Here is a 60948-nt window from a genome sequence, read left to right on the forward strand (position 1 = left end):
TCTTTCTTTCTTTCTTTCTTTCTTTCTTTCTTTCTTACTTTCTTCCTTTCTTTCTTTCTTTCTTTCTTTCCATCTTTCTCTCTCTCTTTCTTTCCTTCTCTCTTCTTCTTTCTTTCTTTCTGTCTTTCTTTCTTCCTTTCTTTCTTTCTTCTTTCTTTCTTCCTATCTTTCTCTCTCTCTTTCTTTCCTTCTCTCTTCTTCTTTCTTTCTTTCTGTCTTCCTTTCTTTCTTCTTCCTTTCTTTCTTTCTTTCTATCTTTCTCTCTCTCTTTCTTTCCTTCTCTCTTCTTCTTCTTTCTTTCCTTCTTTCTTTCTTTCTTTCCATCTTTCTCTCTCTCTTTCTTTCCTTCTCTCTTCTTCTTTCTTTCTTTCTGTCTTTCTTTCTTCCTTTCTTTCTTTCTTCTTTCTTTCTTCCTATCTTTCTCTCTCTCTTTCTTTCCTTCTCTCTTCTTCTTTCTTTCTTTCTGTCTTCCTTTCTTTCTTCTTCCTTTCTTTCTTTCTTTCTATCTTTCTCTCTCTCTTTCTTTCCTTCTCTCTTCTTCTTCTTTCTTTCCTTCTTTCTTTCTTTCTTTCTATCTTTCTCTCTCTCTTTCTTTCCTTCTCTCTTCTTCTTTCTTTCTTTCTGTCTTTCTTTCTTTCTTCTTCCTTTCTTTCTTTCATCCTTTCTTTCTTTCTTTCGTTCGTTCGTTCTTTCTTTATTTCTTCGCTGATTTCTCACGGGTTACCGAGTGCTAAACTCGCGCACGTGGGTCATTAAAACGTGTGCACAATCTCAGTTTTACCCACCCGTACAATAAGAAAAAGTCCTTAGCGCTGTCTTCATCTGTTGCACGCAGGCGTTGTTTAAAATATACTGTGCAATGAAAGGCACTTTCTACTACTCTAGTCAGCATAACTATCGCTTCTGAGCTCAAGCGTCCGGCTTCAAGCGCGCAGTTTAGACTAATGTTTTTCGCGTCCCTTTTCGTGGTGTAACCAAGTTCACAGGAACTTCGTATAAGCCAAAAGTTTTTTTAATAGTCATCAACTCATCGGAATGAAAAGTAACTTATTTTTGAGCTAGCTGATGTGTTCTAGGATGTGTTGGAGAGCGCGAAAGAAACATATCTATTTTTTTTTTAATTTTCTCTGCATGTCTGCCTTCTGCGCCTTTCACCGTGTGTTTATATGAGTGGAATAATTGCACACTCAGAAACAGCGCGCACATGAGGGAACACTGTTCTCATATGTGCGTGCTGATGCTGTGCGGCCTATTATTCTTCTTCTAGTGGCACTTGAACGCATATTCGTGTTCCCATCGTTGCTAAACTACCAGCCGCATGACGTCTAACCCAGCATACCATTCTGTACACATCTTTACTCGATTGTTCTTTGGTATTCAGGGGCAATCGGAACACCTGACGTCACTCCATTCAAGAAGCTTGCGCTTGTTAGTTTTTTGCCTTAAACATTTAAAACTCAGTCAAAAGCGCTTAAAAAGAGCGGTTATGTATCCCCGCGGTCAAGGTTGATGCATTGTTGGATAAACGTAATTTTGAACAAACAATGAAGGAATTCTTACAAAAGGAATTTTTTTTTCCCCTCGCTGCCTCCTGTGGCGTTTTTACAAGACGCAGAGGTTTTGTTGGGGACAGCAACGGAGCTGTATTAGGGATCGCTAAAGATGAACAGTCAAGGGCTGCATGTATCGTTTGCACGATGAAATAACTAGCTCTAAGCATATGTGTTATAGTATTGTAAGGGGTGAAGATTGGAAGCGAATGCCGGAACGGGTCACCGACGTGCCCTGAGGAGGACGCGGGAAGGGGCGCCCGTAAACCGACAGTACACGTTGCTGGCGGGAGTCAAACTGGCTCCTCTCCTTGAAAAGCGGGGGAGCGTTTATTTCCCTTTCCCTTCTTCCCCGTGCAGCTGGGTGCCGCTGAGACGGCGCCTGCGGTGTACTTCGCGTCCGCTGACTTGGGGAATCGTCACAATACGTCTATTTTTTTGTAGATAACGTTGACATTTTGCTTTTTTTTTTGCTTGGAACTTTTTATAATTCACATTTCCTGACAGGATGTCAAGAATGCATGATTTTGTTGCCAAGATGCGCAAGTACCAATCCTGCTCATGCCTTTCCGGCGATGCTTTAAACACAGTGTAAGATAAAACACCTGAGCATTTAGTGTGGAAAACTTCAAACGCTCAGGGAAAGCGCCAAAATCATCTGCGGTTCAGGCTTTAAGGTCCCAGCTACAACATGGCTAATCGGCGACTTCATCTTGCGTTTCATCCACCTCAACAACGTGAACTCCGGCTACATTCCCTGAGCCGAGCGGAGTGTTACCTTCTCTTAAGCATGTTTGGAAGACCACAGCAAATTCATCACATACGGTCATGGGCGGGCAGAGGAATCGGCGACTTGAACTTCCGAGTCGGAAACGACTTGTCCTCACCTGCGTTCCACGAGGACGTGGCGCAACCCAAGCAAGGAACCGTGACGCAGCCTAGGAGGAATCCTCCGCAGCACGCCGGTGGTTCGGCCTGTGGCTCGGCAGAACCCAGGGTCGAGGTCCAGCCAGGGGTTGCACCGCGAAGAGCCACCAAAGCCGCGATCCCCGCCGCAGTCGCAGCCGCTGTGGCCGAGTCCGTGGAGGCTGCACCGGCGGTGGACGTCGCGCCGTCGAACAGGGCGTTGTGGGTCGTTGCTGCTGAGGTGGAGCTGCCTCCCAGGATGTCGCGAATAAGGAAGGATGTCTTGCTCGGCGCCATCGGGTTCATCCGAGGAGAGGTGGCCACGTACATGAGTTCTTCTTTCGAGAACATCGTCTCGGCGTTTCCCGTGTCATCAGAGAGTCCCCAGGACCAGGCGGACATGGATCATCCGGATTGGTGAGAAACGACGCGTCCACGTTGGCTTGGGTATCTTATCGACCGCTTTTGAAACGAGTGACCCGGCCGTCACCTCCATGTACACTAGCCGTCGAGTTTCGCGAGCTTTGCTAGACAAACGGGAGGGGATCCACTTGGGTTAGACCTCCAGGTACGGATGCGCTTACGTTCCTGAATGGTACAAATCCTTAAGCGGCATGCTCTTCAGGCTGAGTTCATCAACGCGCATTTAAAGTAGGAGCTGTGGACATTGGGCACAGTTTTCGAATCCTGAACCTCATGAAGTGCCATCCAGTATTGTCAGACAAGTTAGATCTGACCTCCCGGTTGGCGCGATTTGTGGAACATTGAGAAAATTCGAACCCTGCTTCTTCCGTTACCATTGACACGGGTTTTAAAATTCACGACTGCTGAATACTTTATTAACATTTTCTTCACTCATCCTCCAAGGAATTCTTCCAGGTCCCTTTACCGCACAGAGAAACGGGAGAGCCGACCAATCGGCTTCGCGAACGCTTTTCGTCACTCCCTCCGCTAGATGGGGGCGTTCTCTGGTGTGTCGCTTTCCCATTCAGCGGTGGCGAAATGAGTACCGGTGGTGGTTCATATCTCCTTTCGCGGGGACCGCTTTATTCAATAGTCCGTGATGCCTAGCCGAAGAAATCGGCTTCCTTTTTTACACGAGGTTCTCCGGTTTGCATCAACGTTCAGGGGAGAATAAAAAAAGGGACTATAGTGGAAGGAGGGTCCTCGAAGTCGTCAAAGGCGGTGCTCGGCACTCGTCGCGTGTTTGCTTTTGTCGAGCCCGAGCTCTTCATTTCAGGGCGGCAACAAACAAACAGAGTGACTTTTTTTCTGTAAAGAGCAGACGAGCTCTTGCGCTCAAAGAGGAACAAAAGAGAAGCCGTCTTCTGCGATAAATGTATGCGGTGCATAGACCGCTCTCCGCCCACATTTATCGCGTTTTCAAAGCGGCGTTCATCGTTTCAAATACCCCTCGAAAGTCTAAAGAGAAAGAGGCAGGTTCTTTTTTTTTTTTGAACGTAGAAAAATTTGAGGTCTTGCGGAAACAGCGAGATCAATAGTCGTAAGTGTCGCGATGTGATGACACTGGGTGAACGCATACGCATTTAAGGTTCGTGGGCACGCATGCGCACACGAACTGCAGATAGTGCACCTTCGCGCATCATGTAAGAGCACGTTGAGGGACCTGGACGACAACATTACCGAACGTGTTTCGAAACCTTCCAGGGAAAAGAAAGCATGCAGGGCAACGTGCAACCGAGTTGGTGAACGCCCGAGAGAGGGCTTCACGATCGCGCGATTGAATGCGCTTGCGACAGGCGTGTAGAAATGCCCGAGCATTCGTATCGCCATTTCAACTTCATGGTCGTTCTGGCATACCGATTCCAGCAGATCGGAGGGCCTAAAGACGAGTATTAACGTCCAGGAAAACGTCAGAGAGGCTTGAATCGCACGCAGTGCTTTCGTGTGCTTTTTTTTTTCTCTCTCTCTGTCCGTGAATGTCCAGAGGGGAAGCGAGTTGGGGACACGCAGGGAGCGGGGTGGGCTGTTTTTATCAAATGTCGCCCCCTTCCCCATTTTTACGCGTCATGATGTGCCACGCGCGGCGGATGCATTATTGATTAAGTATCAATTCGTCATCAATGAGCACCCGTTGAAAGGAGGCGGTGCCTCTGCGTGGAGCCGATAATATTCGCGTCTCACAAAGGGAGAGCGAACGCCGGTGCGGAGCTCATCTACGCCGCCACCGCCGCCAGAGGCGCTGGCGTGTTTGCACTGGGTCGCGGCCACCCAACGCCGACCACAGCGGCCGTTTCTGGTTGGCTGCTCTGATTCCCCTAATGCCGCCTCCAAACGCGCGCCGGTGCGCTCTTGTTGTGAGCGCATTATACAAAATTTTTGGCGCGGGATGCTTTAAAACGGTTTCCCACTTTTTATTTAAAGACGCGGGGTAGATGGCGCGCAAATTCGCGCGCACCGCTATCGGCCGTTCCAGGAACATTGTCGTCTCTCTGTTCCCGACATTTCCTATTTTCTGAGCTTTTATTTTCTGCAAATATCTGATGACTTCCCCAACCGCTTTGTGAAAAAAGGAGGACGGTTGACTCGGAGGGTACAGGTTTGATTTCACCTACTTGTTTGTTTGTCGCCGGTTGGCCCCGAAAACACGCGCTTTCAAAAAGGTTTGGGCGATGGCGTCGACCGGCGTCGGGACCCTCTTCGTGCTGATAGCGGGCTTCGCTGCGAAAACTCGATGCGGAACGCGCTCAAAGTATAGTAACGGCATAGAGTGAACAGTAATGCTGGGTGGCGTTTGTGTTTTGTTTACTGGTCCGCCTATGTACGGCAAAGACTTGTTATCACGAATTCAAAATGACTGCCATCAAAGCAAATTAAAATAAAAGCCCTTGAGTAGCACTCCTTAATCCTCGGTGGTCTAGCGTTTAGGGCTGCGCGCTGGGGCGTTTTGGGTGGGAAAGGAGGCCATGGCGATGGGTCATCGTTTCGAGTTGCGGCGTGTATTCGGGGAACGCGACGCATGTTTTGGGGTCATTCGGATGACTCCGTTGCGCACCGAACCCATTCGATGGCGTCTCGCGAACGTTGACGATGAGTTTGTTTCCGCTTTTATTTATGGCACCGTCTAAACGAATCGTTCCCGTGCTCTCCCCCCTCCTCGCCCCTCCTTCCCTTTTGAAACATCGAATTGTCCCCCCTGCTAATGTCCCCGCATTGTCGTTTGGTAGTGTGTGATAAACACGACGTCATAATGACGTAAATGTCGCGTGAAGTTCACTCATCAATACGTGTTTCGTTGTTTTGTATTTCGAAATTTGTTTTCAGGCCGTGTCAAAAATTTAAGTTTTGTTGTCTACCAAATGCATGCCGAATGAGAAGTACATGCAGTAATCTGAGGAGCTAATGCAACTTGCTCCCGGCCTGTTTAGAACTCGCCTGCTATAATATACTCTGCATCACATGTGTTACATATGAACCCCGGCGTCGAACTGTTGTCGGCGAACTGTTATTCAAATAGGCTGGGGTATTTAGCTGAAAAAGAAAAAAATAACGCAAATAGTCCATTTATTTGGGGCCAAATGCAGTTTTAGGTGGAAGCGTGTCCCTTACGTGATGACGAAGCGTGGCTTTTTGGACCAATTGGTGTTTATTTCAGAGAGAAATAATAGCGGAAAAGGAACGCGTTCACAAGAGAATGAGTACGCTCTAAGGCGCCTACTTGGGAGCCAAAATGGAGTAATCTGACCTCACTCCCTTTTATGAAAGAGAGTTCGCTGTTTCATGAACCGTTTATGAACAGTTTTTTGTTGTTTCTTGACTCCGCTGTCACGAATAACGCATTTACTGCCGAAAAAAAAGAAATGCAATATCAGTTCAATGTACTAGGTGTCACACGAAATACAGAATTACTTGTGAACGGAATATTACTCACTTGAAATGCAAGATGAAAACATATATTGTCTGGTTGTTTCAGCCCATTTTACAAGACATGCATGCGAAGTCTCATTAGAGATATTTGCATCGCGTTCCGTTGCGTCTTCCTTGATTAACTTTAAGCCTGCCTTCAAACAATGTGTGCAGCGATTGCGTAGAGTTGGACCATCCGCCTCACGTGCAAGAGGACCGGGGTTCGAATTCCGGTGCCACGCAAATCTCCACCGGGTTTTAAAAAAATCCGCGTGTCGATGGAATTTCATTACCAGGCCTGGAGTGCGGCCTGATCTCGGTAACCAGAACCGACAACGCGCTTCCTCACCAGAACAGGATTTGACCACCTCGGTGTACTTGGCCACAACCTTCTAAGAACAAACCAATTAACCCTCGGCCGACAGGGTTTAGAGAGACATGGGAGAGGCCTTTGCCCTGCAGTGGACGTAATCAGGCTGATGATGATGACAAACAATGTTATCACCTGCAGCATTGAGTTCCTCAGAAACTGCCTAAAGGGAAAAGTGCCGCCAACGTCTACGCGAGTTTTTTTAAACAGCATTTAGTTCATCGCCGGCATGCAGGGAAGATGAGACTTCCTGTTTGGTCCGATAAAGTGGATTCTACCGCGAAATCCTTAGCTTCGCCACGATGCTCTCCTCCCTGCGCAGATTCAATTATTTTAATACATCGTGTTTTCACTTCTTCATCAGATTTAAAGCAAGCGAAAAATTTGGTGTTAAGCTAACGTATTTCATCGAGGTTTGCCACGTTTCTCGTGTCAAACCTCGAGAAACGTGGAGGCTAACAAAAAGGGTTCAGCTTAAGTTAAGGACAACCCAGCGAGCTATGGAAAGAAAAATTATAGCTGTAACGTTAAGAGATCGGAAGCGGGCGGAGTGGGTGAGAGAACAAACGCGGGATAATGACATCGTAGTCGAAATCAAGAGGAAGAAATGGGCTTGGGCAGGGCATGTAATGCGAAGGCAAGATGGTCTGGTCTTTAAGGGTAACGAAGTGGATTCCAAACGAAGGCAAGCGTAGCAGGGGTGGCAGAAAGTTAGGTGGGCGGATGAGATTAAGAAATTTGCGGGAATGCGGTGGCCGCAATTGGCGAATGACAGAGTTAATAGACGACATGCGAAATTGCTTGGCGGTCTGGCAACACCGCGCCCACAACTTCCGGCTTCCATCTTGGTTCGGTCGAGCTCGTCGAGTTGGTGCATCGTTTGCTATGCGTACTTTCTTCTTGCGAGTGGAATTTCAACAGGCAAGCTTCAGCTGCTGCGTTGTTTTCACAGCTGACCTTTGACCAAATGTAGGTGCTTTCAATAAGCGCCAGCTTACTCCTACCGCGTCCTCAGCTTCGCTTGAAGTCTGGCGCTGATGATCGCAATAATCGGCACTCGAAAGTGGGTCGGAAAGTCGAACCGTGACCGTGTGCTGTTGTCGTTTTAATGCTCGCATTAAAGCACCAGTTCAAGCATCACGCATTATCATGGCTATTTTATTCCCAGGTGGACGCGTATTCATCTGGTAGGGTAGCAAGCGGTTATTTTGCGCTGAGTGCGCACGTGTGTTGACAAACTTCTGTGACAGTGCGAACTTTCGTTCGCGCCGACGCCAGGAGCTTCGTGCATTGCAGTGGGCATTACACAAGACCCTCGACCAGCTGCGTAATTCGATTCCTTTACTGTAATGTGCAGTGCGCATCCGCGGTTTTCAACGTCACCATTTCAGAGCCCGGCGTCAGTTGATTTTCGCCACAATTCGTTGAAACCGCGTCCTGCTTAAGACGCAGACCCTTCGGGTACCCTTCGGTACCCTTCGGGTTTCCCAGGCCATACATGCTGCTTGTAAATCTTACCCGGTGCCTATACGCATTCAGTGGGTTCAAGCTCGCACAGATGTCCACAGCATCGCACCTGACATATCTCGCGAGACTGACACTCCGCAAACTCCACCTGCCTCTTTGCCACCAGATCCACTTCTGACACATCTAACATCTTCAGCCTCCCTCAGGCAGCGTACACGTGCTCTTATTCCCCCGTGTACCTACCCGCTTCCCCCCAACCTATCACGGGTGGAGGAGGTCTCTCTGAGGCGGCTGCGTGTCGGAGTGGCCCTTACGCCTGCTGTTCGCAACCAGTGGAAAAGTGACAAGATTCCTGCGCCGCAAAAATGCCCTCACTGCGAGGCACCCGCTTCCGACACCAATGTCCACCACCTACTGTGGACACGTCCCGGAACTTCACTGGTGCGCGCTCGAGTTCTTCAAGAGGCAGGACTGTCTGCAAACAATGACTCTAGTTTGAACGTGTGGGTAACTAAAAACATTTACGCCCGAAGCTTATGTGACTTTTTACACGCAACCGGGCTTCATGCATTTCTGTAATTTATTCTACCCTTCGTGACTAACACCCCGTTTTATGCCGCGCGGCACACTCAGCGTCACAAATAAATAAATAAATAAATTAAGACGCAGTCAGTCTGTCGACATTAACAAGAGGAAAGTAGGCATGCACATATAATTCAAAATATTTATTTATTTATTTATTTATTTATTTATTTATTTATTTATTTATTTATTTATTTATTTATTACAATAACTTCAGGGCCCCAGTGGGGCGTCACAGAAGGGAGTGGATAAATAAGTAAAGACAATGCAGCAAAATGAAAACAAAAAGTAAATGCAAAATGTAATGTAATACAGCAAAGAAAGAAAAAACGTAAGCTTGAACACAATACAAATCAGATTAGGTAACAAAACAGCCTAGTCAAACACATAGTTTTCCGCAGCATTTTTAAATAAACAGGTGTCAGAAATATCGGCAGCCAAGGTGGGCAGGTGGTTCCAATCGCTCACCGTCTTGGGTATAAACGAGTTAAAGTATGCATTGCTTCGGCAGTATGGAATGTGTACCTTGTGGCGATGATCCGTGCGAGGTGATATGATTGATGGTTCAGATAGAAGATCCCGTTTTAGCTGATGATTGTGGTTGTAAATCTTGTGAAAAGTTAGCATTCGCGCGAGTTTTCTACGAAGGGACAGGCTAGGAAGGTTCAAAGTATTTTTCATGGCAGTTACACTAGCAGTGCAGGAAAAGTTAGACAATTGCTAGCAAAGACGCAGCTTTTTTTTTTTTTTTTCAGATAAGCACTGAGCCACCGCGGCGGCTTGATTAGAGAAAGATGCTACAGCTGTAGGTGCATGCACGGTCTCGATACGCTGGTCAAGCTGTGTGTGCAGGGGCGAAATTAGCATGTTCGGTTGCTTCCGAAACTTAATTAGCTTACTCCCAAACTTGGACTTTGTTGCGAAGCAAACTGTTGGAGCTTGCCACAACGATAATAAAATCTGATGACCTGAAGCGTTTTCAGAACAATGTTGCACGTACTTTCTAGCTTAGAAATGCGTCCCTCCTTCATAATAAAGTAGCTATATTATTCGCTTCTTTTTTTTTTAGATTTTCGACGCCGCAGATATCGAAGGTATAGGAATCCTCAAGAAATAAAGCATTCGCACCTCAGTTTTTATACGTAGGGTGTATTGCTTCACAAAGACTCCTTAACGCGCATAACATATGCGTATGGTCCAGAGAGTTTGCTCGCCCTTCTAAAAGTAATTGAACATGGGAAAAAACTAAGCAGTAATCGGCATACGGTTCTTCGAGTGAACTTATTTCGCCACGGCATGAGCGATTGGCCCGCTCAAAAAAATTACCTTCTCTATTACGTTGTTCAAGTATGCGTCTATATATACAGGGTGTTTCACCTAAGGCTTTCTGGAATTTTTAAAAATAAGCTATTTGAATTAGATGCGCGCTTTTTCTGGCATAGCATTGTCAGTGGTGTAGTACATCATAATTCAACTAAGACGTGCTAACTAGCAGGCTTGTTAACCAATATTTAATAGTTAACTTTTAAACTATTACCGTTGGGCTCCTTAATTATTGAGTGGCATGCAGCCCACCGTAAGTAATGTCCATATCCGTTTTTAGAATTTTGAGAACGCGATTATCCTCGGCGCTGTGGCCCAACAAATTTCGCCTACATCGCGCCAAAATACATGCGGTTTGAGAAGCTTGCAGGCAAAGCAACCTCTCCAGTGAACCGAACTCGTCGAAATAGCCAAAATTTGTTGGGCCACAGCGCCGAGGATAATCTCGTTCTCTAAATTCTAAAAACGGATATGGACATTACTTACGTGGGCTGCATGCCTCTCAATAATTAAGGAGCCCAACAGTAATAGTTTAAAAGTTAACTATTAAATATTGGTTAACAAGCCTGCTAGTTAGCACGGCTTAGCTGCATTATGATGTACTACGCCACTTACTATGCTATGCCAGAAAAAGCGCGCATCTAATTCAAATAGCTTATTTTTAAAAATTGCAGAAAGTCTTAGGTGAAACACCCTGTATATTCACGCCCGACCGGAGAGTTGATAAATGCACAAAATCGGCTTCTAATTTTGATCAGAGACAACACAGGCTGGGGTCCCTATCTTAATTTAAACGCAAATCACCTCGAAAGCTTTGTCAAAAATCAGCGCAGAAAGCGAAAGCTGCGCACTGATCCGCGGGCTGACACATGATACCTCGCATGGCGTTTTGTGTTACTAAAACGTTGGGACGGAGTAAAAAAATAGAAAAGCGAAAAGCTGGAACGCACCTAGTTCTGGCACGCATCGTAGTGTCTTTTCACAGTGGAGAGGGTAGCGCAACACTGCATCGGCATTTTACTTTTCAAACGAAGCGCAGCCGTTTTAACCCAACCCTGGGCAGCGGTTTCGTTTTCTGTACCGAACCAACATGGATGACTTAGTTCTCGGAGCGCTGAGAGATGGCGCTGTGCATTTCGCATATCGTCTATTGGAGATACATGGGAGAGGCCTTTGCCCTGCAGTGATGATGATGATGATGCCACGAGAAGAGTCTTACTGATACGCTACATGCGCGTTTCGTGCCCGACAATAGCCAAGCCAAATACGAACTCTCACCTTCCCGGCATTCTTGCGCATCTGCATGGTGGCTGAGCTATCGCAGCGCCACTGTTCCCCCTAGGTGATATAGAGGAACTGTAAGAATACGCGAAATGATGCTGAGCATCATTTCACGTGTTCGAATCAACCTCACAACGGCCAAATTCTGATGGCGGCGAAATTAAAAGAAGACCCGTGTTCAGAGATTTCAGTGCACATCAAAGAATGCGAGGGGTCTGAAATTCATCCTCAACACTCCATTACGGTGGGCCTCACTTCCATTTGCCAAATGAAGTGCTCTATGTCTTCCGTTGTAAAAGCGTATTAACCAATAACGAACTTATATCAGATGTTTCAGGGACGACTATAAGTGATTCTCAAAAATGTTTTTTTTTTTTTTGTGGTAAAAATATGCCTTATTCAGATTAGTATTCCCAGTGTTGGCGGACGCCAGAAACCCGGTGAATCGTTTTAAGTAGCAAGCTGGTTCACTAATTTTTAAAAATTAATTTTTTAACAATGAGAGTTAGGCGCCTAGTTGTAATTACAGATTTGTAGCCGGTCGTTAGTAATAGCCATTTCAGTTTTTAGAATTTAGAAAACCTGATTGCCCTTGGTTCTTCGGCTCGACAAAATTTTGCTTTTTCGACTAGTTACGTGCTCTGGAAAGGTTGCCTTGCGTGCATGCTTTTCGACAGCGCATGCATTTTGCACGCTGTAGGCAAATTTTGTCGAGCCACAACGCCGAGGATAATCGCGTTTTCGGAATGCTAAAAACTGATGTGACTATTAGTAACGACCAGTTACAAAGCTCTAATTGCAACCAGTTGCCTAGCTGTTACAGTTAAAAGGTTAATTATCAGAAATTAGTTAACCAGCTTATCACTTAAGGCAATTCACCGGCTTCCCACTGCCCGCCAGCACTGGTAATACTATGCCGCAAAAGCCATATTTTTACCCCAAAAAGCCTCTTTTTGAAAATTACTTAGTCTTCTCTGAAACACCTGGTATATGAGCCAATGAGCTCGCACCATTTCTTTTTTTTCGCTAATCGGTGCAACTCCCAAGCAAATATTAGGGAGGGAGCAAGTATACTTTGCAAAAATTCGTTTGTGCTTTGTTAGCTGCGTTTCATCCAACGTGCCTATAGCACCTGCAGGCAAGCTGGTTTCGTTTGCTCAGTCATCACGCCAGAGCGCTAAACTGGGTCGAAGGTGGCTGCCAAATTGATTCACGTACGTGGAGGTTCCGCTGACGGCTCTTCGACATCGCTCAGTTGCTCCGAGGCGGTGACATCCCGTAGTGTCGGCGTACTCGTCCGTATGGAGAGCAAATTCCGCAACGGCAGTGGAAAATACCGGCAAGTGGCCCCATTTGTCCTTCCTGGCTGCATGAGTGTCGTCGCGATAACCAGCCAAAGAGACGATATGTTCCGCATACCTGTTGCACAATTCGGAAAATCCAGCTTTAGAATCAGTTGGTTCCCCGCCTTGACATACCGGGTGTGTCGGCGAACACTTTCAAAAATTTTCAAATATTGGCTTTTTGCGGTAAAAATATGGCCTTTGTGGCATAGTACGTATTACCCATGTTTGCGGACACTAGAAAACCGATGAATCGTCTTAACTAGTAAGCTGGTAAACTAATTTTTAATAATTAACTATTTAACTAGTAGAGTTAGGCGTCTAGTTGCAATCAGACATTTGTAGCTAGTGGTTAGTAATAGCCATATCGGTTTTTTAGAATTTTGAAAGCGCGATTACCCGTGGCCCTCTGGCTGGATAAAATTTTTCTTTTTCGACTAGTTACTTGCACTGGAGGGGTTGCTTTGCCTGGGCCGCCGCAGTGGCTCAGCGGTTATGGTGCTCGGCTGCTGACCCGAAAGACGCGGGTTCGATCCCGGCCGCGGCGACTAGAATTTCTTTGGAGGAGAAATTCTAGAGGCCCGTGTTCTGTGCAATGTCAGTGCACGTTAAAAAACCCCAGGTGGTCGAAATTTCCGGAGCCCTCCACTACGGCGTCTCTCATAGCCTGAGTCGCTTTGGGACGTTAAACCCCATAAACAAACAAACAAAGCTTTGCCTGCATGCTTTCGAAAGCACATGTATTTTCGCCCGACACAGCCAGATTTTGTCGAGCTACAGAGACGAGCGTAATAGCGTTTTCGAAGATCTGAAAACTGGTATGGATGTTACAAACGACCGGCTACAAATCTCTAATTGCAACTAGTCGCCTAATTCTATTGTTTAAAAAGTTAATCATTAAAAATTAATTAACCAGCTTACTACTTACGACGATTCCTTGCTTTTTTGGTTTCCGCCGACATGGGTAATATTATGCCGCAAAAGCCATGTTTGTACAACAAAAAGCCTATTCTTGAAGATTTTTGAATTTGTTCGCTGAAACACCCGGCATAATTAGCGTTGTTTTTAGACGTTTGCCATGGTTTTACGTTGCACGCTTTTAACTTTTAAGGAACACTGAGGACGAATTGAAGTAGACCTGCATCGGCGGATTACCGCGTTCTGATGGAAAAAACGCTACTTTCACTGAAAACGGAGCTTTCATAAGCTAAATAAGTTCATTAAATGAAATGCAGGTGCCGCCACTGCCGACCACTTTTTGCAAGCAAACTGCGGTGGGGCCAGAAAGATATTTTGCGTGTGAATCCCTGAGGCTAGGAAACACACCCATTCTCTTCAGAACGATGATCCTGGGGTAATTTTCGGTATGAACGTCCCTAGCTTGAATTAACTTTCGGCAAAAATTTTTACTTCAATTTTCGCGGCAATAAATCCGCATTTTGCTATCAGGCAAGCTTCCACATAGCCAGAGAGAGCAACAAAATCAATTTTTACCCAGAACAAAATATATATTACGAATTGCGCTATATTGGTCTTCTTGTGTACTTTGTGTTGCACGGATCAAAATTTAGGACAATACATGTCCTACACCTTTGAAAGCTTTTAATTGCGGACCAGTTCGTCACACGTTTTTGACCATAGTATGTGAGCTGCTGAATGGTAGTTTTTTTTTTTTTAGCACATTTTCATCATGCTTGTTTGGGCGCTATTTACAATGCTGCTATTTACAATGCTATTTACAATGCTTTATTTCTGTTTACAGTGCTTGCGAGTAGATGCGGCAGACACGGTTTTTTCAGCTTTGTCGTGTGTTTCCAAATAAGCATCACCATAGACAGCGTAACCCCTTCTTTCTACATACTTGCCGTCACGTCTCGTTAATAGCGTTTGATTGGCTTCGTCGCTATAACTGCAACACTTCACGACAGGAGCTGAAATGCACAAAAAATGAGCCTCATTAATTCAGATAAAGCGCGACTGCCAGAGATTCTCATACTACCGACCACCGGCACTGTCAGCATCATGTGTTGATCTTGCGAAAAACAAAAACAAAACAGAAACGTCAGAATAGCAATCAGCGATGAAGCAAACAGGTTGCAATCACTACTATACTAGGGCACTTTCCGAAGTGCGCTCATAAGCCTTAAGACTCGACTAATGAGCTTCGAATTCAGGGGCGACGGGGTGCGTGAGGGTGAACGCCGCCTCCCCTCCCCCTTTCCTCTAAGCGAGGAATTTTACATAGAAAAATCATGCTGAACCCCATCTTTTTTTACAAAAAAAGTCCAATAATTAAATGGTTCAAATGGGGCCGTCCCACCTAGATGTCATCTCCAAGAATAACGCATGAATTCGCCCCTGTTGGAATTGTTGTCGCTCGCCCCTGTACGTACTGAAGTGCGTACGCAGCATGCTTCCTGCAGTCTGAGCCAGTGCATTTAGGCATACTCTTTCATCTCTATAAAGAAAACCTCCAAGCTCTTGTATTGATACCGAAACAGGATTACGCCGTGAGCTTGATTAGAATAGTTATCTGCGTGGCGTATTGATGCCTTTCTGCTTTGCTGTGTTATACGTTTAACTATGACGCACCATATATTCATAACGTGAAGTAAATGGGAATTAGGCTTTTTTGTTCGAATAAATCACGCAACCGACAATGGTGACCCGCTCATCTACAAAGAAATTTGGAATTGCAGAACAGGTGTATGTCTTGCATTTCTTTTAACGCGACTGCTTCTCGCTTGATACGAAAAATATTTGATACAGAAATACGGATTGTTGGTGGAAAGCTCAAGAACGTGTCAGCAAAACTGACTTCGACCTAATTGTTAAATGATTAATAAAAAATGCCCCAGAATTGATTAATTACGTTTTCAATTTATGTAACGTGCTTTCCGTGACCACACTGATTTTCCCCATGCAAGCACAGTTTCTTTTCGCGCTACAACGCGCACAGCTTTTATTAACTTTTTTTGCAGCTACTGTATCAACGCATGCCTTTGAGATATTAAGGAAAATGCAGACAATCGATCGATATTTCTCCTTAATTATTGGTTTCCAATTCCACTACAGCTCTTTTTTGTTGGTTCCAGGAGTTTAGCTAAGGCAAGGACTCGTCTGCCTATGCCAGCAATTTCGTGAATGTCACGAGCACACAATTGCCCCCCGTTGCTCTCCCTAGCGCAGATGTAGGTTGCGCCCCGAAATCTTCCATTCTTTTGTTTCTTTCGCTGACGTTCCTCGGTTTTTCCACAGAACCTCGTGCGCACGCTGTGGGGAGGGGGAGGGGGGGGGGGGGGGGGGGGGGGTGTTGTAGGTGGGGTGTCCGATGTGTGCACAGCTGTGACTAATGCCTGGGAAGTCATGCAGGCTTTCCAGCCGATGCCGCGCACACGCCGCGCCCTGCGTGCTTCCCCGGTCGACGGAATGACCCACATCGGGCATTGTGTCGCCTGCGCTTCTTTTTCCTGTCACCCCAGAAGGACTACTGGGTCACCCCGAACAGCGGTGACCCCTCAGTGAGCGGCGAGACCGCGCATGACATCAGAACTCCACATTCGGCTTTCTGAATTGTGACATCTCTGTTGCCCCTGATTTGCTGATGCCAGCTATACTAAATCCAAGACACATGCACGTGTGCGCTCACGCACGCAAGAACAGACATACACGAACATGAGACCGTAATACAGGAGCCGATTTATCGAATTCGAACTTAGAATGTCTCAGAACTGGTTTGAGTGCCCTCGTGCCGAAATTATCAGTATGCTTCATGAGCCAGCCTGTACTCCATCACTGACAATGGATTTCAGACGCAAGCTTGGCCTGTTATCGGCCGAAGCCCTGGCTATTGTTTCGGTGTATATCTTGAATGGCTAATGTGCGAGTGTCATCTAGTAATGAGTCTATACTCAGGGACGAGTAAATATCTGGCCGGACTTCTAGTCACTAAGGTCCTCGTTCGGAGTCCTTGCATTCGTAAACCTGATAATCAAAACGCGCGCGCGCGACCGCTGTCACGCATTTACTCACACATTCACTCAGGCCCCACGTACGCAGGCGCAGACACACAATTTTTACGGATTTGGTTTGGTTTATGGGAGTTTAACGTCCCAAAGTGACTCAGGCTATGAGGGACGCCGCAGTGAAGGGCTCCGGAAATTTCGACCACCTGGGGTTCTTTAACGTGCACTGACATCGCACAGTACACGGGCCTCTAGAATTTCGCCTCCACAAAAATTCGACCGCCGCGGCCGTAATCGAACTCGCGTCTTTTGGTTCAGCAGCCGAGCGCCATAACCACTGAGCCACCGCGGCGGCCGATTTTACAAATTTTCATCCTTCACATTAAGCTTACAAAGATTGCAGAGAAATATAGTGACCGCCCTGCTGGTCACTTTGTTTCAACCTTTGCACCGAGGTCCGACTCTTACAATGTCACAGCGAGATGTGTACTGTCGTCAGCTTTATCGAAGGGAACGCGAGAGCGCTTGGCATATAGCCTGGGACCTTATTTGATGCAATACGCATTTGCTGCTTTCGGGAACAAAGAGGGAAGTGTGGTGCCATCCTCCATTGCCAGAAGCTGGCAGGGCAGCAGAACCCTTTCCGCCACGTTGTGAGAAGCGGCCGCCGTGTATCGCCACAAGTAGGTCACGAGACTACCTGCTGCACGCTCGCCCGTTCCCTTTCACAAAGCTGACGACTGTACAGCCAAGGGCAACCTAACCAAGAAATGACAGAGCGAGGGTCAAGAACTGCCGCGGACGCCGTGCAAACCAACAACAAGATAACGATACGAGACGAGAGGCTTGTTTGCACTTTCGTGCTGTTTGGGATTTTTCTCTTTATTGGTTCATGTTCTTCTCACAGCTGCATGGAGTCAGCGATAGCTTATAGCCGTCATTCGGTCATTTCTTGCTTCATGACTGTAGAAAACCATGTTAACGGAGGGTGGTGTACTCGGCAGAAATGTGCAGCTATTCCGCAGGAAAAGTCAAAAAGAGCTGTTCGCGAAAGGCTGACAAGAGATTGTTGGTTTTCAGTTCAACTCCTATATGCCAACACCTTATACTGCGTCGCGCATCAAACTGCGGCCACATGTGAGTCAAATCTATACGCATAAAACGTTGTAAGAAAACAAACGCATCCTCTTCAGGCACCAATCAAAGTAGTCGAGAGGGAGAATCCTTTATTGCATAAGCCATGATCAGGAGACCTATTGGAAACCAAGTGTACAAAATTGACAAAAGTTTCCTCATTTCCGCCCATTTTAGTAGCGTTCACATATGTGGATATCACGCCTCGAGGCAACTGCACGTACAAAACCACGGCCACGCGTTCTTCTCTTTGTTAACTCATTGTTAGACACTGATAAATGTCTATCCCAGAATGTGCTTCGCAGGCTTATTCTTTAGTGTACTGCTTGTGAGTGTGGTAAAATATGTTTTTATTTAAAGGATATTCAGGAAAGTTCCTGAACATGCGGCGCTGACAGACGAGGGACGAAGGAAGGACGAGGCACACAGGACGTGCGTGTCTCGTCCCTCGTCTGTCCTTCCTGCGTCCCTCGTCTGTCAGCACTGCATGTTCAGGATGTGAAACCAACTTGCCCAGCGACACACCCCGCTCAGGAAAGATTCTGCATTTCCTGTACCGGAAACGGCTCCCTGACGTGCAGCCTTCACGTCTGGACCGTTTGGCAGACACGCATACCGGTTACATTTCACCCAGCACAACGCATTGGGTTGTATTGTGAGACATTTTTGGTACCTCAGTATTTTGAGGCATCCTTGGGGCCATCTGTAGTCTTTCATTACTCGGTCGGCTGCGCTTCTTCAGGAGCTGCTTTCTGGCAGGCGAATACGTTTGTTTCAAATGCGAACAAATCTGATGCACTTTTTGTTCTGCAACTTCTCATGGCACATAAGAGGTTTTACAACAATGTTGTGCAGTGCAAATGAAATGAAATTGCGAGATGACCCGATGTACCCATTTCCCGGAACTTGTTTTCGACCTTTGAACTGTAGTAGCTTCACCTATGGCCACGTCGTCTGAAGCCATATCGGAAATTACATTACTTGCCAACAGAAAAGAATAAGGTCTCCATTTTCAGAAATCTTCTCAATAGAGCTGCTTCCTCCTCCTATATTCAGCTTTTTTTTTTTTCATAATTACTGAGCAACCACGCAAGCGATTCGCTCTGATAGTGCCGATCGCTAGTATTCCCACACGTTTAATAATCGAGAAAGTCACCGTCAGAGATATCTCCATTTGTGAAAAAAAAATAGAAACAACGATTTCTTATTTGCACTATATTTGTACAACAATTTTTGTGCGCTTTGTTGTTCCCCGCCGCGGTGGCTCAGTGGTTACGGCGCTCGGCTGCTGACCCGAAAGACGCGGGTTCGATCCCGGCCGCGCCAGCCGAATTTCGATGGAGGCGAAATTCTAGAGGCCCGCGTACTGTTCGATGTCAGTGCACGTTAAAGAACCCCAGGTGGTCGAAATTTCCGGAGCCCTTCACTACGGCGTCCATAGCCTGAGTCACTTAGGGACGTTAAACCCCAATAAACCAAACCAAACCATCTTTGTTGTTCAAAAATCAATGGCGAACGATGAGATGTTTTACCATAACTCATGCTTTGAATGCTAACGGTTACGTGAACAATAGTCATATGTAATTCATATCTATTTATGATTTATATACGAATATTGCTCACGTAACCAATAACTTATATAATTCATATATATTTACGTGGCTGTCGCATTTCGATCGAGGAAAAATTCTAGCGGCCCGTGTACTGTACGGTGTCAGTGCACGTTAAAGAACCCAGGTGGTCGAAATTTCCGGAGCCCTTAATTACGACGCCCCTCATAGCTTGAGTCGCTTTGGAACGTTAAACCCCATATAACACACAAACAAAACAGATATATTCATCTCACGATATTTCAACTTGAATGATAGTGCCAGTCATGAAGCGCAAAAGTAACTGTGGGGGCACGGCAGGATCACGATACCTCGACAGTCACGTACGAAATGCACTAGTATAACTACCAGCCTGTTGTATAACTAATACTGTTGTAAGATAATATTAGCTTACAACATGACTTACTAGCAGTACGAAATTGGTGCGAAAAATGACAAATGTCTTTCAATATTGCTAAGTATAAGGTCAAGCATTTCGATAAACACTTCAACTTAATACCGCGCAGCTACTTTGTCTGCGGTTCTCGTTTACATGCTACTCAAAAATACAAATATCTTGGATTACACCTGTCTGACGATCTTACGTCGTGAACGCAAATCAGACACATCACTGCAGCATCCAGCCGATCCCCTGGCTATATTGAACGCTCAATGAAGTTTGCCACAGGACATGTGTAATGACTAACCTACGCCACATTAATGCGCCCAAAATTAGAATATGCAGCCGCCATATGGAACACACATAAGGAATACCTTTCTGAGAGCATAGAACCTATCAAAATCACGCCATTAGATTTGTTCATTCCGATTATTCATCCTACACAAGTGTAACCGATCTGAAGAATCAATCCAGCTTGCCATTGTTAAAGCACCGTCGAAAACTAGCCAGTCTAGCCCACTTTCATCGTTTCTGCTATTCGTTTCCGTTAAGCATCTACGTCACAAACACTCCCCGTTTTCAACTGGTCACAAAAACACCGAACAGATGTCATACCCTTGCCCAAAACACAAACATTTGCGCAGTCTTTCTTCATCTGAACAGCAAAAGAGTGGAACGGCCTTCTCAATGCCGCTGTAATAATAGACGCTTGCATTCAAAGAAAAGCTTAAATCTTTAGACATATTTTTGGTTTTCTTGTATCTTTCCTCTCTAACACTGACCTATTGCACTTTGTTTTAGTGTACGGTTTTTACTGTTCTCCAATCCGTTATTGAATTCTTACCCACTGTTCAGCACTGTTCCTGTCTTTTATTCTTGTTTTGTTTTTTTCTTTTGTTTTATAAAGCATTTAAGCATTTCGATTTTGTGAGCTCCTTGCCTGTTACATTTGTATTTTAAGCCTTGATGTTGGCATTGTACAGAATATGTTTTTTGTTGATATTTCTGTACAACCCTCTCCTCATGTAACGCCCCTTGTTTTGGGTCTTCCATGTACTAAAATAAATAAATAAATAAACCTGTAGAACGTAGAATTGTGTAAAATGGTTTGGTTTGGTTTTATGGGGTTTAACGTCCCAAAGCGACTAAGGCTATGAGAGACGCCGTAGTGGAGGGCTCCGGAAATTTCGACCACCTGGGGTTCTTTAACGTGCACTGACATCGCACAGTACACGGGCCTCTAGAATTGTGTGAAATACGACAGCTGCTAACACGGTGAACGTACAAAGTAAGGGACTACTTGACTGATAACAGACGAAAAAGCTTTACATTTCTACGTCAAAAATCACATCTCGCCCTATGAGAGCCCGAAAACGGACGTTCGGGAAGATGTGCAAAGGCTTTTGGGGGGAGGCGACTGCTTCCCCCCCCCCCCCCCCCCCCCCCCCAGGACTGCCTCTGCTCTGATCTACCATAACGTCGCGCTACTCTTAACTTTGGCTTAATCACACTACGCCCTGCCAAATGCGGAGCTGCCTCCCTGCTATACTTCCTATCCTGATCATTAATACCATTAGCGTCAGTAAGTCTGCATGTCTGGCAATTTGTCTTGTAATGCCCACATGCCTTGTGACGCATCAGAGTATGAAAATGAGCAAACAGGCGAATAAATATCGAGCAACGCTTGCGTGCACATTGCTGTCCCCTTCACGCAGCGACGTACGATGCCATAGCAACAACGGTGTGCAAAATGTGCGCCTCCTTCACCCCCCCTCCCTCGACCCTCCAAAATAATGAAGGGAAAAATCCAAGCTTTCATCTTGAGTAATTTACAAACTGGGCAGCGGGGACCGGGAAATCCAGGATTGCGTCATGTTTGCGGAAGGGAACGTCTGGTATCGACCGAAGCAAGCGTCCGCAGCGCGCTGCGAAGGCACCGAGGCGGAGAAGAGACTTGCTTTCACGACATTTGTGCACGAGCTGTAAGTGTGGGATTCAGATAGGCGCAACTCTTATTCTGTTCGATGCCTCAATAGCCTAGATATATATCTAAAAAAGACAGATATATAGCTGGTTCGTTACTCTCCAATACCTTCACTAATGCACCGTTTCCGGTCCCAGTTGGTCAGGGCACAAGAAGTGGCCTGCCACAGAGTTTGCTTGTGCAGGAGCAGCTTGTTTAATTCGGCTCGAGATCTGGAAAGCAAGACTAGCGTTCACCCTGCTTTGCAAGCGTGCCTTATGCGCTGTATTTTGTCTTTGCTGCAGCTAAGGAACTCGTGTTTTGAACGAAATCACACTTAAATTTGTTGAAGCGGCCCACGCGATGTGTTGGCGAACACACTACCAAGCACAAAATCTTAATTCTGCTGCTTCGGATTTAACTTGAAATGCCTAAAGGTTTGAGCGCTGCCTCCATGTGTGGTGACCATGTAAAGACTAGTAAACACAAATTAGCCTATATGGGAGTAAAAAAAGAGAGTAAACTGTCTTCTAGCTCATTTTCCTTTAAGGGAAGGGTACGCTGCCCAGTACCCGGGGTGATTTCGATCACTAAATGTACAGAATGCTTACTCTTGGCAACGGAGGCATATTTACACATCAAATAAGAGTAACTCGATGCAGTTAGTAATGGGAGGAAGCTTTTAAGCGCGGCGCCGGGGGTCCTCAGGTTAGCGAATAGAGGAGGTCGAAGTCCCGTTTAAAACCTTCGTAACTGCTACACCTTAGCATGTTTTGGAGAGGGAATTCGTTTCTGCTGCCAAGCGTGAGTATCTCGTACTTTCAGGGATGAAAATGTACCCGAATGCTTTGGAACAATACCCTGCCCCTAAAAGGTGTGTGCTAGAGGACAGCAGTTGAGTTTCCCTCTCGATCTTGTGAAGGGAAATTGTGTTGATGACGATTATTGAACGATGCCTGACGTCTTGCAGATTCGATATTGCTCAGTCACGTTGCTAAAGGACACTTCTAGGGAGGTTAACTTTTTACTAACAATTAATAAAACAAAGAAAGATACAAGCAAGGAGAAATCTTGATTAAATTTGACTGACTCGTAGATTTACGTGACGAAACCAGCCCTCGGTCCTGCCGAAGCAGCTGGTTTTAAATCCTATGTTCCTGCCCTTGGTGGGGACAGTAACCAATCAGGTAACTCCACAAACATCCACCTAATAAATCATTGGGGGAAGGAAAACATCGCCAATCAACAATTGGGAAAGGGCAACATAGCCAATCAATGATTGGGGAAAGAAGATCGCTCATCTCGACAAATATGTACAAATTTGTACACTTTCCACCATCACGATATCGGAGGATTCTCCCTACCTTCCCCAAGCTTCGAGAACATTCTCGCTTTCCCACAGTGCAGGTTATTTCAGCCTCCGGTTGACCCTGGTTCGAGGAAAGTCACCTCAGTGCCGTCACATACAAACTGTGTTCATGCCTGCAGCTAGCGTTGCAATGTCCTGTTGACCGCGCCTCAAACTGTCAACGCGCGCCGCTGCAGACATGGAACAGAAGCCACGCGACGCGACGCGGATCCGCCTCGCCGAAAGAACGTGCACAACGGGATGCGACCTGACGTATACATTCCCGGAAGGGTTTTGACCGTTCCCGTTTTCTCGGAATCCTCCGCTGTCACCCCCCCCCCCCCCCCCCCCCCATCCAATCCCGCTGGGCAACGAGTGTCACTCACCCCCTTCTCTGCAGTTATGCGGAGGGCAGAAGAGAAAAACGCAATGGGCATTCCTGTATCACGAACCCGGACGCGGCAAACAATGCACAGCACCGCGAACTTCATTATAGCTTACTCCCCATTTTACTCCCATAATAGGCTAATTATTTTTATAGTGTGCTGCTTAAATTAGCATTGTATAATAACCTTTATACGTGTGTTCCACCCGAGCGTAATCTCTGCTAGCTTTTTATCTTTGTTGATGCGGAAACTAAATCATGCCAAAAACAGAGGCACAGTTTAGCAGATCAGCACTGCACAAGAAGCGCTGCACAGCCATCAAAAGCGAAAATCAGCACTAGGCAGGCGGCATTCAAATCAAGTGCTCTCCATCACGTACAACATTTCATTTTAACGCGCATCGTGTTGAGGCTTGGCTGGTGTTTGTCCTCCTCTTGTTTCGTCTTCTGTTGCGCTGTTTTATCCAGTTCTTCAAACATGTACCAACCAGCCCGTATTTGCCCTCTTCTGGAAGACATTTAAGCCAGGAAACCTCCATATCAGCGCTATTTGCTGACAAAACCGATTTATGTTTCTGCTTTTCTTTTGCGCGTAGTATAATTTCCCGGAGAATCGAGGCATGAGTCACGCTTGGTGCGTCTTTTTGAGGAGGCAGGCATGCTGCGATTTCGAAGCAGCTGTTTCTGTGTCGTTGTCGTTTTTGGGTTGCCATGTAAGGCCAAGCTCCCTCTTGCCAGACCAGGTTTGGCCATCCTGGTGCAGCATTTGGCCATCACATGAAGTCACCAAAGGATATAAATATGAACAGGAATAGCATGATAATGTGGGCAAAACTGGCAGATTGCCAACCGAAGTGAAAAAGTACAAATATCGTAAAAATTCAGGGGGGGGGGGGGGGGGGGGGGGGGGGGGAGGGGGGGGGGGGCACTTTGTTGACCTAAAGTGCGATGAGGCGAAAGCCTTAAGCGCGGTGTTGCCGCTTGTGTCATTAATGTGCGGTTAAGATGTTAAGCTTCGCCTTTGAGTGTGGAACGCAATAGCGTCTTGCAACGCTGCTCACTGAACGCCATCGCCCGTTCGGCTCTAGGCCTTGCTAATGTATCTGTCTCGCATATCCTGGTGGACACCTGAACCTCGCCGTAACGGGAAGGGAGGAAGACGGGAGTGGACGAAGACACCGTATTCACTAGACGCGCCTTTGTTTATTCTAAACCGTCGAGCTGGCATGGCGGAGTGGTTAGCGTGCTCGTCTCGCACTCCGGAGACCCTGGTTCTATTCCCCAACTCGACCAATTTCCTACTCGGTTTTATTTACTTACCTGGTCTCACTAGAAAGATTAATTAGGCTAATTGATTAATTAAGCAATTAACTAAACTCAGTCCCACTTATTTGGAGCATCACTATACGATCCCTTTATAATTGATTGCATGGTTACTAGCCAAAGTACAATTGGCCCGGTTTGAAATTCGCGCACTGTGACGTCACGACCATTTCGACCAATTGAAAAGCGTGACATTTCTGTCGACAACTCCTGCTTACAACGATGAGGCATTAAAGGCTTCCGCCTTAATAAATTAGTTCAACGGCAGTCAGCATAAAGAGATGTGTGCAGTTTGGATCGAGTCTGATCGTTTGGCCGAGAGTTTAGAATAGCCATGTACACGTTCCATGTGAAATACATAATCAGTGCAGTGCGGTATTGATGTACGCATTATCGAAGACAGAAATATCCACGAAGTGTGAGCGCCTGCAAAAATCGTATATCTGGCGACGATATATGTTTTTATCGCCAAGTCCATTCCTACTAGAAAGGGCGGTCGTTCAACAATGGCTTCGGACCGGTGTTTCATTCTATGTCAATCCTTCGGTTTGATATGCGAAGGAGCGCTCCGGCACCCCGCAACAGCGAGCTGCTGGTAAAATCCAGTAGGGCATGCAGCTTGCCGGAGCCTTATCAAAGTGACGGCATACATATTGAAAAGCGCCAACTTGTCGAATGTTTGTTTATGCAACGCTCGCCTTGTATGCATAGTCACATAAAAAAAAAAACACGGCGCGTCAATCCACTTGCATTCCTTCAGTGGGGTTATCCAGGTGTAGCACTTACACGCCACTTCCCCCCCCCCCCCCCCCCCTAGAGTTGTATGTGTGCTGAACTGAATAAAAAAAAGTACTATCTTATCGAACGGAAATTTCTTCATTGAGTAACCTTTGAGGCCCCGTGAGTGAAAACTTTATTAGCTCTAGATTCGGATTGTGTTCGGCGGTTTTGAGATGGCTTCGTCCATCTTGCTCAAAGGTCGGTTGCCCTTAGTCCAGGGCTCCGCTGGATGCTGCTGCCAGTTTTGCTCGCCGAATCAGACCTTCTTGGTCGACCCGACGATCGCTGGAGAGCACTCCCTCCCATTGCTCCGCACTCGGGTTTGTTATCACTGGTACCACGCTTATCCTCTGGCATGCCCACGTTATGTGGTACAGCGTGGGGGGTTCTTGGCACCAAGGGCATTTGTCATTGTATTGTGTTGGATATATTTTGTTGAGTACGTGTAGGTTCGGGTAGGAGCCCGTCTGTAGCTGTCTCCACGCGACAGAGTCCTCTCTGCTAAGGGAGTTGTCCGGTGGTGGATACCGCTTTCTGCAGCCCTTGTAATAATTTAGAATCGCCGAATAATCTTGGGGTACAGGTTCGTTCCCCTCGAGGTCGCCTACGTTGGATGCTCGGTAATAAGTGTACCCTCGAGCTATCCTGTCCGCCTCTTGGTTCCCTGTTACTCCCGTACGTCCCGGCGTCCATGCTATCGTATGCCTGATTGGTTCTTCGTTTGTTTGTCGTTGTGTTATGTGGCCCCCAGAGCGGAGTATGCGGAGCGCTCTGTGCCCTATTCTGCCGCGTAGGTAGTTGCGGCATGCTGTTTGTGAGTCTGTAAGGATTTTTAGAGACCGTTTAGACCGATAGCCCTCCGCTGCCGCTAGAGCGACGGCCGCTTCCTCAGCCTCGACTATCGTACAGTCTTGTAGTGATGCGCTGGTGATCTCGCGTAGGGTTGAGTCAATCACCGTTGTTACCGCATTGCTGTTGTGCTGCCCCGCTGTTCTGGTGTATGTGGCTGCGTCCACGTATACCGTCGTTTCTTGTGGTGCTAATGTCTTTTGTAGGTATTCAGCCCTTGCCTCTCTGCGTGCTTTGTGTAGGTTGGGATCCATGTTCCGGGGTATTGGCGTTACTTTTAGTGTGTTGCGATATTCGTCCGGAATTGTTTCTGTCCTCTGTATTTCTTGAATTTGATCGGCGCGGCCCAGTTTCTTTAGGAGCTCCCTGCCAGATGGGGTCTGTTGTAGTCTGCGCAGTTGGGAGACTAGTTGTGCCTCTCTCAATTCATCGAAAGTGTTGTGTAGTCCTAGGGCTAGGAGCTTTTCAGTTGAAGTGCTGTGAGGAAGGTGGAGTGCGGTTTTGTAGGCTTTGCGTAGAATCACGTCCGCCTGTTGTACCTCACTCTTGATGGGATTATAGTAGGGGAGGCTGTATGTCACTCGGCTGAAATCTTCTCAGGCGACATAAAGCGCTTGTGAATACCCAGATGACAAAAGCCTGCCGCACAATCGGGGTGGTAACATTAAGTGTCTGGCCACAAAGAGGAAAAATAAAATGCACATAACGCACGCGTAAAGGCAGCACTCGTGGGTTCTACATCAAGTACCGCATGAACTGAAAATAAAAATTAAAAATGATCAAAATGAAGTAAAAAGCAGAAAAAGTAACGTTGTAAAATTTAGCACTTAAGGGAGTCGATAACATTCCAGCAAGAAATTTTGAACGGCGCACCAAACAGACATACGGCTGTACCCAAGTGGTGGCACATGGTAGCAAAAGCGGTCTGCATGTTTAAACGGAGGTCAAGCTACTGTAAGGGCTCCTGAAAAAACTTTCTTCTCAAAGAAGTGAAGCGATGGCAAAAGAGCCAAAAATTATCTATTGTAATGGGAACGACCGGCAGCCGTTCACGCGGTGCGACGAAGAGGTGAACGAAATGCTGTGCTGGTTCCTGAGTTACTCCTGGGTATGTGCCTGCCGTGACGCGTCTTCGATCAACGGCCTCAGACCTGAGCTTCGAAGACGCACCCGTACACTATATACTGATTCGGGTTCGCAGAAAAATGGCCAGAGCGGAGAAATCGCCAAACCAGACCTGTGCAGATTTAAATTTAGAGGAGGGATACGTTAGCGCAGCCTCGTCAGAGAGACTTCAAGCTGTCGCGTTCGACCAAATTTCCTGCTCCAGGTATGTCTGAGATGTTGATAATCAGAAAATGTTTTAACAATTCTAACTACACCCTTTTCGCGCACCCAATAATGTTACAGATCCGAAACGTGGCTGCTGTGATACATGCTGTAGACCGAAAGATAGGTATACCATGGGGCCTTTGCCACATTATTGCTTTTTCAATATAATGTCACACTGTTGTGGCCGGGGTACACCCATATGAAATGTACAAGACTCAAATGTAGGGGAAGCAGTCGGCTTAAGATGGGAGAGTCAACAGGCCAAGCGAGGGACGAGCACAAAGATAACGCATCAGTAATGACTGCCACTACAGAAAGCGAGGGATCTCGCTTGCTTACAGCAAGCACTACTGCCAGAAACTTGCTTGAAAAATTGGTTTGCAATCCGGAAGGCACAGAGGTAAGGACCAATCTAGAGGTGGGCACAGCATTCCCGCACCTAACTTTTCCTGACATTGCCAGGCTCGGTTGCTGTCACAGTGTTAGTAGGAAGGCTGGTTAAATCATCGTCTAATAATCAATTTATGAAAGTTTTCTATTTATAAGGAGGATGTCGTTGAAGACAATATGAATAGGTTGGTTGGTTGGTTTGTGGGGTTTAACGTCCCAAAGCGACTATGGCTATGAGAGACGCCGTAGTGGAGGGCTCCGGAAATTTCGACCACCTGGGGTTCTTTAACGTGCACTGACATCGCACAGTACACGGGCCTCTAGGATTTCTCCTCCAAAGTAATTCAACCGCCGCGCCCGGGATCGAACCCGCGTCTTGCGGGTCAGCAGCCGAACACCATAACCACTGAGCCACCCCGGCGGCACAATATGAATAGAGAGCCCACTGCTTGGCGCCGGAAGGATGCTATAAATTTTCACATTTAAAGGTTTAAGTAGGGTTTGCACAAACATAGCATGTGTGGTATGAAAACGAGGCCAGTGGACGTCAAAAAAAGGAGGACGGCTGGCAGCAGAAAATTGTCAAAATGGAAAGACGGGCTAGCTGGTCTTGGTACGTAGAATGTATTTTTTCAGCGCGAAATGCACAGGACAAAGAAAGAAGATGCACGCAGGATGAACGTGTCCTGCGTGTATCTCCTGTCTTTGTCCTGCGTATTTCGTGCGGAAACATTGCATTCGACGAACAGAAAATTGTCTGTGAACGGTGCAAACGCAATTCATGTATCCTGAGGTATGTTTTCACAGTTAGAAACTCAAGTCTAGATAAAAGAGGGAGAATGCGGGCTTCAAGGTACAGCCGGCCAAATCTTTCAAAGTTCAATATTAAGCACGGGCTTACTGAGCCTGTGCTTAGATTTGATATTTTCGCAAGTTTGCTCCGCCATAAGCTGCAGGAGCACGGAAAACGCGGCCGTCACTCACGCCAGCTAAAGATTTGGCCGGCTGTACAGCACGTTGCTAGCCACAAACTTGGGGAGCATGGTATATCTGAAGCGCTTCCCACTCCAAAAGAACAAAATGAGGAAGTTTGGAAGCAGGCAAGCCTGAAAACAACACAGATCTGAATTCGAAGACCGGTCGGACATACACATACATTACTAAAATCATTAAAAGCGCATCTTTCCTCAATCTGGACTGGTTACTACAGACAACCTACGCAGCGCCCCCACGACACAAGCCCCTCTCGCCGCGACATGCGTGAACGTGAGGCCACCAGGTAAGATTGGCGTCATAAATGATGACCGGATATTTTAGAGATTAAACATGAGGAATTGATTGAAGTTGAAATGTCAGAGAGGCAACTACAGGGTCCTGGAAAAACAGAGCACACTTCATAACATTTAACGAGTAATACTCTTGTTTGTGCGAGTTGGTTCATCTTCGAACGGGTACGTACCTGCGCGAAGAAGACGGGACACAACAAAGGAACACACACGACATCTACGGAGCGCTCCGTACATGTCGTGTGTGCTCCTTTGTTGTGTCCCGTCTTCTTCACGCAAGTACGTACCCGTTCAAATAACATTTAACGTGAAGTATAACCTACTTTATGGTTGAAAGCGATCACAGAGAGAGTTTGTACCAGCTGCATCCGCAGAAAACACCATGCAATGTCGTCCGCATAGACGTAAGTGCGAACTTGGCGATCAATAGGAACAAAGCTCAGTAGAATATTAAATGGCCCCGCAGCGGTGGCCTAGTGGTTCGAGCATTCGCCCCACATGCGGGAAGTGCGGGTTCGATCCCCAGTGCCGCCGGATGCCCACCGGTGATACAACAGGTTACGAGCTTTTTCCTGACCTGACGCTTGGCTTATCTGGGGGGAAATTCTTGGAAAATTGGTCACTAACTTAACCTTGTGTAAATGAAAACACATTATGCCATGGCGCCCTTTGGCCAAAGCTGCCTTTGTGCAAAAATATTCGTCATCGCCAGGATATTCAGTAGCACTAAAGAGAGGTCAGACCCTTGCGGTACACTTCTCATTTGGTTTTACCTTTCTAAATATGCACCGTTTTGGAAGGTGAAATTATTTGTTATGGAGGAATGCAGATGTCCACGCAACTATAGCTTGAAAATGAAGAGACAGTTCCTTGTGCAATAGGATATGTAGTACTTTACAATGTCGTAAGCTTAAGATATGTCTAGCGTAACCAACGCAGCGCACATTTGTTGATGTTGAACAAGGAGAATTTGATTTTCGAGGTCGGCATGCGCATTACATATCAAACATCTTTGCCGGAAACCATTTTGGTAGGAGCTGAAAATACTTCTGCGGTCCGCGAAGTCCGAAATACGAATGTGCAACACCCTTCATATCAATTTTACAACGTCTCTTGTTAAGTAGCGTAGCCTTCACCCTGATTATCTGTAATGGGATCACCTCTGCGAGCTTACACGTACTGGGGAAGTATCCAAGCTATATTGATGGAATTATTGACCAGTGGTAATAATGAGTCAAGAGACTCTTCATAGAGAATCTTGAGCATTTTCGAAGCTACGCCATCGAGGCCGGGAGCAATACAAATCAAATGAAATGTAATCGAATATTTATTTCATGCTCACCACGAACATGAGGTGTTGACAAAAAAAAAAAAAGCTGCTGTTTTAAGCAGCATGATAAGTTCCCATTCCCCTTTAAGTAAACGGACAGGAGCGGCGTACACAATGGAAAGTACTATATTCAAAAAGAGCTTTATAATTATACAATAATACTTGTTAACGCTTCCTTGAGCGTGCACAACTCAATTTAAAGAAAACTAGAAAGCACTTGTGAGTAGCGAACACTAATTACGTTAAATTTTCAAAGTCACGCCGAGGCAAAAAAAGCTAAAGAACACAAAAAAACGAACAGGAATTGCAATGTTTGCGCCAGCCATTTTACCGGGTTTAAAAAAAGCTTATGAAGTTCTCTAGCAGCTGGAAACCTCATTGCGACAGGGGAAAGCTTTGACAGGTTAACTTGAGTGTTAACTTGAGGTTAATTGACGCTTCTGGACCACTCAGATCATTTTTAATTAGCTGTTGAAATCATCTAGGATTCGAAAGATTCGAAAAAAGTGGAACGTCGACGGAGATTTAAAAATAAATCAACTTCTCCGATTTTCTTTAAAATTTCCTTAGTGCACCTACAGTACGTGAACATTCTAGGTCAAGAAAAAAGTTTTGAATTGTTTTGTTTTATTCTGCAAAATTGAAGGCTTAACACAGACCATATTTCGTTCAGTTACCATTACTGAATGTTGTGCGTTAAAACAAGCAAAGGTCATGAATTAGATCTCGAACTCAGCGCATGTGGCTGCGTTTTAGTTAGCACATTGTGAATCTCAGAAAATAACTTGGAAGCATGTTTTTGCTTGTCAGCAATGTATTGCTTAAAAATTGTAAGAAATTTTTAATAACATGGCTTGTATACATTTGGCCGATGAGATTCAGAATTTTTCCCCATTTCAAAAGTATTTCATGGCAATTTGGCTTGGAATAAGGTTTATAAAGCACCTGTAACTTTTGTAGCGTTTTGATCAACGATATTTCGCTCAATTCAACCTAAACTATAGAGGTGCGCGAAATGGTAGAGTTGTGCTTTGTGCTTACGGCACTCCAAAATGAGCCAGTAAAGCACATTTATACCAGAAACAAGAAGATTCTGCGCATATGTCGGCAGACTAGACGCTTGCGCCTTCGGTACGGATAATTGTTGCCAGAATCAGATAACTTTCGCCACACACAAAAAGAAGCAATTGTAGTGACCACTAAAACCAAACGGCAACTTCGGAGTCGGATTAGATGGTTAAATAGCTGAACATTCTTTATTGGAACTAGAATAACTTTTAAAGAAGGCCACCGAATTACTCCCCACAAATACACCAGATCCGTTCCAGCTGGATTTATGAATGAAGAAAGGCAGAGCTATAAGTAGAAAATAGTTTTGCATTTTCGCTTGGTCTAGTACTAAACAGTTGGGTTTTCAAATGCAGTCAATGCGTACCACTGGCAAAAAAAAAAAAAAAATAGTTACAGTTCTTCACATGCATTTCCACCTCAGAAAACTGGACGCGGAGATATTCGCCACTATTTCCGACGAAGTGCCTGACGAGCCGGCACAGGCACGGCTGTCTCGGTCGAAACCAAGGCGCGGCATGCGTAAACACAGCGCGTATATCTATATGGTACGGCAATTTTTGCCAATTAGTGGTTTCCCAGTTGCTGCCAGAGCAATTATTAGTGTCATGAACTCGCACACATGGAATGTCATTCAACAAAGCTCATGTTTCCGGCCGCAGGGCGCAGCAAAAGAGCTTGCATCGGCGATAGTGGGCTAGTTAACAAACGCTACACACCTTGATCTCGACTGGAAATAAAAGCTCATTCATTCATTCATTCATTCATTCATTCATTCATTCATTCATTCATTCATTCATTCATTCATTCATTCATTCATTCATTCATTCATTCATTTTTAAACTGATGTTCGCTCCTGAGGTCGCAACATATTCTCTCTTCTCTCTATATATATATACATATTCCGCATTCTCTCTTCCAGGGTCCCACAAATGCAGGGTAGGTTGTCATATCGATATTCCGGCATATCGATACCGTGAGCGTACAGGTGTCAAGAAAGAGACCTAAGACATGGGCGCGTTCGAGGAGAAAAAAAGAAACCCACTCTCATTTTGAAACAGAGCAATGTGGGTAAGGGTGGCGACGGGACACAAAGAAAGCAGACGGCACACGCTTTGAGTCGCAACGGAAGATTTATTGCAAACCAGACTGGAATACTACGTACACACCTAGGAAGGACAAGAAGAGTAAAAGAGAGAAAAACGTCAATCTGCAGTCCAAGTCAGGGCACAGCGCTGATTGCAAATGTCATCCAATGACAAAAGGGAAACAAAACTCTTAAGAGATCTTTGGCGGATCGTTTGAATGCGTTCGCATTTTCTGTTGGTGCTGGCTCTGTTTTTGCTAATGCCCACATATGCAGATTTGGTCATTATCTGCTTTACATTAATAGGTCGCTGGGAGTCACCATAACGCTCCTGGCGCAGTGGTGCAGCGGTTAAGCGATGCGCCACCTCCCCGGCTGGTCGCCGTCAAACACAGCCACCGGTTGGGCTTGTGAGACTGCTGCCCTTCCCGAGCACCTGCCGCCGCGGTGGCTCAGTGGGTACAGCGCTCGGTTGCTGACCCGAAAGGTGCATGTTCGATCCCGGCCGCTGCGGTAGAGTTTAGATTCTAGAGGCCCGTGTACTGTGCGATGTCAGTGCACGTTAAAGAACCCCAGGTGGCCGAAATTTCCGGAGCTCTTCACTGCGGCGTCTCGCACAGCCTGAGTCGCTTTGGGACGTTAAACCTAGATCAACCTTCCCGAGCACCCGGTCTCCAGGCAGGAAGCTACTTGCCCAAAGGATTGTGAGCTAACTCCCCATTATAGCAGGTGGCAGTTAAACTATTGATTGGTTCCGTCGAGTTCCTGGAGAATAGCAACCTGGGTCTAAAGTTCGGTACGTCTGAAGCGGCCGCGTGTGACAGCAACGAGGCCACATATGTTAGGGCAGTAGCCATTTCGGCTTGAACAGATCTTTATAATGCTAACGCATTAAAAAAAAAAGTGAAACGGCTGTCCATGAACGAAACCTTTTATCAGTCAAGGCGATAGGTGATTTATACGGGAGTTTCCTGCTTTCAATAGAATGGTAGACTTCTAAAATCTCGCGAGTCGCTTGGACCGTGTGGCGAAAATGATTGTGGTGCTTGCATACAAGTGGCAAGGCCGCTCAATGGAGAGCGCCCATGGACACAGCTATGAGAGCGACGAAGGGTTTCTAGATGTCCCAAGGAAACCGACCTCGTTTGTTGGCCGTGGAGATTAGGCAAAGTAGGTTGGGGAATATTTTACGGGAGGTTTGAAAATGTTGCACCGCGAAAGACTTGAAACTTTGTGCAGTTTTGGTAAAACTAAGGTTTTTGAGATCATTGATAAAGCTGTTTCTGAAGAGTGTTCAAACCTCCCGCAAAGGAACCCCCTCGTTTGCCTTATCTCCACGGTCGACCAACGAGATGGCGCCACCGGCGCAGTCGCTGAGCGAGCGGCCTGTTTCGTTTCGTCAGCGCCGCGACGATGCGAATATCCGACTTCTGCTTATTGATTCAGGCAAGTGGCCCAAAGGAACAATTCTACCAACCGGAACCCATTTCTGTGCTTAATTTGTGCGCGAAAAGTTCACCGGTTTAGCAGTGAGGAGCATTCTACTGCGTGCATTTAACTGCGGAACAGTCTATAGTCGACCATTCATTCATTCATTCATTCATTCATTCATTCATTCATTCATTCATTCATTAAAGACTCCAGTTGGAGGGCTGCCGCGTGCTAAACGGGAGATCATTTTCCGGAGCACTTATTGCGAATTATTAAACACTTTATTAAAGTCGGCAAATACATTCCAAATGAATCGGCAAAATGAAATGCTTCCGAATTCCAAGCCTTCTCAACCCGTGTTGCGCAAGTGGCGACATCTAGCAATAAATTAGGCAATGGCTTAAATGGCTTAAAAAAAAAAAAAACCTTCTCGGCGGTTGTTGTGCATGTGGCGACATCTAGCCTTATATCATAGAACATCTTTTTTGTTTATTGTGACCTCCGAGATCACTAGTGCTGCGTGGCTAATTTTTGAGGCCACGTTGTTTACAGAAGCGCGGCGTACGATTTTTATTCCTCGTAAAATTTACACTTCAAGTATATTTTAAGCACTTTTATGCTATATTGAACGCTATTTTAGAAAGTTTTAACTTACTATTTAATATTTTTATTGTGCCGAAACTACGCCCTACGGCTTAATCAAACTTCATCCTGAGTTCTAAAGCAATCATGGCTGCCGAAGGAGAAAAGAAGTCTTCGAAGAAAGACGAAATGAAACGCCAAGCTCAGGAGCAAAGTGTTGTAGACGGTTTTAATCAATTACGACAAGAGCAGCGTGCCCTAACAGCGAAGCTCGTTGAGCTAGAAATGGAACTTAACGAGCACAAGTAAGTGCACTGCCTTCACGCCGCATCGTGCTTGACGTTTGCCAATGGCAAGACTTCGCCCTGTGTTGTCGAACACCTGAGCATTGGCTTTTCTCTGCCATCTGCTGGCGTTTACCATCGGAAGGGCAGTCATAATCAGATGACATTAAAATAGTTATTGAGGCTGTAACTGTGCCTAGAAGTGACACTGTAACCCGATGCGCGTGGGCGTGCAGTGGACTAGCTGGGCATGGCCGCGTGAAATATCACGTGGGTGGTGTTACGTTTGCCGGTCAAGTTTATTCAACCTATCGGTGTCCACTCACTTGTTTTTGCTGTAATCAGCCTCGCACAGCTTAAAAGCTTTGCCTTCCTTTTCTGAGCCAGTTCCTTTATTCATTATCTGTCATAGTCCTGTCACTGTGATTTTGTTGAGTGTGTCATTTAAATACTGACGAGAAACTCGTATTTTAGAAGAGCAAGTTGCTGGGCTAGTTGGTGCTGTTGCATCGTGGTGGAGCAGCGCAAAGGACGGGACACAAGTTCGTCTTGTGTCCCGTCCTTTGCGCTGCTCCACCACGATGAAACTCGTATTACCTGGTATTACCATGGCCTGACTTTTCTGACTTCACATGGAGTGCATTGGTTCATGCAGTTTGAGAGTAGATAGCTACATATTTTCATGGTTATCGCCCACGTCATGTTTTTTTTTTTAATTACTATTCATCCGATGTCATCTCCCAGCTTTGGTCTGTAGTTGAGTTTAATTTTAAGAGCGCTTCAGATGATGACGATTAGAACATGGGTCTAGTAGTGCCGTCTTTTGATGTGGGTGAGTGGGGCAACAAGGGCATTGCTCCTGCATGTGAAATGCAAAAACTCCCGTTTTCCGAAATTAAAAGGCTGGATGAAGAATCTCGGGTGGTCAAAATTAATCCGGAACCCTCCACTTGTGAACATTTGGTGCATACAGCTCACAAAGGGTTTTTTCTGCGTTTTAGAGGTGTGGCTAAATGAAACTGTAAACTGCTGTGCTGCTCATTACGGTTAGTGCTGTCTGGAAATTGGATTTGGAAATTAGATTTCTCATGTTATGCATGGCACAACGTGCTTTTTCAGTAAGGTGGGGTGGAAACACTGTGATAGTCGAGGCACGGAACTGTTCAAAATGAAACCATTTGCTTTTGAAAACTCAGGGCAGGAAACACAAGGCAGCTTGTGTGTGCACGGCAATGGATTATTTTAGGACCTGGCTTATATCTCCACTAAGGTACAAATGCAATTTTGCCTACGTGCTTCAGTGAGTCCATGATTAGCTTTTATCGAATAGGTGGGAAGTAAGTCAACCTCCTTAGGGGGAAAGCAGCTGGTGAGGATTGAGTAATAGCAGATCTGTTCACAGATGTTGGGGATATTGTGATAGATAAACTGGCCAACCTGTATACACAGTGCCTTGTGGCCTCGAGCATACCTGAACCTTGGAAGAGTGCTAACATCATCTTCATTCATAAGACAGGGGATGTCAAGAGCTTCAAAAGCCGACGCAGTGGCTTAGTGGCCATGCTGCTCAGCTGCCTACTCTAAAGATGTGGGTTCGATACGAGCTATGGCGGTCGCATTTTGATGGAAGCGAAATGCTAGACTGTGCGATGTCAGCGCACGTTAAAGAACCCCAGGTGGTGGAAATTATCTGGAGCCCTCCACTGCAATGTCCCTCTTAGCCTGAGTTGCTTTAAGACATTAAACGTTATAAACCAATAAACCAACCAACCAACCAAGGACTTGAAATATTACAGATCGATAAGGTTATTGTCTATTAAGGAGGAAAACCTGCAGTAAAAATTTCATTACAATATGTGGGTCTCAAAAAAACCCTGGAATTTCCCTTTAAGCAAGTCAGCAATCGTTGTGAGCGGCTCGTCCAGTCTCTTGTGCCATCAGTCTTTGTGCCCTCTGTCCCTGTATTGGTGTGTTATGCATTTTTTTGTTCATGCATTTTTCTGTTGTTTCCCATATTCATTGTTTGTGGAACAAACTAAGTTGGTTAGCAATGCCGTGCATGTGTCGTCACTTTCTTGTACTGTTTCTATGCACCATTTCCTGTCGTGTTTGCATGTCATTAACTAGCCCAACTGCAGACGGTCATCAGCTGGTGTCCCACTTTGGAGGCATTGTGTCCAGCAAATAGAAACCGCATTCGGTCGAATTTTGATGGACGCAAAATTCTAGAGGCCTGTGTACTGTAAGATGTCAGTGCACGTTAAAAACCTCAAGTGGTCGAAATTTCCGGAGCCCTTCACTACGGCGTCCCTCATAGCCCGAGTCGCTTTGAGACATTACCCCACAAATCACTAATTAAATTGATTATTGCCTCAGGGGGTGCCAAATTAATGTGAGAAGTCAATTTTATTGCCACAATTCATTTTTTTTTTTTTTCCAGCCTGGTTGCTGAAGCACTTCAGAAGGTTGATGGTGACAGGAGGTGCTACCGAATGGTCGGAGGTGTGCTAGTTGAAAGGACAGTGAAGGACATTCTTCCTGCAGTGGAGCGGAACAGAGAAAATGTAAGTCCTCAGTGCTATTCATTCTTAAAGGGGCATCAAAATGCCTCTTATTTTATGTTCAGTTTCTTTATCTCGATATATCGGGGTTGCTTGAATGTTGGCAGGCACTTACACATGTGGAGAAGCACAGGTAATGCCTTCGATGCTCAGCCGATCATATCACAATGCTGCATCCTTTTTGTGAGCCTGTTTGACAATGCACTACTAAATGCAAGTTCCTTTCTTGCTAGAAAACTTTACTTGCATTGATGATGCAAATGGAGCGCTCACACTGAAAAACAGCATAGCATTTGTTAGCTTATTCGGCTAACCAATATACAATGAAGGAATATTTATATATGTAGATAGAAAGATGGACTATAAATTACACTTAAGAATATGCAAGTTTAATATATACACAATGTACAAAGCCTGCTTATACACACACTAAGAACAACGTTCCGCTCAACGAACCGCACGCGCACACGCTCGGACACACACTAAGAACAAAACTCGTCTCGCTTGTTTCTCGCTCTCTTTCTGGGCCCCACAAAGGGCATCTGCTCTGTATCAAAGTTGACACTCTCACAGTTACAAACACACAAATACGCTCAGAAAACACGTAAACACACAGAGAAAAGAAGAACACGTGCGAGAGCCTCTCTTCCAAGAAACGCCGGGGAGTGGGAGCGGTCCAGCGTCCGAGCCTCGACCGCCCCTCCGAAACGGGAACACTGCTTCGGGGCACAGTGCGCACCACCGCAGCTGCCGCCCACCGACTCTCGCACGGGGGTGTAAGACACGCACCACGTCGCTCGTAAAAAAAAAAGAAACGGGACGGACGGTCCTCGCAGAAACAAATAGAAAACACGTCAAAATGGCGCCCGCTAACACATTTGACAGGGAATCATTGAAGAGAGAGCTTTAGGGTAAATTTAAATGTTCTACAAGGTGCTAGGGCTTGTGACATAATCATACTAGCTAAGCTGTGCGGACAAGTGAAAAATAATAATAAACTAATTTCGAGTGTAGTTGTGCTGTGCAGTGCTTCTTCAAGACATGTAATCGAAATCTGCAAGCAAGATCCTCAATGTAGAGTATAGAGTAGCCTTCTAACATAAGAAGCTGGGGCCGGAAGAAGCCGTAGCTTGGCGGCAGCTACAGTCATACATATACCCACACCTCAGCCTCTTATACCACATACGCCCCACATTATACCCAAACACATGCCCCTCTATGTGAGGAACACCCCACACTGCATTACACTACATGGGCTTGCCAAAGCATGCAGGCTGCCCTGAAAATCCCAAACCCACAACTTGAGTAGTGGGCGGCCGCGCTGTCCAGCTCAAGCCTAGACGACCAAAGAAATATGAATTACCTGCGCAGCAAACGGCTAAGGCTGTAAGAGCCCTGTACTAAGGGCCCCTCCCGGTTTGGGGGGTGCAGAGCTCTTTATTGAATAACATGTTTATCGCCACCACCACCTTCCAACAAGGTTGTAATTTTAAGATGTGTTCATTTTAATAAGAACGATAATAAGGAATAAGAGTAGATGCTATTTTGGGGCTGGTTTTAAAGTATGTCATCACTCTTGGCTTAGATTGGGTTAGCCACCAGATGGCAGGACCATCTGATTTGTAGAAATCAGCCTGTCTCGGGGCAGACACAATTTAAGTACTTTAAAGGGCACTGAGAGTGGCTTAGTTTAATATTTGTTCTTAGTAAAAACCGATTGTGACCCGTCCTGGCTGTGTTGAGGCTTGTCTAGCAGCAAAAGATGCATCTATTGCTGAGGCAGTTGGATTTTAAAATTTTCGCGCAACTCAATTCAACCTTGTGAAGGTAAGAATAAAAACGACTGAAGAAAAACTGTTGTTGCAGTGTGGTTTGTTGTGAGAATGACCAGTGGTGGTGACACCGGTATTTTATTTTTTGACCTTTCCTAGCTTATAAAAGCGCTGCCTGCGCTATCACTGCCGGGTAAAACTGAAAGCATAATAGAACTGCTCTGTGTTAAAGTGACTCTGGCCAGCAAAAATCTTTACTGCATTAGTGTCTTTACCATATAAATCGTTGGTGATGGCATGGATGTGGTAATTAATTGGCTACATGCTAAACACATAGTGTCAGTTTATATAAGAAACACTGAGAAATACCTTCCGTCCTGCGCCTGTTATTCTTTTATGGAAAAGTTATTTCGTAAAGAAGAAGATGGGCAGTGGCGGCAGCTGCACTGCCGGCGCACGGCGCAAGATTGTTGCGGTAACTGTCAGAGCTTGGACTGCCATCCTTTCTAGCTCTTCTTCAGCTGTTTTCCCTGGGAATCAACCCTGTAAATCCCATTACAACGTGGTGGAGGTGACAGGTAGAAAATGGTCAGGAGTGTGGGTGGTGTCGAAGTGGAATTTTTGATGTCCCTGCTTGCTGGAGATTAACAACCGAGCGAGCTGACGGCACTCCTTAGTGTGCTTGGAAGCTTCGGAGATGGTTGAGCACTCACTCATCAGACCGGTAAGGAAGTACAGTATCGAGCAGGGAGGAAGGTTCTCACCTATGGGGAAGAAAAAATGGTGGGAAGCCAGTGGTGGGCTTCGTGGCAGTGTTGTAGGCCTAGGTGATGAAGGGGAGGATCATATCCCAGTTGGAATGGTCTGAAAACAGGTATATGGACAGCATCTCGCCCAAGATCTAGCTAAACCGTTCCGGCAAGCTGTTAGTCTGCGCATGGTAAGCCGTTGCGGAATGGTGAGTGACAGTATGTTGTCATAGAAGAGATTCCATGACTTCAGACAGAAAGACGCGCCCCTGATCGCTTAGTAGTTCCCAGTTTGCTCCATGGAGAAGAATGAAATGATGAAAGATGAAAGAGGCAACATGTGGCGCTACAGTAGCAGGGAGGGCCTCGGTTTCAGCGTAACGTGTCAGGTGATCGACGGCTACAACAACTCAGCGTTTGCCAACAGCAGTGTATGGAAGTGGTCCGTGGAGGTCCATCCCAACGCAATCAAAAAGCCAGGAAGGGCAAAGGGAGGCTGCATCAGACCGACTGAGTGGCGTGGATGGGGCTTGCAATGTTAACAGACGGAGCACAAGCGGACGTACTTGCGGACATAGAGGAACATAACACACAAATAATAGCAGAGAGGGAGTCGTGGGTATGTTTTAAAGACACTGGCATGAGCGGACTGCGAGTCATTGTGAAATAGGGCACAGAATGTCGACCGTAAATTTGCAGGGATGACAGGCAGCTACTTCTGGCCGTTAGACACGTAGTTGCAGCTTTGCAGGAGCCCATCATGAATGACGAAGTGTGCAGCCTGTGGCGTAAGGCACGAGGCACTGGTGCTGCTGAGGGAATTGGAGAGAAGGCTTACAAGACAAGCTATCCAGGGCTCCTTCTGCTGCTTGCTGTCCATATTATCCATTGCAAACAACAGCGGAGTGCAACTGACTTGCGAGTGGCAGACACTGCGGCAGCTGAGAGCAGTGTCGTGTTTTTGGCTGGAGCGATAGATGACACGGATATTGTATTCTTGTAGCCATGGGGCCCAGTGAGCGAAGGGTCCTGTAGGATCTTTCTAGAAGGACAGCCAACACAGGGAATGGTACAGCCAGATTGTGGCAAGAGGTAAAAACTTTGGACAGTGTGAAGATAATGGCTCTGTCAGGTGAGAAGAGGCAGGAGGCAGGGATGGGGACGGATGACCGTGGAGGAATCTCGATGTCGTCAGTCACTGGCAGTTTGCTCCATGAAGAAGACTAAGCGTCAGGTGAGGCAGCGCTGCATGGACAAAGTTCAAGCTCAGTACGAGTGCAGTCGATGAGTGCTTCATGGCGGGAGAGAAGGTCCCAACCTAAAATGATGTCATGGAAGCTCAATGACAGAACGATGAGTTCGACGGTATATATAAAGAGCCATGAATGATGACGCTGGCTGTGCAGGCGGCCAAAGTCGAGATTTGCTGTGCATTAGCTGTGTGAAGTGAAAAACCAGATAGCGTCATCACTTTTTGAAGTTTGTTGCTCAGTTTCTCACTCATCACAGAGGCAGCAGCGGCAGTATTGACAAGTGCCAAGGCGATGAGTCCCTCCACAGAAACGTCGAGCAGATTCGTAGGAGACGGAACGAGGCCTTAAACTGGTTGCTGGATACGAAGTTCTTGTCTCAGGAACTGCGGCAGCTAGTTTTCCTGGGGTGTAGGTAAATGATTACGCAGCAGTGAAACCGTGTGGGGGCATGGAGATGGCGAACGGCAGCGAGTGATCATGTGGTGACAGGATGCATCAAACATCTCGAGAGATGACGGACACGGCGGGGCTGTGGCACTGCATAGACGTAGGCTCGTGTGTCATCTGCAGGTGGCAGCACCGACGACATGTACTATCACGATGGAAAGAAACGCAAACAGTGCAGCGCCTACATGCTCCGCTGTTGGAATTACTTGTCATCACGCTTTTACCTGCTTGGTTAGAGAAAGACGTTAGAGTCGTTCTGGAATATATCATAGACGTTTCTAGCGTCTTTTTGCTACCACCAAAGTAAAAGCGTGATGAAAAGAAATGAGAACAGTGGAGCGAGTGCCTAGGATCTGCTCTGTTCGCATTTCTTTCCATTGCCCCTGTACATGTGCCTGTACTATCGCGCTCAATATGAGTTGCAACGCGCGGTCATTGACCGGGGCTCATTCCGTTGTGTGCCTCCTCGAAACAGTCACTCGGAATTCTGGGAGAAACTGCTGTTCCAGGAAACAACAGCACCCCCGCGCAGGAAAACGTTTCTCCCAGAATTCCGAGCGACTGTTTCGAGGAGGCACACCACGGAACGAACCCCGGTCGATGACCGCGCGTTGCAACTAATATTGAGCGCGATAGTACATGTGTCCCGCTTGAAATTGTACTATGACTTGTATGTGTGGTTGTCTCGTGACTCGCCAGGGTGGCTCGCTTTCAGCCAGGGGGGATTTTGTAGAGAAAGATGAGCTGCAGCGGCAGCCGCACCGCCAGTTGTTTTCCCTTCAAATCAACCCTGCAAATCCTGTCACAGTTTATTTTCAGTTTTCACATGCTATGTTATATTTTCGATTTCGTTTCGAGTCTTGTAGAAACACGGCATTTACACGAATACAGTGCGGCTGCTAATATAAAGTTAGTTTGATTCCATATGAAAATCAGAATTTAGTGTTAAAGGGATACTGAACCAAACTTTTGGAGCTGCTCTTTTGCATGTAAACAAGAGCTTGACTGCTAAAATTGATAAATATGACAAGCATTTTAGCGAAAAAGGCGGATAACACGCTTTTTTTCGCGATTTATTGCCGTATCGTTGCACCTGGTGGCCGCCTGTGGAAGCTGCGACTAGACGTCATAACACCCGCGCGCCCACCGTTCCCGCAGAAGCACGATTGCCATCGCTACTCACGGCTTTTCCATGTCTGTCGTCTGCTCACGGCGTACACAGATATGTCAAAATGTTAATCGATGCTGTCTACATACCATAACCGTATGCACGCTTACGTCCGCTAAATGCAGCTACTTTTTCCGGACCTTGTGCAATTTCTAGCATTCTCGCTTTTAAAACAGAAGCGCGACGATGTTCAGACTAGTGGCGCCATCTGGTGGTTAGGAGGGGAAGCATTGTTGTCAACAAACCGACAGCCCTCTTAGCCTAAAGGGGGCAGAATTGTCACGCTAAATAAAAAATAAAGCAAATTTATTACTCGTAAGTTTTCTTATGTGCAACAGGAGATGAAGCGAAAGACACGTGGCCCATTTATGGCCTGTGAACGCGCTGAAGAGGCCAGTAATAACGACGCAACCAGTCCGAAGCGAGGTTTCATGCATCGAAGGGCGCCGCCATATTTGTCGCCGCGGGAGGGTGTCATGACGTCACGCTTTCCACCTCGCGCCGACCGGGAGGGCTTGGCGCGCGCTCATGAAACATCGAAAATAAAACCATCCGCTGAAAAATATGCGCAGTGACGACTAGATTTCGGCGTAATCACATTCCGAGAATCTATATTCATCCTTTTTGTTCAATTTTCAGATTTTGCTTGAGTATCCCTTTAACACAAAGTCATCTACGGCTTCAGTGTCATTTAGGAGCCAATAGTTTAGAAGTGCATGCAGCAAAACCACCCACACACTGCCACCATGTCTACACATTTGCCGATGCTGCCCTATGCTTCGCGCTGCCTAGTGCTGTGAACATTCTCCTTTTTCTCCTCTGCTCTACTTGTCGCTGCACTTTTACTCATCAGTCCGTGCCAACTTCTTTCCACATTCATAGGCAGCTTTACTTTTGTTTTTTTCATGTGCGCCGCGCACATTACCTTACAGCCCCAACAAACCCTTCACAAAGTTGACTTCTCGTCACAGCTCACAATCCAGGTGGTTAAGCTGTCTCAAAGAGTGCCATTTTATGATCTTCGGTATTCATTTGCCACTGAATGTTGGCCTTGCGATAATGCCGTTATATGTCTATGGCTCTGAGATGTCCTAGACTGTGCGTATGCCGCAATGTCATCATTCCTTGTGAAGTATGTCGCCATGGCCAGACACTCTTTACTATAACAGTTCATTTATTAAATACATCTTTACTGTAAACGAAAAAAGTTTATTCTATGAAAGGCGAAATAAGACCGCAGTTTCAGTTTACTATATCTGAGTTTACTATAGCGGTGTTCTGCTGTACCACTATAGTGCATGTGATGTCATCTTGGTCGCAGTGCCTCCTGTCAGTGAAGGTCTGAGAATCCCACCAATGCATTTTTGCCACTGTTATGAAGGCTTTCACCTTCACAATTATCTGTCACAAAATATTTACTTGTCGACATCGTGTTGTGTAGAAACTAATGCACTGATAGGGGAATAAACTTCTTTGGAGCTTGGAGACTTTTCATGAAATTGTCTAGCACCCCCGCAACCATTCTTTCGTGTGCTTTTTCCCCTGTCCCCTTTCAGTTTATCACTATAGCCCCCACTCGCCAGTTCTGCCGCTGTTTTTCTGTGTGGTCCCTCTGCAACACTGAAGGGCTCAGTGACAGGTGGGCCACGTATGCCACGTGTCCTTGTGACGTCATCACAACCTGCCTTTTGGATTGTGAGCAAACTGCCAACCATGGCAGGTGGCAGTTCAGTTAATGGTTATTCGTGAGAGGTTGCTTGGCAAGAGCAACCAGGGTCTCACGAGCCCCACCAGTGGCAGCACCTGCCATTGCAGGGCAGTGGCGCATCGCTTAACTGTTGCAACACTGCGCCAGCGATGAGTATGCCCAGCGATCAATGAATGTAAAGTTAAATTAAGCACAACTAGTGCTAGCGTACTTCTGTCGCCTCTTGCCTAATCAAGCAAAATCATGTCATTTTTTTTTTGTTCACACAGCGTAGGGTGACTGTACTGCATAACACTGGAAGCATAATAATGCAGTAGATAGCATCACACTGTTTTTTATGGCAAGGCTCTTTCGGAAGCTGTCAGTTGTTAGGATACAACTGTCACACGCCCTTTAAGATCTTCTATATTAACTTGCTGTGTTTTAGGGAATTTGTTGATAGCATGTTGCCTTCTATCAATTGGAACATGCTAGAAAGGAATGGGCTGAGTTCCAGTTTTGTTCTTTTTATTTCTAACAGTTTAATAGTTTTTCCATTGCTTTTTGAAGCTGGAAACATCAAAATGTGTCCAGCTCTCAGACTGCTGTTATTAGTATAAAGTTGTTGCTTCTTTTTTTTTGCAGCTCTCGAAATCAGTGGAAGTGATGAATGAGAAGATTGTACAGAAGGGCCAGGAGGTGAACGAGTACCGTGAAAAGCACAACATCCAGATCAGGGTTTCTGGACCGCCTAAGCCTCAGCCTGCTGCAGCAGGCAATAGTGGCGAGGGCGAGAAGTCGGCAGCAGCACAACCTACCACCGGGGTGTTAGTCTGACGATATCACCTTTTTTTTTTTTTGCCTCCTGTCAAACACACTGCAGCTTCATGCTTCCATTTCGACTACCAAAGCTGCTTCAGACCATAAAACTGTGCATGTCATTTCAACAATGAGGTGACATGTCGTGCTTGAAGGAATTTTGAGTTGTTTGTTATTGGCATGCCTTTCTCTTTTTTATTATGAAGTCAATAAAAACCTATTTATATGAATGCACTTGCAGGCCTACTCACTTGAGTGTTCAGAAACTGCTGAAAAGGTAGCACTTAATAAATGTTCTATTTTTTTTATGAATAATTGGTGGATGATGCTTCTGTCAAGAAATGTTATACTGTGTAGGTGAATGTCATGTTTTTTAAGGAGGAGTCATTTTGAGGCCATATAACGCATGTCTAACGGTTGCAGCGCGGTGTCGTTTACGCATGATCTCCGAGATTAGAGACTGGCCTCGGCGTACAATTTTTATCCTTTTAGTTAGTCCTTGTACTTATAGGTGGCGCTACCGACCTGTGGCTTGCAAGAGCAGGTGATCGGAACTCCCGAGGGGTGCCGCGCGTCTTGAAACATTTTGCCTGCCGTCCTCAGCAGTGCAAACATTTATGTGGAGAGTACGCAAGAAATGTTTAAGCGGGAAATATTTAATTCCACTTTCGGGAAAACTGGCTAAACAGCAAATTCGAATGAGGACTGGGAACCCCTCTGTCGCAATTGAGTGTTGCTCTTCTTTTACCGTCTTGAAGGAGTATAAACGCGTAACTTTTGGGTGCGTGTTTTCTTTGCTGTGACGATGCGTAAGGCATTAGTACACATGGATTACCACGCGGTATTCGGCTACGACCGCTACATAATTTATTATCGGGTTTCTCACTCGCTGTTCCGGTTTCAACAGCCGAGCGATGGCTGTGACGTATAAGTTGATATAGGTATAATGTGAGGCATGAAAAAAACTGCGATGTTATCGTCGTTTTAATTCAATACAACGTTAGAGCCAGAGTGGTAGCGAATGAAGAAGCAGCGATTATGTTGCAGTTTCTTCATCCCTCACATGACTGACGTCGGAGAGCTGTTGAAACCGAAATAGCACAAGCGGAATGTCCGAGTGTGAATTATTCGGCGATTGTAGGTGAATACAACGTCGTGATTTACGTATAATGATGGCTAACGCATCACTACAAGGAAAACCTAGCACCAAATACTCCTTTAACTCTCTCCTTACCGCGCTTATCCAAAAGGTTCGATCTGAACGATGGTACGAAATGGCCTACCGTATTTACTCGCATAATCCTCGCACTTTTTTTCGCAGAAAATCGGTGCGAAGTTAGGGGGTGCGATAATTACGCGGGGAAAATTTTTGAACAATGCTTTGGAGTGCTGAAAGCAAATGTAAATAGGCTGTGAACCGGGGTTCTCAAGCCAGCTATTGTAAATTTGACCAAAACTTCAATTGCAAGCAGGACTTACGTTTGTAATAAAACCACAGAGACGACAAACACTAGCTGCAGAAACACTTTATTTGCGAAGGCTGGCCGCCCGCAACATCACCATCACTTAGAGTCCGCGGAGTCCACGTCGACATTGCCATCGCTATCGCTGGTCGCTGCTTCGTCGGCTTCCTCAGCTTCACCCTCTTCATCTTCGTCCCACACCAAGTGGTCTTCTGACGCGTCCAGGGCGTTGGAAATGCCAGTTTTCTTGAAACTCTTCACGACCACGTCAGCGCCAATCATGCTCCATGCATCTGCTCCATGCATAGTGCATGCACTTTTCCTTAGTTCTGTCGAGTGATGTTGGGGATGCGATGATTATGCGAGGAAAAAAAAAAATCCAATTTTCGATAGGCAATGTGGGGGGTGCGAGCATTATGCGAGTAAATACGGTATTCTACGTGATTAGGGCAGCTAGCTGCTGGACAAGTAATGCTATCCAGTATGTTGCAAAATTGCTTCACTTTTGGATTCGGTTTCTTTGTCAGCTATATGAGGGATTTTAAACTTCCTACCGTTGTCAGCGCGAAGTGGTCACAAGATAGCGTCCTTGTCACGCCCAACCCCACTCAGCAACGGCTGTGTTCTCCCCATGGAGGAAAAAAAAATCTAAGGAGGGAGGGTGACGTCACGCGGCCAGCGTTCGCAAGCCGAGTGTTTACGAAGCCGTTTTCTCCCTCAGTTTTTCGCTCTCCGAGTCTGTCCTTTATGTTTTGATTCTGGTAGGTTTTAGTGCGCGTGTATGGGCGACCCGAGGCGCAAGCGTCTACAGCAAGGAGGTTGATCTACAGTACAGTGAACTAGAATCAGTCTGCCGCGCTAATCTGCGCATGCGCGCGCGCAGCGGGGCTAGATTTTACCGCACGCTATCACGTGGTGTGATTACGGGGGGGACACTCCCTTTTTTTTTACATCTTTACTTGTTAAGGCTAGGCTTCAAGGTTGTCGCCGGCCGCTCCCTCCTCAGTTTTTTTTCCTCCATGGTTCTCCCGGCTTCGCCGTACAGTGTTGCCATGTCGTGTCAAATTCCCTATATTGTGGAAAAATAGGAACTGCAGCAACAAAACGACAGTTTTATCAGGATCGAAAAATTTTCCTGTTTTGCGTAGTCTAAAATCCCTTCCTTTCCCTTTGCAGTTCCTATTTGTCCACAATATAGGAAATAGCGTCCGCTCCTGGCTTCGCGTTGTGGTAGTAGTCTGGCGTATAGTAGGATACAACTTAAAAAAAAAACAGCAGTTGCTAACACTGGGCCGTGGTCGGCGTCTTGTATTACTCCGCGGGCCAAACGCAACTCTAAACGAAATCAGCTTTTTAATGTTTGACTATATCAAACAATCCATATATCAAAGTTCTAGAGCTCAAAATTTTTTTCTTCTGATAAGCTTCTTGTGTACCTGACAAGAAATGTTTAAGCAGTGGACTATTTTTTCGTCGTGGAGGAGTTCTGTGCGCGGAGGCTGAGTGTGGGTGGAGCTTCACTGCAGACTTAAGTTGCCATCGGAACCACTCAGAGGGTGGTTACTGTGCAGGAACTATTCGGAGGGCGGTCACCGTGGTGTAGGAGGGCGTCGGGCTCTGCCGCACCGCCGCATGCACCTTCTACGTTACGTTATCGCACATCGTTGAGATAAGAAGCTGCCCTGTGTCGGCAGGTATTACAGACAAGGCACCTTTCCGTTATCCCGAATTCGAGTTGTCAATCACCCCCCCCCCCCTCCCGGCGCACTTCTAGCATACATCTCAAGAGAGCTTAATTACCAAACATGTTTTATTTAAATCACCTGATCGAGATCAGCTTCGTAACTCGCGTTATATACCTCAACTGTGTATAGCTCAGTATCTTCAAAACACAGCTGATCGTGACTGCTCGCTAGTACAGCGTAAAATTAAGATTTTGGCCTATGCTGATGGCGTCGCCATCTTGTGTTCTGATTAAAAGAGTAGGATAAAAACGCAGTCTAGGATGCGTTGGGAGCACTTCATGTCTGTACGGACACAAATGTGCAACATCTTCATTGAGATGTTTACGGCTGTGAGCCTTGTGACACTGTTGCAAGTGCTGCATATATGCAGCATTTGCAATGAGTAAGAACAGGACTTGCAACGAGGAATAACGTGAAGAGCATAAATGCGCAACAGCATTTTTGTGACTTTTTTGGGGCGCTATCAAAGGGAGCCTATGCGTCGACAGAATTCTTTTTGCTATGTTGATAGAGCCTGGTGTATCTGTCGTGCATTTCTTATCCACCAACTTGTTTCGCGGTTTTTCATTTTTCAAAACCACTAACCGCCGTTTCCTGGCTGCTGTGTTCATTAGGCGACTAAGAGCTCATCAGTATTTTCTGGACATGGTCGTGAGAGAATTTTGTGCTGGTACTTTCGGTATCCTCACTCTGCTTTTCATTAGAACACCTGTACGGCCTTGCCAGAAGGCAGCTGACGAAGGTTCTGATCGGTCAGTATTTCCTATACTCATATACCTGCAGCCTTTTACCTAGCCTTTCTTGACGCCGGTATATTAAAGCGAGTTCCGCGGATGTAGATTCAATAGGCCGCAAAAACATTTTTTAGGCTTCAAACGTGGCCCTTACGCGTTAGGACGCGTTAGGACGTGCCTTCGCTCTAAGGGGATGTTCGTGCCGTGGTCAGTGAATTGCTACCTCCGCGGGCAACGAAAAAGTATTGGACGATTAAATTATTTGTGTTGTGATGCCATGTTTGTGACATACCTCAGCAGACTTAAAAAAATATATTGCGATCACGCCTTACACTGTAAGATTTCTGCCTGCGCTGAAAGACTCTGGCATTCCGTGTAAACGTGTGAATAGGACTGTTTAGTGCGTGGAAAAGCCACATGAAGGGTAAACATGGAGAACCGCCGCGTTCAACGAGGTCAATGTTCAGATAGCAGTGCATTTTAAGGCGAAAGCCTTTAATGGCTCATGCTCGTGGTGTTCGTCCATGCTCGCGGTGTCCGTCCGTACGCTGGAATCGTGCCAACCAACTGTGGCCTCTCATCCGCGCAGCGGCACAACCTCCTCCCCTCCTTAGCAACCGGTGCGCCGGTGGGGGGCGTAGTTGTGCATGGCAACCGTGGCGTCACACAGTAGCGGTAGAACGAGCGCGCGCGCGTCGGCGTTGGCAGTTGCACCGCCGCTTCTTCGCCAGACATCTCGTTGCAGTCGAGTGAGTGAGACGCATGGCTCCGATGCGGTCCAGTGATTCCGCGCCAAGCGGTTCGGGGAAGCGGCAGTGGGTTGACCACAAGGCTTCGCCAAGTACACTTTAGAATTTCCGAAGTGTCTTCGGTAATTATATCACACACTATCAGTCACAATCACACATTTATCTTAAGAGAACGACGTAATCGTGCGGACAAAATTTGCGGACACTTTTAGCGCAGGAGGTATATGTTGTGTAAGTTCAACCTCCTGACTGGTTCCCGTTCTTGACGTGTGTGCCTCCCGTAATTTTGATGTGAGGGCTTAGTAAGGGAGTCATGGTGGCCTGAGGCCGATGCTGAGATCGCTGAATTCGACCCGGCCAAGTAAGCACGAGGAGGGTCAGGGAGGTTCCTGATATTCCATGCGACAGAATAAAAAGAAGCTTCGGAAATGGCTGAGTAGCCTAAGGCATCGGCAAGCGAAGTTTCTGTGTTGCGCCAGACTGGTTCAAATTCCACTTGCACTCGGAGTTAAGTATATATGGTAGGCGTCTTCTTTACTGCGATAGCAGTATAGCCTCCTTTCCCAAAAATTACGGTGTTGTGTGTGTTCGTGCGTGCGTGCGTTCCCGCGAATTAGTACGTAGTTGCCTCAGCATTACAGCTGCCTTGCTGCTCTAGGAATCTCTTGATCGTCTCACCGTGTTCGATGACATTGTGCGAACTGAATTTCACAAAAGCGAACCTTCCGTTATAAAAGATTTCCACGATCGTTTAAGTGAACCTGCAGTAAGTTTTCGCTGCGTTGCTACTAGCTGCTGAACTTCAGCAGAGCAGTAGACTTGCTGCTGTAAGAAGTATTCTTTGACAGCTCCAGTGTGGTAAGTAACGTCGTGAGAGCTCAGTTTAACCTGGGGCTCGGTCAATTCAGAGCTGTTTTCATCTTCATCGTTGGTGGTGGAGCTGACACTTCTGTTCGGGCTCCGAGCTCGGCAGGGAAGTGGGCTCCGCTGTGAACACTTGCTTGGCGACGAGTTGTATCACGCAAAAAGGGGCCGTTATAAAAGTTTTCCGGGGCGAAATTTTACCCCATATTTAGTCCGCTGCAGACGATAGTCTGTTGTAACTTGGTCCGTTTAAACCGAAACGCGTTTACGGAGCCAAACAAAACTAGTGACACCTGTGCGTTATATGCGGATGTCCGTTTTATCCGGATGCATTCTAACGAGCGTACAGGCCATTGGCTAGTGATCAGATTATTTGAACATGCTAGATAGCTTTAATAAAACTGCTTATTTCTAAATATGACCTATCGTTGTCGTGAATGTTATGCGTGACTGTCTATCATATGGTATACAAAACTGATTCTTCAATACCATGCAGCATGTGCCGATGTAGAGAACTTACCGGCACTAGTCAATTTCTCTGCAGTATAGTTACACATGGAGACAAAGTGATCTCAGATGAGGAGAAATGTCAGTGAAAGTTTAACCAACTTCGAGAAAACATGGGAAAGTAGATGCGACCCGAATTAATTTCTCCTAATTTTCCGTGCCGTTGAAGTTCAGGAAAGTGTCGGCGTACCAAAAACCTCGCTAGCCCCGCTCTGCAACCCTTTGGCACCCGTGGGGATGGTACTTAGATCTTTATGCCAATAACTCTCGCCCATCTCACTTGCCGACTAATGTCTGGGCTTGGTCTTAGCTTAATATGGCTATCAGATTAAGCAACACCTCATAGAAATACATCTCCAACAGCTTAAGTCTCACCATGGCGATTTGACCTTGACAGTAATGTAGTCGATGTAGTCGACACAACAAACGTCCAGATAAAAAAATAAATGGGCAGGCTTATTAGCCTGCGAAGGTTACATAAGCACACAGAAAATACGGAGCACAGCACGCATGTCCTTTTCCGCAAGCGAGTTCGTACGGCACTGCCCGTGTCCCTCTCTCCGACCGGATGTCGAGGGGGCCGCGGTAACCGGCGAGCGGTGTCCAGATGTGGCTCCGCGCCTCTTGGGCCTCCCGCTGCTCTTCCAAGAAGGGGAGCGTGGTCGCCGGTGCTCGGAGAATGGCGGCCGCTGCAGGACTCGAACGGCCGGCGTCGCCTGTGCACTTGTCTTAAGAAACCGGAGCGCCTCCGTCGACAACAGTCGGCCATCCTTTTCCTTTCCAGCCGCCCTCGGTTGGTGTGCATCTTCGCTTCATCTGCTTTCTTTTCTTAAGCCTCAGTTTCCTCACCCTCGTCGTTGTCCGACGAATGATCCTCGCTTGCCACCATTCCCAGCTCAAAGCGCTTCATCCTGTCCGCCGCCACGACGCCTTCGTAGAACCGCTGCGTCCGCTGGACCTCTGGGAAGTCTTGCACTTTGTATCTGTCGTTGGGAAGTGTTTCCACGACGATATATGGGCCTCTGTACTTTTGGCACAATTTACGGGACTCCCCCGTTGCAGCTGGTTCCCTCTCCAGCAACACCATGTCGCCCGGTTGGTAGCTCGGCGCGGTCTTTCTTCGTTTGTTGTAGTTACTTCTCTGCTTTTCTTGGTCCCGGCGTATGTTGTCGATGGCCTTCTCTCTTAGTTTCAGCATACTGGCGTCCAGCTCCAGTGCGATTTCGTCGTCAACTGAGTCGCCTGTCACGTTCCGGGGGCGAAAGTTGAAAAGCAGAGTGAATGGAGTCGTCTTCGTAGCTCGGTTTACCGTGTTGTTGATTCCCCATTGCACCTGCGTGAGCGTTTCGTCCCAGTCCTTCCCGTCGCTTCGTTCGGATAAGCTGGCAATCGCAGGGGTTATCATTCTGTTGTACCTCTCGACTTGTCCGTTGGCACGAGGCGTGCAAGTTGCGTTTTTCACGTGGATTATGCTGAGAGTCTTACAGTAGTGCTCGAATTGCCGGCTGGTGTAGGCAGTTCCCTGATCGGTAACCAACCTTCGTGGGGCCCCGAATATGGAGACGATGTCCCTGAGAAAGCTTTTGGCGTAGCCCGACGCGGTGCTTCGCACGGCCCGAATGAGCACAAACTTAGTGAAGCCGTCCACTGCCACAATCACGTGTGTATTGCCACTCTTGCTGCGGATAAATGGGCCCAAGTGATCCATATGAATGGTGTCGAATGGCACGGCCACTTTTTCGATGCTGTGCAGCTTTCCAGGTTTTTTTCCGGACGGAACCTTTCGATACAAACACTCTAAGCAGCACGAGATATGTTGCTTCACGTACCGGCGCATTCTTGGAAACCAGTATTTGCTTTCGAGCAAGGCCATGGTTTTGTCAACTGCAAAGTGACCCACATCGTCGTGGCATCGTCTCACGACCTGCCAACGTGCCGCTCGTGGCACTACCCATAGCAGACGCTCGTCGCCGTTGTTGCCACACGTTCTCCTGAAAAGCCTGCCTTCAACCAGGACATATTCTTTTCTGATGCGCTCAGCTTCTTTCGTCTCTGATGATCCCTTTAGGGAATCCACGATCGACTGTAATGTTACGTCCGTCTTCTGTGCTAGCGTTAGCCAGTCTTCGTTGAAGAGCTCTGTTACAAAGACATTAATGCCACTTGCAACGTCAACTTCTTCGGATTCCGACGCAGGAGCCCTGCTGAGGGCGTCGACGTGGCTCATCCTAGCTCCTGGTCGATGCTCTACATCAAACGTATACTCTTGCAACTTTAGATACCACCTGCCGACACGTGGCACCAGATCTCGCTTTGACAAAGCAGTTCTCAATGAGTTGCAGTCCGTAACAACAAGAAACTCGGTTCCGTACAGGTATGGTCTAAGCTTCTCAATTGTCCACACAACGGCTAATGCTTCAAGTTCGTATGAATGGTACCGTTCCTCGTCTCGCGTGGTGCTACGGCTAACATACATAACGGGGTGCATGAGGCCGTCTGGTTGCTCTTGCAACAACACTCCTCCGAGGCCGACCTTGCAAGCGTCGGTGTGCACTTCCGTTCTCGCTCCGTGTGCGTAAAGTGCCAGCGTTGGCTTGCTCATCAGCTGTCTTTGTAGCTGCCTGAATGCAGTCTCTTGATCGTCGTCCCAGCGCCATTCTTCTCCCTTGCAAAGCAGGATCGTAAGTGGCTTGGCTATCATGGCAAATCCAGCCACAAAACGTCGGAAATAGCTGCATAGGCCCAGGAAGCGTCGGAGGTCGTGGACGTTTGCTGGTGTAGGAAAATTTGCAATTCCTATCAACTTGAGGCTGTCGGGGTTGATGGTCGATGCGGCAATTTCATAACCCAAGTAGCTAATTTTCTCTTGGAAGAAGGAGCACTTTTTCAAGCGCAGCGTGAGACCAGCCGAACGCAGGAGCTCGAGTACCTCGCCCAAGCTGTCTAATCCTTCCTCAAACGAAGCCGATGGAATCAGCAGATCATCCATGTAGGCCATGACCTTCGTGTGCCTAAGGGAGCCGAGGACGGTGTTTATCATACGCTGGAACACACTCGGTGCGTTGACAAGTCCGAATGGCATGCGGGTGAATTCGTAGTGTCCATCCGGAGTGACGAACGCTGTCTTCTCTCGGCTCTCTTTATCAATTGGCACCTGATAATAGCCGCACGCAAGGTCTAGGCTAGTGAACAGTCGTTTATCATGTAGCCTGTCAAGTTGGTCATCAATCAACGGAAGCGGATACCTGTCCTTTTTCGTTATTTTGTTGAGGGCTCGAAAGTCTACGCAAAGCCGCTTCTCGCCATTCTTCTTTGAAACAAGTAGGATAGGGCTCGCGTAAGCAGAGTTAGAGTCCGTTACCACTCCAGCCTCCTTGAGTTCGTCAATCATTGTTCTCACAGCCTGCCTTTCGGAGTAGGCTAGGCGGTATGGGCGGTACGTTACAGGAGCGTCGGTGGTCACCTCAATCTTCATTTGCGCCGCGGCCGTGCACCCGATTTCTGAAAGGCACGTCGCAAAGCAGTCGCGGTACTGGTTAATCACTGCGACGAGTGCCTCTTTCTGCGTGGCAGAAATCGTTGTGCCAACCGTCAAATCTTCACCCGAGATCGCCTTTGCCGGTTTTCGTTCGCTGCTGTTTGCGATCAGGGAGGGTTCGGTATTTTCTTCTTCCATGCACAACGTTCCTCTCGCGATCTTCTGGTTTTGAGCAACAATCAGAGGAGATTCGGATACGTTTGCCACGGGCAGGCATATCTCGCCCAGTTCATCTTCTCTTAATACGCAGCTTGGCACATACTCGCCGCTCGTCTCGTGCAGCCTGCCGCGAACGAAGATGTCGCTGTGCGTAACGTTGTCACTCCCAAGCGCAATGAACCCGACGTAATTAGGAGGTATGACAACGGCCTCCTTCGCCCACAAGTTCACACGTCGCGGAGATAGGGCCGGTATAGCAAGATTGGTGAGAGTTCCGTCTTCGTCCTCCGACCCGTTACGCTCCTCGAAAATGCGCACGGTGTTCTTACGGCGCACCACCGTAATGTGAGGCTGCTCAGTAAAGGGTTGACCGACAAGCAATGGGACAGCCTGCACTTCGTCGCGGACAACGTGTACCTTGACGTCGGCCGTAGCCTGGTCCACCGTCAGCCTCGCTTCGAAGCTTCCCAGGGGTGTTGTTTTTCCCATTCCAAACCCTCTGATAGTGAATGGACGGCTGAGTGCTTCATAAGAGAGGTGTAACTTTTCCGCTTCGCTTTCTCGTATCGTTAAGCATTGGCTGCCCATGTCGATGTACGCTTTGATCGCCTTCCCATTCACGTTGGCATCCATGAAGTACTTCTGATTTAGCACCATGCTGCCACTTGTACTGCTGCTTTCTTGGGCTAGGACGGCTGTTTTAGCTGTGTCGCTGGCTGTCGAGCCTTTCCTCGAATAGCAGTCTTTGCTCTCATGGCCTGCTTTTCCACAATTCGTGCAGCGCGGTCTACGCTGAGGTTTTGGACATACTGCCGAGAAATGTCCATATGAAGAACAATTAAAACAAAGTGGCTCGCCTTTGTCGTTGAATTTTCGTCGGGGAGCCCTCGTCGATCCGTTGTCTCCAGCGCAGTGTTGAAGCTGATGCGCCGCTGGTGACGAATTGTGTCCTCCTAGGACGCGTTGAGGGTGCCGAATAGCTGGTGGTTGATACAGCGTCTTGGTTCTAGTTTCCTTTATGACTTCTGTACGCTCGTAGAGCCGCTTCATGCACCTGAGCAACTCGTCGGGGCTGGCGTAGTCTCTGACGCTGAGGGACCGCACAAGATCTTCATTGTCGAGTCCAGTGATAAGGTATTCAATACAGGCCGGGTCGCCTACATCGCAGCGCCTTGCTTTCGCCAGCTTGTCGTAGAAGTACGCCTCTATACTTTCGTGGCGCTGTTTCTTGCGTGCTTCCATGTCCCGGAAGGTGTGCTGGAAACTGGATGCTGACGGAAATGCCTTCTTCAACTCGCGTTTCCACTCTGCCCAAGTGCGCTGGACATTCGTCAGGCCGTCGTACCACGTCTTGGCAACACCTTGCAGCTTTGTGAGTGCGAAGCACGTCGTTTGCTGGTCGCTCCAACCGTACGCTGCAGCCAGGTTGTCTACCTTGTTCAGCCACATTTCGACTGTTGGCTGGTCGTTAGATGACGGGTCATAACTTGGCACCAGTTGTGCACTTGCCGTGGCCAGTCGTCCATCCACGACGCTTGATGTTCCCGTCGGTGGGTGATGTGGCGTTTGGGCCGCCTGCAGAAGCTGGGCTGCTCCCTGCAAGGCCTCACGTACCGCCGTCTGCACCGCAGCCTGCATCAGCGCCTGGAAGTCGAAGGCCCCGGGCGCTCTTCCGTTGGGGTTGTCCAGTCCGTGGCCGTCTACCGTGTCGGCGTTCATGGATCCCCGCCCTGAATTAGACTGCCCCTCGTCGTTTCGTAGAGTATCGCTTTCGCTGAGTGCCGCCTCCCTTGCCCCCACATCGTTGGGTGCGTCGCTGTCCGTTGAAAGGCCCGGTCGTGGTGCTACCTTGCTCGCAGGACCTTCCGTCGTTGGCTTCGATCGGAGCATCATCGTGGCTTACGTGGTCGAAGCTCTCGGTGAAGGCGCCAGTCTTGCAAGGCAGTCTCAATCCCACTTCTGAAGATGTAGTCGATGTAGTCGACACAACAAACGTCCAGATAAAAAAATAAATGGGCAGGCTTATTAGCCTGCGAAGGTTACATAAGCACACAGAAAATACGGAGCACAGCACGCATGTCCTTTTCCGCAAGCGAGTTCGTACGGCACTGCCCGTGTCCCTCTCTCCGACCGGATGTCGAGGGGGCCGCGGTAACCGGCGAGCGGTGTCCAGATGTGGCTCCGCGCCTCTTGGGCCTCCCGCTGCTCTTCCAAGAAGGGGAGCGTGGTCGCCGGTGCTCGGAGAATGGCGGCCGCTGCAGGACTCGAACGGCCGGCGTCGCCTGTGCACTTGTCTTAAGAAACCGGAGCGCCTCCGTCGACAACAGTAATAAGGCCTTTACTTTCCATTTCAGAGATTAAGGAGGCGGTGAGAAAAGTCAAAGAGTATGCTTGACGTGTTCATTCCGCCCAAATGGAAATACTACGCAGCATCATCAGGAAGAGAAGCGCCGAAGTGCTTGCGTAGAAATAATAGTTCTCTACACTACATGTGAAAATTACACCAATATATGCACGAGCCACAAAGCACAAGAAACCATTATCAAAGGAAAGAGTGCTGAAGCGGTTCAAACGATGTCGATAGCCTATTTGGTATTTTTTCTGCGCATTGCCTGTACCTTCTTTTGCATCATTTCTGCTTTCCTGCCTCAATAACAGAACTGTGCCTGCGACCACTGGGCCAATTAATAATCTGTACTTCATTATCTGCTTCACTTACCGTACCACTTCTATGCTTCTTCCCTTTCCAGCTTTTTTCTGGGCTGGAAGGCGTACTTAGCTCGTCACACACTCGGCGCTCGCTTAGGGGAAGATAGAAAAGCAGCCTCTCGAAAGCGAGCCGGACAGAGACTTATGGCGGCGTCGATGACCGCCAGGGGTCGCGGGGGAGGAAGTCTGGTCGCGTCTGAGCGTGACCGGGCCGCCGAGCCACTCAGTGAGACAAACGATCGGCCCCAGGGGGCGGTGGCGCGAAGGCGCCTGCCGTCGCTAATGAGGGCCCAGCGTGAACCTTCACCCGGAGAGGGGGAAACAGCTGCACGACCGACCTTGGCACCCCTGGGCATTGGCGACTCCTTGACAGGCGAAGTCCCCCTTCTTGGAGCATCTGTCTCCCTGGACCACACTAGCATCCTGTCCTGAACGGCAGGCTATAGAAAATGGACAGGAGCGTCTTTGTCACACCAAGAAATGAAGACAGGCTTTGTTGGTGCAGGTTGTCAGGTGCAGACGCGCAAGTTTCTTCGAAACCTTGGCGATATGACCCTTGGAGCACACTATGGGCCAAAAATTTGACACCGCCGACTCAGACTTTCTGCTTCCCACTGGCACGCTTGCCTCGGGAGAGAAGGCAGGCGTAGCAGGGGTGGCAGGAAGTCAGAAGGGCGGATGAGATAGGGTAGTTTGCGAGGATAAGGCGGCCGCAGCTGGCACAGGACACGGTGGACTGAAGAGATATGGAAACGCCATTGTCGTACAGTGGGCGTAGTAAGGCAGATGATGACGTCGACGACGATGATGATGACGTTAAGAGAGTACATTGGAACAGAACAGTGCTTATAACAGTGTGTTAAAGGGACGCTGAGGACCGTTTGAAGTTCGCCTGTATCAACCTGTATCATAGCTGCGGCATGCTAACAACAGAGGCCACTCTCGCCTAAAACGGACCTCTTATAAGCTAGCAAACACAAAGAAACGAAAAAAAAATCTCTGCCTCTCCCGTAACCGAGAGTAGAGTAAGCATGAAATGTTTACGGGCCTAATGTCATCTCGGTGGACACCCGAACCGCACCGTACAGGAAGGGAGGAACGCCACCACCCGTTCAGCGCGATGCCTTGCCATTTGAACGCAAGGTTTTTTGAGGAAAGGAAATGGCGCAGTAATTCTCTGCCATCTCGGTGGACACCCGAACCGCACCGTAATGGAAGGGAGGAACGCTACCACCCGTTCGGCGCGATGCCTTGCCCTTTGAACGCAGCGCTTCTCCCCCGGGCCCCTGTGCGCCTGCGCGGCTTTGCTTCGATGCGCGAAGCCCCTAAGAGATCACGTATGACAACGAAGTGTATCGTGGCATTTATGTGCTTTTTGCACGCGTTATTAGAAATCGGAAATTATAATTCCGTGCATTATCAAACGCACAGCGACTGATATCTTAATAAACATTGAGAAGGCACTGGCAGCAGTTATTTTTTGTGACTCCTTTGGAGACCAACCGGCGCTTGCATGCCGGTCGCGTAGGAGGGCTTACAGAGTCTCGTTAAATCTCGTTAAGTCTCGTACGGTGCCCGGATGTTCTCGTTTCAGAGCCCGGATGACTGGATTTCAGTGCCCGGATGACTGGAATTCAGTGCCCGGATGACTGGAATTCAGTGCCCGGATGAGCAGATTTCAATGCCCGGATGAGTAGATTTCAATGCCCGGATGAGTGGATTTCAATGCCCGGATGAGTGGATTTCAGTGCCCGGATGATGGCTCTCGGTCTCGGCGTGACGTCACCACACTGCCGACAACGGGGGCTAAAAGCATTTCATGCTTAAAAAATCAGTTTTAACTTGGTTAAACCGATTTTAGTGGGAAAGCGCGGGCAGTTTTAGTGTGTTTGTTTTTCGGGGTTTAATATCCCATAACGACTCAGGCTATGAAGGACGCTGTAATGAAGGGCTGCTGAAACTTCGACCACTTGGGTCGAGTTCTTTAACCTGCACCGACATCGCACAGTACACGGGCCTCCAGCATTTCGCCTCCATCGTAATGCGACCGCTCCGGCAGGGATAGCGCGTCCTGTCCACTTCTTCTTTTCTCCGTGTTTTAAGCATGAAATGCTTTTAGCCCCCGTTGTCGGCAGTGTGGTGACGTCACGCCGAGACCGAGATCCACTCATCCGGGCATTGAAATCCACTCATCCGGGCACTGAAATCGAGTCATCCGGGCACTGAAATCGAGTCATCCGGGCACTGAAATGGAGTCATCCGGGCACTTAAATCGAGTCATCCGGGCTCTGAAACGAGAACATCCGGGCACCGTACGAGACTTAGCGAGATTTAACGAGACTCCGTAAGCCCTCCTACGCGACCGGCATGCAAGCGCTGGTTGGTCTCCAAACGAGACAAAAAATAACTGCTGCCAGTGCCTTCTCAATGTTTATCAAGATATCAGTGGAGCTGTGGGTTTGATAACGCGCGGAATTATAATTTCCGATTTCTAATAACGCGTGCAAAAACCACATAAATTGCATGTTGCACTTCGTTGTCGTACGTGATCCGGGGGAGAAGCGCTGCGTTCAAAGGGCAAGGCATCGTGCCGAACGGGTGGTGGCGTTCCTCCCTTCCTTTACGGTGCGGTTCGGGTGTCCACCGAGATGGCAGAGAATTACTGCGCCATTTCCTTTCCTCAAAAAACCTTGCGTTCATATGACAAGGCATCGCGCTGAACGGGTGGTGGCGTTCCTCCCTTCCTGTACGGTGCGGTTCGGGTGTCCGCCGAGATGACATTAGGCCCGTAAACATTTCATGCTTACTC

At 47.3% G+C, this 60948-nt stretch overlaps 2 protein-coding genes across 2 annotated transcripts in view; one reads left to right on the forward strand and one right to left on the reverse strand.

Annotated features, from left to right (window-relative positions):
• Positions 1 to 2858, reverse strand: part of LOC149340163 (uncharacterized) — a 69674-nt gene extending 66816 nt beyond the window's left edge. Inside the window, exon 1 of the mRNA XM_089551064.1 lies at positions 2438 to 2858. Coding sequence (XP_089407190.1) covers positions 2438 to 2858 — 421 coding nt within the window. The remainder of the gene's footprint in view (positions 1 to 2437) is intronic.
• A 32187-nt stretch (positions 2859 to 35045) lies between these two features.
• Pfdn2 (prefoldin 2) lies at positions 35046 to 45905 on the forward strand. Its single transcript, XM_089548911.1, has 3 exons — positions 35046 to 35236; positions 37656 to 37779; positions 45498 to 45905. Exons 1-3 carry the CDS (start codon positions 35079 to 35081, stop codon positions 45687 to 45689), a joined length of 474 nt encoding a protein of 157 aa, XP_089405037.1. The 5' UTR covers positions 35046 to 35078; the 3' UTR covers positions 45690 to 45905.
• Positions 45906 to 60948: the final 15043 nt, after the last annotated feature.

This window comes from Amblyomma mixtum, chromosome 6 (genome assembly GCF_055824585.1).
Source record: "Amblyomma mixtum isolate Tamu chromosome 6, ASM5582458v1, whole genome shotgun sequence".
In the NCBI taxonomy this organism is placed as follows: Eukaryota; Metazoa; Arthropoda; class Arachnida; order Ixodida; family Ixodidae; genus Amblyomma; species Amblyomma mixtum.

Excerpts from the sequence above, each read along its gene's own strand:
- Pfdn2 (XM_089548911.1), top strand. The coding sequence starts at position 35,079 with ATGGCTGCCGAAGGAGAAAAGAAGTCTTCGAAGAAAGACGAAATGAAA. Across the intron at positions 35,237-37,655 it reads ATGGAACTTAACGAGCACAA|CCTGGTTGCTGAAGCACTTC; the intron begins GTAAGTGCACTG and ends TTTTTTTTCCAG. Across the intron at positions 37,780-45,497 it reads TGGAGCGGAACAGAGAAAAT|CTCTCGAAATCAGTGGAAGT; the intron begins GTAAGTCCTCAG and ends TTTTTTTTGCAG.